The following is a 72,089-nucleotide window of genomic DNA, read 5'->3' on the forward strand; positions in this document are numbered from 1 at the left end:
TTTGCTTAGATGACCTAGGTAACTCGATCTTAATCCTAAGCTAACTATGAACTTCTGTTTATTCGGATTATCCTTAGATTTACATAAATGAGAGTTGGCTCAACAGCGCCAGCTCAATAAGCCTCCTATTTCAGGGATAAGATCGGGTAGATAGTTGGGGACATAGGGTGCAAGACGAAATTCACGCTTATTCGATTAAGGGATAGAAGAAATGTTGTTCTCTTAAGTACTGAATCCAGGTCTTGAACAAGAGACCCCACCCTCTCATTGGCTCAAGAGGGATTCGGTTTAGTGATTGGATCATAAACCAATTGTTCATTAGAGGATCAGTAAGAACTCAAGGAGTAAGACATAATATCGAGTGTAAAACAACATATTAACCTAGCCGTTATTACAAACAACTTGTGAAGGGTCGACTTACTGGTTATGGTTAAATCATGTGGACACACATATATCTACAGTGAGGAGAGTGCAACTATCGAGCTATAGTGGTGTGACTTGATAGTTAATGAATACTGATTAATTTGGACTAAAGAGATTTAGCCAATTAATCTTATATCGTTGGAGCTCATGATCTATAGGTTTATAAGGTCCCTCTACTAGCTCGTAAAATATAAACATCTTGAATTAATAAATTGAGTGAATTTGGAATGATATCAATTTGAAAATGTTCAAATTGAAATTAGTGTTTGAATTAGGGTTTGAGTTTGAATGAGTTCAAATTAAAATTAGGGTTTGTATGATTATATTTGATATACGTTTAATTTATTGAAATTGAACGAAATTGGAGAGTTTATAATATTTAAATGTTGATTTATATATTAATTACATGAATAGGATTCATGTTTAAAATTAGGCGTGTGACTAATTTAATATTTTAAATTAATTTCCAATTTTAATCAAATTTAAGAAATTGGATTCCGTTTTTTTTTTTAATTTGATTAATAATGAATTAACCAAATGAGATCTTAATTAATTAAAGAATTAATTGAAATTTGAATTTAAAATTTGAGAAAAGAGAAATTTTGGAAAAATGGTGAAAGTGAATTTTCCCCACATTTTCTCCATGCATGAGCACTTCATGCAATGACACACAATTCCACTTCCATTTTCATGCAGCTGCTGACAATGTTGTTGCTAGTGAATGCCTGTATAGTAAAGAGTGATAAAACACTGAATTGAAGAGGAAGAGGTAGTGCTTTGAATTGAGATATGAATTTCTGATCTCATTTTTTTCTCCCTCTCAAACGCAGAAAAATAACTTCACAAATTCACTCAAATTCGAGTTTGACCACTCAAATTCAAGGTTGAGAATAGTAGAGAAGATCTTTTGGTGGTTTACTAACAATTTGGAGTTGAATTAACATGAAGAGCAGCTTGGATTCGGGAGAATTCATCAAAAGTATGAAACTTGAAACCCAACTTTTGATTTTCTAAAATAGCATGATTTAGAACTCAAATTAAATGTAATTAGAATGCTTATTGACTCTGTTTTGCTGCTGTTGCATGCTTGTTTATTCCATCAATTTTTTATAATAATTTAGTCCTTAAACTTGAATATGTAAAAATAATTTAGCCAATTTAGTCTCTATCGTGAAAAATCTCATCAATCTTAATTGTCAATTTTGACTATATAACAACTCGATCTTAATTATAGTATTTTCATGATAAAGACTAGACCTTTAATCAATCTATCAATATTTTTTTTGTACAATAATCGCATGGATGGAAAATGGAACCTCTGACTCCTAGATAGTGAGGTCATGCCAATTATAACGTTGAACTAAGCTCATTTTGACAATCAACTTATCAATCTATATATGTAAAAAAAATTCATGAAATCTTAATAATATTTTTTTTTATAAAAGTGACTGAATCTGTAAATCATTACATATTATAAATTATAAAGAATAGATTAAGATTTTATTAAACTCAATGGACTAAATTGTTACAAATTTAGAAGTACATAGACTAAATCATTAAAAATTCAAAATTCAAAGACTAACGTAACTACTTTCATAAAAGTTCGGGGAGTAAAAGCAAATTTTAACCTAATCTTTTATCCATCATTTATTCACTCATCAGAACTTTAACATCCTTTCAAAGTTTTCTAATATGAAAAAGATGTTTTTCTTTTCAAATAGTATTTTCTCTCTTAAAGGAGTAGTTTGGGTGTGTTTTGCTTGTGTTTTTTTTTTTTTGTTGCAATGGACTAAAAAACATGTGACCCAGTTGACATTTAACATTTAATCATATATTCATATTAATAATTTATTAAAGGCACTAGATTGAAAAATACTATACTATCTGAATTCCTCTTACCAAAAAATGAGGGAGAGTAATATTCTTCTTCCAAGGTAATTTATATCATATCCTTAATCCAATAATTAAAATTAAAATTAATCATTTGTACAATGATCTAAAATTATAAATACATGGCCAAGTATTATATCATGAACGCTTCTCATCATGGTTGGTTAGAAAAATAAATATATAACCCCATTCCAAATGTTAATATTATCCTTAATAAGTAAGGATAATCAATGACGTATCTAATATGGACCTAGAGACTTGAGTCCCCTCAACTTTATATATATATATATATATATATACACACACGTAATATCAAAATCACTGGCTTGCCTAGTTGTAATTCTGCCTTCTAATCCTCTCTAAACCTAAGTCCAAGCTCCACTCGTTATATTTAGTTTTACTAAATTATATAATACCCCAACATAAACATTATAAGAATAATTTTAAAATAACAATATATTTTTTAAAAAAACATAAGAGTATTTTTAAAATAACAGTACTATTTTGTAGGTTAAAAAACTATTTTCATCCATCTACTGTGGGATTTTTTTAAATTTTTTTTTAATTTTAAATTTTAGAAAAGTACTTTGGATAGTTGTTTAATTTTAGTCTTCTATACTTTCAAATATTCATTTTTAATCTCTATACTTTTAATAAATCTTAAATTTAGTCCATGTAATTAGTTTATTGTTAATTTTTTTTTTATTATCACTTATTATTTTCACACATTAAATTGTATTTTCTTACATGAAAATTATTATTATTATTTAACAAAATTTTGATAAAATAATTTTGGAGGACTAATTTAAGTTTTATTGAAACTACTAAGACTAAATTGGACATTTGAAAGTACAATAACTAAAACTAAACAGACTCCAAAATATATGGACTAAAGTGATATGTTAACTCATATATATAATTTAGCCTCGATAATATGATTACTTGGGCATGATATATAGAAATGAAAGAAAATCTAATATGAGCATAACTCATTTGATATAATTTTATACTATTAACTTCGAGGGTTGAAGTCTGATTCCACTTACTGTAAATAACTTAAAAAAAGTTAAAATATTATTTTATTCCCTATATTTTGAAGTTTAATCAATTTTGGTTTATGTATTTTCAAATGTCTAATTTTAGTCACTATACTTAAAAAAAAATCCTAAATTTAGTCCACACTACTTGTTTAGTATTGATTTTTTATTTTTTAAATTATTTATTAGTATTTTCACTTTAAATGTTGAAAATATATTCATACATTATATTTATTTGCATAAAAATTATAATTATTATTTAATCATTTTTGAAAAGTTTAACTTCAAAGGACTAAATTTAAGGTTTCTTAAAAATATAGAGACTAAAATTAACCATTACCTTATGAATTATTTTTTTTTTCTTTTTAAAAGGCAGCTTTGACGTCTTGACAACGGAGACAGTGTATTTTATTTAGGAAAGAAGACATATTGTTGGCTATTTGGCAATTATATATTAACTATAGAGTTGACAATTCTTTTCTTTTTTCATCAAATTGATTTCTTTATTCAGCCGCCTCTATTTGTCGACATTGTTTCTTTTTTTTTTTAGCATGGACTGATTTTCAAACGCAATTCACTGAAAGGTTTCTATTTCTATACCATTTGTATATACATTGTGTTTTATTACATATAACAGCCACTTTGATTGATTAATTAGATAATTCGAACTCTTATCCGATCTCTTTTAGATGAATTGGCTAAGGATAGATAATCTAGAAATTAATTTGATAAATCTATGATCAAGTCACGAGTTGGGAATTCCACATTTACTTTTCTTGTATAAAAGTCTTTCAAAACCCTCAATTTCGGTTACTTTTGATTGTCAACAGTTTATTGGAGAAATTTAAAAGTTTTCAGTATTCTAACCATGCTATCACTACTACAAAAATCTGGTAGAAAGAGGTATTATTTGGTCTGGAATTAGGCTACATATTCCATCTCACACTATAATTGTCAGAATGAGTCTGATTAAGTGGCATTGACATGTGCTCAGTTCTTGAAGGTCGATCCCATCTCCATAGTTGTTGTACTAATTTTTTTTAAAAAGATACCACCCTATAATTAAATAATGATATTACATTAAAAGAACAACTCAACTTATTAAAATATGTATCTGTTCTCCTGGCCAAGAGATTCAAAGTTTAAAATTTCTACCTTAATTAAATTTTATGTAAGGTTGAATTGAATTGTCTGCTTATATGGGAGGAATTTCGTATCCCCTCCCGTTCCACTAAAAAAAGTAGGACAAAATGAATATAACAAAGTAATTAGTTTGGTAGAAAACCTTGATTTGAAATAAGAGTTAGTCTCACTAATAAATACGTTACGCTTGTTACGCTATATCTATATTGAGTTCTTCTCTTGCTTCTCTGCCCTAGTTACTTTATTTATCTGCCCTACTATCAATACAATCACATTTTGGAGATTTACAATGAAGTCTTAGCAAATAAACTTCGCAAGCAAATTAAAATATTTCAATGTGAGACACTATACTTTTTTTTTAATGGTAAAGTCATTCTCAACAATTTGTTGGGAAAAACTTCCCGCTTCTAATGCAAAAAAAAAAAAAAAGAAAAAAAAAAGAAGATTAATTAAAAAAAACAATAAGAACTGAGAACACAAGAATTTACGCAGTAAACTCTAACCTCAAAGAAAAATTATAGAAAAAAAAATCCATTATGTGAAAAAATTGTTACAATCACTAAAAAACACCTCTCTCTTTACCTCTAAATTTATTTAGTTTATTTTGATATCTATCAAGATATTTGCTTTTTTTTTTTTATCTAAAACTTGATCATCAGTTTTCACCTTATTTCCATTGTAAAATACCGTATTTCTATTGATATCATTTCTATTCTCAAAATTGAAACAAATTAGAATTCTAAACTCTCTACGACCTCTAGGGGCTAAGATATTTTCCGGAACAAACAAATCATAATGATTGCTGGTTCTATTTTCATTCGTTTTTTTTGATATATTGCTGCTATAGCATTCCATTCTCAAACTAGGGAATACAAAATAAATTTAATTAGAGTTAGCATACTAAAATATTTCTAATTAGGACGACTAAAAACCAATGACATGGACTCTTTTTATATGCTTAAAGATCATCCCCATTCTTCAATTTAACGGATATTGGACAAACTGCATTTCTAATATTTTGTCAAAACCTAACACAATTATCTCCCAATCTCTTTAAGACTTTTAATTGGGTAGTCTGTCTTTCTTTCTTTCTTTCTTTTTTTTTTGAAAAATGGTGGTCTTTTTTTTTACAACTTATTTTTTATTTTTGGAATATTATTATTTTATTTTGGGTTGTTGGATTTAATCATGTGCGCGTGCGTGGTTAAAATTCCAGGTTATTTCCAAATTTTCCGACCACCAAATCTCCCTTTCCAAATTTTGTATTTTGTTCTCTCTCTTTCCTTTTTTTTTTTTAATTTAATTTTCATTTTTTTGAGCAAATTTATTTAATTTTCATTGTCATATACTCATTCAAGTGTTATTTTAAATTGAGTAATATTTGACTCAATATATAGTCTCACGAATTTTAAACTCCCAAATCAGACTATAAAACACATTATATATCGATAAATTTTATTTTTTTTTTCAAATACATTTTTAGTTTATAATGAGCAAATAAAATTAAACATTATTCTTCATATGAAGATGTTTAGGGCACGTGTTCAACATCTCAATGCGGGATATTATTTTAGATAGGAAGTTTTATAAAAAAATCTAAGTTGAAAGTTTGAATATATATATATATAACATTTCCACGAAACAACACATGAGTCGACATTTTTAGTCAAACCTGCCTAAAACAAATTATAATAGAAATAAAAACCATTTTTAGAAAGTTGATTATGTTCTTATTGCTAAAAGAAGTTTTAAATTTAGTCTTTGATGGTCTTATTTTTAATTAATTACAACACATTTACTATTAGTTTATTTTGGGTGTGTTTGGATTATATCTTCAAGTGTTTAATTTTAAAAATAAGTCGTTTTTTAAAGAAATTAGAGTTTTTGACAACCATTCAAAATAGTTTTTCAAATGTCTTTTAATTAATTTTTATCAAAAGTATTAAATAAAATTGAGTTTTTTGAAAAATACTTTTATCTAAACGGGCTTACATGAATTATGAACTTAATTTGCTTTTGATTGTATTTAGCTATCTTAGATTATTAGTGAGGACTTATATTTAACTTTTTATTTTTTGGTTTGTTGCTCTAGTAAGATAAGTAGATAAGTCGTAGTTATATTAGATAATAAGAGTTTTATCTCAAAATCAATTGATCATGAGAGAAATGGTCTATCTATTTTCAATTTGGATCCTTAACAAGCTCTCTCAATAAGAGAAATGCGACCAAAATCCCATAATGATTAAATAAGGGAATGATCGTTGATTTATAGGAGAGGACAATTATCTCATTTGGTGTAAGGCCTTTCAGAGTGAAACAAAAAACAAAATCATGAGAGTTTATGCCCAAAGTGAAAAGATAGACCATTAACAAGACTTGGATCATATCTTAACTCTTTTTTAAAAAAATTTTTAGATCGAAAGCTCGTTTGAATTTCATGAGCTCTGATATTGTTGGGGCGAAAATACTTGCACACAAGCTTGAACACTCTTGACGTGTTCGGGCCAACTTGCATGAGAGTACCAACACCAGTCCGATACATATAAGTTAGTAGAAGGAGTATTTAGCTCATCTATGCTATTAAAATTGTGAAATTTCTTGATTTTTTTAATATACAATCCTCAACAGTTTATATTTAACTTTGCTTGAAATTTGTTTATGAGAATTGAATGTTTTTTTTTCAATCGAAAGGTATTAAATTTAAATCTCTCCCCTTTTCTTGAACATATAATAATAATAATAATAATAATAATAATAATAATTATTATTATTATTATTATTATATGATAAATTTGGGTATGGAGACTCAAATAAAATAAATGTTGATTATTATCTTTTTTTTCATGTTAGATATAATTTTGGGGAATTTTCAAAAATAAAAAAATAAAGAAAATTATTTACATAAAATAATAAAATTTAAAATTTTTGTATAAAGGCCGATCGAGATTGATAGAAACCTATCATTAATATTATGGATAGAGACTGATAGAGAGAAAAAAAATAGTTTTTTTTTTTTCGAAAAAGATATTGTAATTAAAGTGTGAAGTGGGGGAATCGAATCTCTAATCTTGAAGTCGATAGTACAAACACTATGCCAATCGAAGATCACCCTTATGTTGACAAAAAAAAAAAAAAAAAAAATTGACAATTTATGCTACTTAATTAGCAATATTTTTGTTGGACCCACTATGATTTTTTTTTAAAGGAAAGATCCACCATGATTTATGCTGTTAGTCCATAGATAATTAAATTTTGATAAGGATAAATTGATCTATAAAGACAATAAATGTAGTTGTCCTACCATATATGCATCAAGTCAGATGCCTTATTACATAACTAAGACTTTAGTATCATATAGATTGTGACAAGAACTAATGAATGCTACTTTGATCCTTAAATAATTTGTTCGCCTTATTTACGTTTATATATTTTTATCCTATAAAATTTAAATTGGCTCAATTTATAATAATTTCAATAATTATATAATTTTTATGGATCAATTGACAAAGTCAATTTAACTTATATATTTTTTAAAAAATGGAAATTAAAAAGGAACATTATATTTTGCGTGAATGGCTGAGTGAGATATATTACAACCCAAAATACAATCAATCAAATTCTACTTTTCATTTTTTTAATCATTATAATAATGCTTTAAAATCTTACCAAAATATATATTTTTCCAAAATGTCGAATAACCTTGAATCAAAACACGTTGAATTAACATTAATATTAGTAAAACTATCTTTTAGAAATGGAGTGTCGGATAAATCGATTGTTTGATTGTGGAATGGTCACTGTCTTTGTTATTTTTATTTTTTGTGAAACTTCTTGGCTGTTGTTGTTGCACATCTATGGAGACGGGAAAACAGTGCCAAAACCTTAGTGTATGACTTTGATACCGTGTTGTTTTGTGTATTTTATTGAATAATAAACATAATCAACATACCTTTACAAATGTTATTGGAAGACGAAATACACCCCAATAATATAAGAAAAGAAAATAATAATAAGCTAGGAGAATTACAACTCATACATAATTGGAATAAACATAAACCATAATTTTCTTTAACAACCTTGTAGTAAATCACAATATGATATCTCGTTGCTAAATCATTTCTTGTCAATTGCTCCCCAAAGTTAACACGACATCCTTCTCGAACGTGTACTCGTTGAAAGAGAATTGGAATCAAGTGAAAATTTTGCTAAAATCAAAACAAAGAGAGACAACATGAAAACAACTCTTTCCTAAATAACTTAGACAATCATTTCTTAAGAGCCAAAAAGAAAATGTTTTTAAACAAAAATTGAATAAACACAATATTTTCATATTTGAGAGATTAAATACTTGCAAATCTCTCAACGTAGAACAAAACCTAATTTTATAACCAACCATTTCTAACGAAAGGCGATATATGAACTTTTAAAACCACGAGATTGCAATCAAAACTAAGATTAAAAATATAGAAATGAAAATGATAGTTTAGAATTAAGAAAATCCAATCATTTACCTTTTAAAGTGTAATATTAAAAATATTTGCACTATTCCATAGTCTCCTACACATGTTTTGAATTCTCCATTCAAAGTATAGGAGTTCTTCTTAGATGGCTAATATTGGAACAATATGGGAGTAGGTTTCCAACTTTGAAGCTTTTTTTTTAGTTGGTGGTATTTGATTTTCTTTATCTTTCCTCCTCAAACCATTTTTTTGGGTTGGCCATTGTGGAGCCTAATTTCCATATATACCAATATTCCACATTCTTTCTTCTTTTTAATTTTCCAACTTCCAATTATTTTACTATTTGTTTTCAAAAGGTTATATCAAGTTGGTTTTGTATTTTGAATTTTATTCCATTTTACTCATCTGTATTTTTAAATATTTAATTTTAGTTTACGTATTTTTTAATAGCTTTTAAATTTAATCATTCAAAATTATTATTTTAATTAAAATTGACTAAATGATAGTAATAATACTTTTATGAAAATAAACTATTTTCAAATTTTAAAGTGAAATGCTAATAAAAAAAAAAAAAAAAAAAAAAAAAAGACTAAATTTAAAGAATTCTTAAAATTGACCATTTGAAAATATCAAACAAAAAATTTAAAAATATATAGACTAAAATGATATTTTATGTAATATGAGAAAAAAAGGTTAAAAGACACTTTCGGTCCCCAAACTTTCATGAAAGTAACAATCTAGTCCTTATACTTTCCATTTTATAACAATTTAGTCTATGGACTTTAGTATGTAATAATTTAATCTGTGTACTTTCAAATTTGTAACAATTTAATCTGTAATGCAAAAAAAATATAAAAATTAGATGTCAATATTTATTACTTTATGATGTAGACTTTTTATTTTATAAAAACATTGAATTTTTAATTAGTTTATTGATTTATTTATGCAAGAAATTTAATTAATCTTTACCATTAATATCTATATTAAGGACTAAATTATTACAAATTTTAAAGTATAAAGACGAAATTGTTATATAGTAAAATTTAAAAACTAAATTGTTACAAAATTAAATGTATAAGGACTATCGTTAAAAACTAAAATTTAGATATTAAACATAAATTTTAACAAAATAATAATAATAATTTGCTATACCGTCAAAATGCCCTTTTTCTTTTCAACTTATGAAAGTCAATCTTGGGCCGCAATTTGTTCTGGATTGAGTATAAAGATTATGAGAATTTCTTCCCCCACTAAATTACTTTTTTTTATTTGAAAAGTTTAAATAAATAAATATTTTAATGACAGTGAATATTCAATCCCCATCTTTGAAAATTTTCAACTTAGTTGGCCATCTGGCTTTGGCTGCCAAGCAAGCCCATAATCTTATCATAAAGTTATTGCATTACTCGTGGAATAATAAATCATTTTTATCATATGGGAATATTTTTTTATGACAATTATGGGAATATTATTTATTAATTTTCTTGCTGAAAAAAAATTAAAGCTACAAATTTAAGGTTATGGGATATTTTAATTTGTTTAATATATGATTTGTCAAATCGACTATTTCATCCTTGGCTATTCGAACAAGAATATTGTTCAAAAACATGTTTTATGGTTAGACCATGTTTATACTAATAAATATATATGACTCCATATATATAATAACATGTTTTGTATATGATAAATATCTTGATTTGACTTGTATGCAGTTTGTTTAGCTTAACATTAGAAGCCTGGTGTGTGAAAGCTTGAAACATATGACATGGCAAGCGAGCCATGTCAAGTGGGCGAACAACAAACTCGGGATTGACAAGAGGTTAGCCAAAGTACATATCCAAAGTGTCGAGACATGGAAGTGGATGCACAATGAGCTAACAAGAGGTTGGCGTGACACAGAGCATGGTGTAGGCAGGCAGCCCACGCCCCGTGCTTAGAGGTTAGCATGGGTGCTCAGTGCACACGAGAGTGTTGAGGCGTGACTAAGGCTAGGGCATTGGGTGCACATAAGGCCAGGCAGATGTGTGCTAGGCAGCGAGCAGCAAGGCAACACGCACACAGTGTACAGGAGACGTGACCTTGGTGCCATCCTAGCACAAGCGATCAATCGGGTACTCAAAGTGAGCCAAGCTTGGTTCGAGACAAAAGGGAGTGCATTCCATCAAGAGCTTAGCTACATAGGTTGTATGCATGATATGTGATAGGCATTTTGATGAGGTATTTAATAATATGATAATATTATTAAGTGTGTTTGACCAACAAAGCTAACAAGCACGTTTGTAAGCGATAGTGGTGGAAATTCATGATCTTGGGCATCATGGGTAGTTATTCCCTTGTTTGTAGGAAGACGGTCCTAAAATTAGGTAAAGTGGGAAGTCGATGAAAATTAATAGGTAGAAGTGGCCATGTTCTCCACTATCCTAAAATATAAGAAATGTGGAAACATAGGAGAATGGCCCTAATTACTTGGGTAGTGGGCGGTTTTACCCCACTAGGGCCACTCTCACCTTTCTCTCCTATTATTGCTCCCCCCACACTTATAAAAGCATGACCTTGGGGGTTGTCCAAGGTATCCAATTCTTTAGGTATTTGAGTCCATTTTAGGAAGGATCCCTTGCTAAGGAATTTCTCCCACGTGGGGAGACTTCCAGTCTCGAGTCTTGTAAGTGGGGTTTTGATAGTGCTTTGATAACTGTTATGTTTCCACCAAACTAAATGTGTCTCTCTCCTACTCCTCTCTAGTCGATAATCATTGTGAGTATGTGAAGTTTAAAACGCCCCTTGGGCTCTTTTATGAATGTTTGAGTGGTTATGTGGGTATTTTGGGCAAGTTTATTGTAGGTTGGTTAAGAGTGTCTTGATGCCGCATGGAGTTAAGGGCGAAAAAATTCCATGGTGGGATTCTGCCCCGTGACAGTTGATATCAGAGTCAGGTTCTGTTCGATGAAAGTTGGAAGTGCGGACGTACTTTGTGAACCTTGTTGGGCTCTACTACTGTGACAGTTGGTATTAGAGCCAGGCTCCATTCAATGGGAGTTGGAAGTGCAGACGTACTTTGCGAACTTTGTTGGGCTCTACTATCGTGACAGTTGGTATCAGAGCTAAGTTCAATTAGGTGGGATCTAAAAGTGAAGATTTCCATGAAGTGACAGGTATTTAGTAGAAACTTCTTTATCTCTGCTACCTTGACTAGTAGTGACAAGTTGGTCTCCGTTTTTTTACTCTACCTACACTAAAAAATTGAGAGCTTCATTACACACAAAAGGAGGAGAACATATGAGACGCTAAGAAGAATTCAATTTGCAAGGCATGCTTGAGAGCACTAAGTATACTGTGGGCCACATGTTGTAGACATCCAACAACACAAAAGTGTAATTGTATATTATACAAGTTGCTAATACACAGACCAACACCCAAAAGTGGCACATGAAGGGCAATGCCCATGTATGTGTGAGTAGCACATATGATAATACTCATGATGGCTTCAATACAACATAGTGATAATCAAAGTGGATGATTCAGTTAGACACAAGGTGGTGTTTGCCCAACAAATCCATATCGGGTTACAATGAGGGATGCTTTCTTATATGGAAACCCCAAGATACAAGCCAGATAAGCATGAGAAAGTGCCAGACACTGTGGCAAAAATCCTTGATGATGCCTTCATACCTACCAAGGACTCTTTCGCCCCGATGAACCATAGACCACAAGATCGAGTGACAGCCAAGAATCAGGCAGCCATCAAATGAGTGTTCAACCAGAAAAGTATAAGTAAACAAAAGGAGTCCACGAGGAAGGTGATAGAGTAAACATGCATAAAATAGAAGCTAACAGAATTATTAAATCTTCAGTAGACCACCAAGAGAATCTTCTATACTATTCTTAACCTTGGATTTGAGTAGTGAAACTCTGAATTGAAAGGGAATTTAGAGTGGATTTGAGAGAGTTTGAGAGAAAATTTTCAGCAGAATTTTCTTTCTAAAAAAATTCAAATTGCCATTCCTCCAAAATCTGATAATTCAAGTATTTATTCAGATTACTCACGTAAGTACTAAGTAATTCAACATTTTGACACTTCAAAATGCATTATAGAAATGGGCTAGGTGTTGATTTAGAGAGAAATCCACTAAGAAGTTCAAAAACTGGATAGTTCCACTAACTATCCAAAATTCAATTTTAATTTTTCAATTATATTTCATTTATAATTAAATTAATCATAATTTAAAATCCAGTTTTTGAAATTGAATTGGAAATTGAAATTTGATTTGATTTTAAATAATTAATTAAAAAAAATTAATTAATTAAATAATAATAATTTAATATCAAATATTAAATTAATAAAACACCTAATTCAAACATGAATCCTATTCATGTAATCAATATTTATATCATTATCTAAATATATCGAGTTATCAAATACGTTTAATTTTTATAAATTTAGACGTTAATTATATCGAATATAATGATCCAAACCACAAATTAAATTTGAACATTTCAAATTCACTCAATATTCAAATCCAGTGTTTAATCTTTTACAAGCTAGTAGAGAGACCTTATGGACTTACAGATCATGAGCTTCGACGATGTAAGATTAATTGGTTAAACTAATTAATCTGAATTAATTAATTAATATTCGTTAACTACTGAGACATACCACTATAGCTAAGTAATTGTACTCTCTTCACTGTAGATATATTTCTATTCACTTGATTTAACCATAGCCAGTAAGTCGATCCTTCACATGTCGTTCGTATTTACAGCTAGGTCAAAATTACGGTTTACTCTTGTAAATACATCTTACTCCTTAAGTCACCACTAATCCTCTATTTACAACTCCTTATAGTCAAACTAATAAACCATGTCCCTCTCAATTATGAGAGGGCGGGATCCCTTTGTTCAAGACCAGGAATCAGTACTTAAGAGAACAACCTATCTGCTAACCGTAAATTAGGTAGGAGTGAACTCTATCTTACAAGACTATGTCCCCAGCTATCTATCCGGTTTTAATATCCCCAAAATGGAAGGCTTGTTGAGCAGGGTTGTTGAATTACTCTCACCTATGTATATCAAAGAATAATCCCGAATAAACAAGATTTCATAGTTAGCTCAGGATTAAGATCGAGTTCCTCTAGGTCATCGAATTGAAATAGTCAGTTTTAATAGTAAATGGTCGTTATAAAGAAAAATGACTATTTCGTGGTTCGGTCTTATTCAAATATCTTTTGCATAGGATGCCCCCGCCCGTATGTCTCCTCATGAACGATTTCGAGATCACATCTTTTGTATCAGTATACAAAGTGGGCCGCATCCATAGTGTCCCTAGGATGAGGTACCGACCTTTTAGGCTATATACTATAACTTGCTCCTTTTTTATGTCTCTATATAAAGTTAAAGTATTCATACTATAACCATGAGTTCATTTATTGAATTTTATAATAGAGTGAAATTTTAATAATACTTGTATTGAAAAATAGAATATGTTTCATATATTATAAACTGCGAGTTTTAGGACATCCCCAACAATCTCCCACTTGAACTAAAACTTCAGCGGGTTACAAATATATACAAATATATAATGTTCAAAAAAAGAGAAAATACAATAAACTAGGGCATCTATGTACCTTTGACATTCTCCCACTTGCCTCAGATTTATGAAGCTCGTAATTACAGTCCTACCAGGTGACCCTTGAACACTTTAGCTGTGAGGACCTTCGTAGATGGATCAACAAAATTATCCCCAGAGGCTATTTTCGCGACTATCACGTCTCCTCTGTGTACTATTTCCATGATGAGATGGTACTTTCGCTCGATGTGTTTTCCTCGTTTGTGGCTCCTAAGTTCCTTTGAATTGGCAATTACTCCATTGTTATCGCAATATAAGGTGATCGGCAGATGCATGTTTGGAACCACTTCCAAATTCGCCAGAAAATTTCTGGGCCATACAATTTCTTTAACTGCTTCACATGGAGCTACGTATTCAGTTTCCATAGTGGAATCAGCAATACAACTCTATTTGATGCTTCTCCATATTATAGCTCATCTGTTTAGAGTGAATACTGATCCTAAAGTAGATTTCTTAGAATCTAGATCAATCTGAAAATCAGAATCAGTGTATCCCGTAAGGATCAAATCCTTAGAACCATACACGAGCATATAGTCTCTCATTCTCCGAAGATACTCGAGGATGTTCTTAATCGCAGTTTAATGGCTACGTCCAGGGTTGGACTGAAAGCTGTTGACTATTCTGACTACAAAGCATATGTTGGGACGTGTACATAACATAGCATACATCAAGCTCCCGACTACTGATGCATAAGGAATTCTTTTCATTTCCTCAACTTCTTGAAGTGTCTTAGGATACCGTTCCTTAGAAAAATGAATTTCGTGTCTAAAAGGTAGTATATCCTTTTTGGAATTTTGCATATTATATATCGACAACATTTTGTCAATATAAGATGCTTGAGATAGCGCTAGCGTTCCATTTTTGAAATTCCGAACGATTTGGATTCCAATAATATATTGTGCATCTCCCAAATCTTTTATTTGAAATTGCGATGCTAGCCATCTCTTTACATCAACAGGGGATCCTATCTCATTCCTAATGAGCAGGGTATCATCAACATAAAGTACCAAGAAAGCTACAGTTTTGTTGACTATTTTCTTGTAAACACAAGGTTCGTCAACATTCTGTTCAAAGTCATAAGATTTGATTGCAGTGTCAAAACTTATATTCCAGGATCGAGATAAGCTTGCAAACTTTTTTCTCTTGAACCTGTTCAATAAACCCTTCTGGTTGAGACATATAGATAATTTTGTCAAGATGACCATTCAAAAAGGTCGTCTTGACATCCATTTGCCATAATTCATAATCATAGAAAAAAGAAATGGATAAAAGTATTCTAATAGATTTAATTATGACAACAAGAGGTAAGGTTTCTTCATAGTCTATCCTCTCTCTTTTGGTAAAAGCTTTTGCTACGAGTCCGAATTTTTAGGTTTGTACCTTACCAGTTTGGTCTCGCGTTCTCTTGTAGATCCACTTACAACCTATAGGTTTTACCCTATTTGGTTGGTCTACAAGTTTCCAGATAGAAATGAAGTACATCGACTCCATTTCTAGGTCCATGGCTTTTATCCATTGATCTCTATCTACATCTTCTATTTCCTGTTTAAAGGTTAGTGGATCCTCTAAGCCATCATCTGGTATGATGGCTTGAGTTTCTGTTAAACCCATATAGCAGTCAGGTTGTTGAACAACTCTCCCACTACATCGAGGCATTCTCAATTCATGAGAAGGATGTGATGGACCAACAACTTTTGTTGAGAATCATCTTGATGAACAATTTTTTTTATTTATCTGTAGATTCTCTAGACATCTCATTTAATTCTAGTTTATTGCGAGGTTGATGATTTCTTATGTGATCTTCCTCTAAGAATGTAGCATTTGTCGATACAAATACTTTATCTTCTTGAGGATCATAAAATAGACCATCTTTTGTTTCTTTAGGGTATCCTACAATTAGATATACTTTTGAACGTCGTTCCAATTTCTTAGGATTTTTCACCAACACGTGTGTCGGGCATCCCCAAAATCTGAAGTGACTTAAACTACCTTTACATCGTCTCCATAACTCATACAATGTTTTTGAAATACTTTTTTAGGGAACCATGTGTTGGATTCAGGAAGCAAGCAGCGAAAGTAAAACATGATCATTAAGCATTCTAATTCATTAATTTTGGCTTCAAACTAAGCATGCTCATAAATTAAAATAGAGTTTCAACACTAACTTTTGAAGTACCTTTGATTCACGAACTCCAGCTGCAATCTCATTCTCCTTTGGATGTGAACCAACACAAAGTCTTCCCTACTATTCTCTTGGAGTCTTAGATTGAGTTATGGGACTCAAATAAGCTTGAATCGAGGGGAATTGGAAAGGAGGTTACCGGTTTTACACAATGTGAATAACACTTCTTCAAACACAAATTCTCAGCTTCAACAACGATTGGTATCTCTACATTCCACTCAAAATTCCAGCTTTATATTGCATGACTTTCATTCAACTAATAGCCTTGCATGAATCGTAGCTCATGCTTGAATTATTGAGCTAAAGAAAAATGGAATTATGTGTGAGCTACAGAAAGAAAATGGGAAAATTCCATTTTTCCACTTTTCCAAATTTTCTTTTATTTAAATTTTGATTTCCAAAATCAAAATTCATTTCAATTAAAAAATTGAAATTTTATTAATTTTACAAAATTAATTCAATAATTTTATGAATTTTATTAATTTAATATCAAATATTAAATTAATTTGTCACCAATTCCAATACCATGAATCCTTATTCATGAATTTAATATTTAAATCATATTTAAATATCAATAAATTCTCCAATTCCGTTTAATTTCAAAATTAAACGTGTAATTATATCACATATAATTACTAATTCCCTTAATTCTAATTTGAACATTTCAAATCAACTTATCACGCTACTCTAAGGCTAATCCGTTTGTGAGCTAGTAAGGGGACCTAGTGGACCTACAGATCATGAGCTCCAACAATCTGAGATTAATTGGCTAAACTCTTTACACTAAATTAACCCCCATCCGTTAGCTACTGGGTCACTCCACAAAAGCTCGTAGTTGCACTCCCCTCATTATAGATATATTGTGTCCATCCGATATAACCATGATTAGTAAGTTAACCCTTCACAGGTTGTTCGTAATGATGACTGAGTCAAAAGGATGTTTTACCCCCGAGATTACCTCTTTTTCCTTAAGTCCCACTAATCCTTTAATAAACAATTGGTTTGTGATCTGATCATCAAATCGAGTCCCTCTCGGGCCAATGAGAGGGTGAGACCCCTTGTTCAAGACCCAGAGTCAGCACTTAAGGGAACAACTTTTCTATTATCCCTGAAAATGGGTAGGAGTCAATTCCATCTTGCACCCTATGTCCCCAGCTCTCTGCCCGATCCTACCCCTAAAATAGGAGGTTTATTAAGCCGGTGTTGTTGAACCAACCCGCACTTATGCAAATCTAAGGATAATTTTGAATAAACAGGAGTTCATAATTAGCTCAAGATTAAGGTCAAGTTACCTAGGTCATCGTTATGAAATAATCAGTCTTAAACAGTAAACAACGTTATAAAGTAAGAGAGAGATTTGATTTTGTTGATTGGATCAAAAATCAATTGTTCATTAGGGGATCGATGGGACTTAAGGAACAATAGGTAATTTCGGGGGTAAAACAGAGATTCGACCCAGCCGTTATTACAAGCAACCTGTGAAGGGTTAACTTATTAATCATGGTTATATCGAATGGATATAATATATCTACAGTGAGGGGAGTTCGACTATAGGTTTTAGTGGAATCATGCATTAGTTAACGAATGGGGGTTAGATCGGTCTAATGAGTTTAGCCGATTAATCTAAGATCGTTGGAGCCCATGATCTGTAGGTCCGCAAGGTCCCCCTACTAGCTCGTAAATGGATTAGCTTTAGAATAATGCGATAAGTTAATTTGAAGTGTTCAAATTAGAGTTAAATGAAATTGGAGAAATAATATTTAAATATGATTTAAATATTTGAAGATTGAATTATGTTAAAAATTAATTTAATATTTGACATTAAATTAATTAAAATTATTAAAATTGTTTAAATAATTATTTATTAATTTTATTAAAAAAATTAATTTATGAAATTAATTTTATAAAATTAATAATATTTTCAGTTTTATTAAATAAAATTGATTTATGAAATCAATTTTGATAAAATTGAAAAAGAAAAGAAAAACAAAAAGTTAGAAAATGTTTTTTCTATTGTCTTCATGTACTAGCTCACCAACAACCCACTTTAATTCTTCATTAACTCCAAGCATAGCTGCATCTCATGCAGCAAATCTTTTTGCATGAATGTCTACAATATATTAAAGAGATTGGAGTATTTTGAAGGTAAGGCAACCGAACAAATTTTGAGAAAAAATCGTGAGAGAAGAAGGTTGTTCTTATGCTGGGTTGCTGCTGTGAACTTCTCCAAGTTCCCTTAATTCCAGCTTATTTTGAGTCCCACTACTCAATCTTGAGCACTGTTCGTTGCTATCGTGATTTGCTCTAGGAGTGTTTTGTATAAAATAAATTGGAAGAATAAGTTCTAAGTATAAGTGATGCGTTTATGCTTTGATGCGTTTAAGTAATTGTAACGCGTTGGGACGTTAGATATATGCAGCAGAACGCACACAACTCCTAATGACGTTCAAGTTTTTCTAAACCAGACCCAAGTATAAATCTAATTTAGGTTCCTGGTAAATCCAGGGTCGAACTCAGGGATTCGGTTAACCAAACGCAAACCTTGCGTTGTATAGGGGTTTTCCTAAATAAATGTGAGAAATGTGTTATTTATACTAAATTGCTATGCCTGTGCAAGAGATGCAAAAGAGTTGAGTAGTTAATGATGGATCATGTGAGAATGGAGTTTAATGTAAGTGGATGCGTCGGTTTAAGATAAATGCACACAAACCAGGATATGATGTGGATGAGATGGAGTGATTTGCTTATCTTTTGTTTAAGCGTTAGACTTCATTCAACAATTCTCAATGCGAATAACATACAAAACCTATCTATAGGATACATGTGTCTAACACAGAATGTAACAAACACCAGTAAGTCTGTCTTTAGCTGTACTAGGCGTCCTACTTGATGCAACTTAGTTATTCTTTTGAATAATCTGAGTTAAAGACGCTTTTTACCAATTTGTCAAGTTGACTTAAGCATTGAAATGAAGTTTGCATAAAGTATTAATGCGTTCAACATAAACAAGAGACAAACAAGGGCAAAGTGTGATGGATCAAATATATGAATTTTATAAAGAAACATAGTCTTTACAAAATCAATATTTAATCAAATGGAATGAAAGCTATAAATGAGAAAAAGGAAACTAAGTCAGTATTCTTTGGCTGAATCTAGTTATGTACAATCACTTGTATAGGAATTGGACGAAGTTTCTTTCTCAAGATTGGCTTCCTCTGCTCCCTAACCGGCGGTGGTGGTGGTTCTCAACCCGTTTGACCGTCTTGGCACCACAGCACAGCTTCTAAAAGACTAAAATTACAACTACGCAATACAGAGAGTAAGGATCTTGATAATTTTCGAACTTCTTGATTTTGGAGGGACTTCATCTATTTATAGGCGCTGGTCACGTCCACTTGGTGAATGGGCAGCATTAAAGTCCATGCTTTGGTTAGTCGCCTGACTCTCGGAAGCTTTTCAGACGCCGCCTGCTGCAGGTGCCCATACTTGCAAGTGGTGATGTGACACAATCAGCCTGGATCAATGAATCTTCTCTGCGTTAAACTCCCTCCGACGCATGGTCCATGCGTTAGAGCTTTCCCCGCGACACTTGTCTAATGCGTTAGCGTAAATCCTTGTGTTAAAATCCTGCGATACAGTGCGTTAGCACTACGATATTTAGTAATAAAACTTCTTTTGCATGAGTTTGCTAATGTTTGAATACCATGCGTTTCTTCTAAAAATGAGGAAAATTTATCATTAGAAACCTTAGTTGTTCCAACTTAAGAGCAAAAATAACTTGTATTTCTACAAGTTATCAAGCACCAAGAGGATAGTAGAAAAGATCTTGGGGTAGTCTGCTACAAGATTCAGTGAAGATTTACAGCTGGTTCAAAGCTTAGAGGAAGTTCTTCAAAGGTATGCCATGAAACCCATTTATTTCTTTTGAAGCATGTTTCTTTTTTGCCAAAATTAATGAATTAGAGTGCTTATGGATCTTGGTTTCTTCCGCTGCACATTGGTACCTTCTAACAAGTAGTACACTCAGACAATTTAATTGGTAAATAAGAAGATATTCGGTTATTAGGAAAAAAACTCATTTAAGTGATTAAGAGGAGTTTTAAAATTCAAAACCTTAGACGGCATTCGGTTGATCAGATATGCAGTTGTAAGAACGACATTACCCAACAAATATTTTGGAACATTCATAGAGAACATAAGGGCACGAGCAACTTCAAGTAAGTGTCTATTCTTTCGCTCAGCAATGCCATTTTGTTGAGGCGTGTCACGACACGTAGCTTGATGAAAAATGCCCTTTTCTTGCAAAAAATTGGTTAACTGTTCATTGAAATATTCAGTGTTGTTATCAGAGTGAAGAATTCAAATTTTAGTTTGAAATTGAGTCTCTATCATATTGTAAAATCGAACAAAAACATCTTTTACCTCAGACTTTTTTGTTAACAAATAAAGCCGAGTTAAACGAGTGTGGTCATCTATGAAGGTAACAAACCAACGCTTACCACTATGAGTTAAGACTTTAGACGGACCCAAACATCATTATGAATTAAAGAAAAAGGTGATGAAGCCTTGTACGATTTAGGCAAATAAGTGGATCGATGATGTTTGGCAAAAATGCAACTTTCACATTGAAAAACTGAACAATCAAATCCTTTAAATAAATAGGGAAACATATACTTTAAATAAAAGAATTTTGGATGCCCTAATCTACGATGCCAAAGCATGATAGTTTCTTTAACATAAGGAGAATAAATACTACTCAAGCCCTGATTTTTTTTTTTTTTTTTTTGTGACTAGTAGAAACTTCATCAAAGTAATAGAGACCATCAATCATCCTCGTACGTCCGATCGTCCCCCGATTCCTAATCCTGAAAGATACGATGAGTTTCACAAAAGATAACACGACAGTTAGCATTCTTAGAGAGTTTAGTAACAGACAACAAATTACAAGCTAATTTTGGAACATGAAGGACTGAATATAATATAGTTTTGTAGTCGAATGAATGGTTCCTTTTCCTGCAATGGAGGTGAAGTTGTCATCGGCAATGCGAAATTTTTCATTGCAATATACAGAAGAATATGATTCAAATAAACAAAAGGAATTAGTCATATGATCAGAAGCTCAGAGTCTATAATCCATGGAGATGAATTAAGGCAATAGAGAGCTTGAGGACAAGTACCTGATTGTGCCAGGAAACACTAGAATTACCAGATGATGAATTGGTCTGTAGCAACTTCAAAATTTGATCAATTTGCTCTTTATTAAACGAGTTGAAGTCAACAACATTAGCATTAGAGGCATGTTTCTTAGAACTTTTCCAATTCGCAGGTTTTCCATGAAGTTTCCAACAAGTTTCACGTGTATGTCGAGGTTTATTGCAATCGTCGCACTGACACGAGGCTTTTCATGTGGCTTATTGGATTGATTAGAAGCCTTCATTGCAGTATTTTCAGCCACCAACGTAGAGCATTCAACTGAATCAATAGGTTTTTTTGCAAATCATAACATTCCTGCAGTTTTCTTCCCTGCGAACTTCAGAAAAAACATCATTAATAGTTGGAAGAGTAGTTTTTCCAAGTATTATACCTCTAACTTCATCGAACTCAACATTAATGCTGACAAGGAATTCGTAAATACGACCATCTTCTAAAGTTTTCCTATAGTTCTTTTGGTCCTCTGTAGACTTCCGCTCATACGTATCAAAGAGGTCAAGGTCTTGCCAGATCCTTTTTAATGAGTAAAAGTATTGTGTAACGGAGCTAATTCCTTGTCGTATATCACCCGATTTTAAGTTCAACTCAAATACTTGTGACTGGTTGCCCAAATCATAATACATATGAGTTACACCATGCCATAATTCTTTGGCAGTAGAGTAACACATGTAATTACAACCAATGTCTTCGACCATCGAATTGACAAGCCAAATCATAACCATGGAGTTTTCAACGTCCTATCCGGCGAATGAAGGGTCATTTGAACTAGGAATGGTTTTTTCTCGTGTGATTTAACCAGTCTTCCCTTGTCCACGAATATACATTCGAACACTTTGAGACCAATAAAGAAAATTATCCCCATTTAGTCGAATGGTAGTTATTTGGACAGTAGGACCGATGACCGGTTAAATGGCCATGATTGTCGCAAACTTGAGTGATGGGTACCTTACTGTCTGACATATCATTGGAAAAAAGGAAACCCAAAATACAAAATCAGTAGATCTGGAAAAAAAAAAACAAAAAAACCAACAACAACAACACAGAGGCTTAAACGAACCAGCAACTAGGAAAATTATAGTTGACGGACAACAGCAATTGATCGGCAGCAGAAACTGCGATCAGCGGCATAGACACGATCGACCGGCAGACTGCGACTTCGCGACCAAAAAAGGCGATTTTTCTAGGGATGTGACACGGTTGGTGGGATGCGAGAGAAGGTTGGGTTTTTTTCTAGGGTTTCAAAAAGAAAAAAAATAGGGTTTTTTTTTTTTTTTTTTTTTTTGGTTTTTAGGATTTCAAAAATTTTGTTGCTCTGATACCATGCTAAAAAATTAATTTTTTTCTCTTATTAATCTTAGGAGGAAAGGGTTTCTTAAATAGAAGAAATACCCAATTAACAAATAAAGAAAGAATAGAATAATTACAAATTAGGAAAAGAATAAAATACAGCAAATATAATACAATAAGTACAATATAAATTTCACAATAAAGGAAATAATCGACAATTAGGTTGAATTCTTTCTTAGCAAAGATCTTTTCTATTTTGGTTAAATTCAACCTGATCCAAAATTATGTTTGAAAACCTAGACTAAATTTACGTTCGTTAAACCAGCTTTATCCAAGTTGAAGTAGAAATCTCATCAAGCAAGGTCAATTGATTATAGTTTAAAGCATATCCCAAGCCTAGGTCCATTAAATTTATCTAATGGCCCTCAACGCATAACTTAGTTATGTCGCGTGATGTTTGTCTTTCTTTGGCTTTTGACATATTTGGCTGTGACGTGCTTAATTTGTTTTATCTTTTGCCCCAGCTTGTCACTTTTCTTGTAACAACGATGGTTTACTCCTAGTCCTCAACACATACATTAATTTATGATGTATAATATATGATATTTTACTTACTTCTTTATTTTGCTCAGTTGAATGTTTTATTTGCTTTACCAAAAATCAATAAACTAATATCCTTGGTTGTCTGTATGTAACTTAAGCATGTATGTGGTGACATACAAGTCGTCATGTCTTAAGTGATAACCAAAATGGGGTGTAGTATATGAATATAGGAGGAAACCTTATCCTGATAACGCGTACAAATGTGGATCGCTTTGTGGAATGTTACAAATGTGTAACTTGTCACGGATGGTCTGATCTTGATCATTCGTGTAGGGGACATGCGAGCGAGGGTGTCCTATACAAAGAGTTTGTATAAGACCTGACCACGAAGTGTTAACGTCTCGTTATCTAGCACCGTTCATGATAGAAACTTCACTTCACTAGGATGACCATAGGTAACATGACTTCAATCCTGCGTGAGTTGAGAACTCCTGCTATTGAGAGTGGTCCTTTAATTTGCATGGGTTCGAGTGGTCATGTCGTCGACTAAAACCTACCACTTTGGGGATTCGTCTGATTTGGGAGCTGAGAACTCAACTACACAAGATGGAATTTACTCCTTCCCCGAAGCAGGGGTAAGTAGATAGATAGCTCCCTTAAGGGTTGATTCCAGTGCTTGAATGATGTAGCGCCACACACCTTTTCTTGGCCCTAGGGGTGTTCACACATAGTTGGGCTATATTGTATTGTTCATTAGAGGGATCAGTGGTACTTAAGAAGTGAGATGTAACTAGGGGCAAAACGGTAATTTGGCCCAATTGTACTTACGAGCATCTGTGAAGGGTTATCGTACTCATGATTGGTTATATCCGATGGACACAGAAATATATTTGTGGTAAGAAGAGTTCAACCATTGATCTTTAGTGGAATGCACGGCAGTTAACGGATGGTGGATCTTGTGGTTAAAGAGTTTAGAAAGTTATTCACGTACCATTGGAGCTTCGAGCCATATGTCCATAAGGTCCCCTTGGTAGCTTAGATAAAGTTGAGAATCATCTTTGGGTCAATTGGAAATGTTCAATTGACAAGAGGCTCGTTAATTATATATGATATGATTGACTAAATGTATGAGATACATTATTTTGGAGGAAGTTGGATATAAATATGATTTATATCAAGTAGAGGAGAAAACACTATAGTAGATATATGATATCAAACTATAGGTTAAGAACATAATATGATTATATTCATTATTTAATTAATTAGGCGGTTATGAGATAATTGGCCGAGTATTTATCTGGAATCGTGCGAAAGTGGGAAGTTCGAATTCAGTTTTTGTAACTAAAGAATAAAATGAAAATTGTTTTCATTTTATAAGACATGCAGAAAAATCACTCACGGTGTGAAAGTATACGATCGCGTAGCATTTAGAGCCTATACGATAGTGCCCGTCTTCCTAAACGATCGCACACCCGCGCACTAAACGATCGCTCGCGATTTCTAAACGATCACTTACGTTTTCTATACGATCGTTTAGTGCACCAAGCAGACCTAAACAATCGCTTAACATTTGAAAGACAATTGTTTAGCTAAACCTACACGATCGTGTACCTTTTTCTAAACGACAAGTACCCGACTACACGATAGTCTTCTACTATCTCCCACTTGCTTGTTTGTTCAACATGATCACTTTTCCTCCTCCCCTCTACCAATTCCATCAAAGTCCACCATTTGGATTCTCACTCCGAGAATATCGAGGACTTCGAGTGGTGATGTCGTCTCCGGTTGCTGTTGGTTCGTGCGCTGCTGATTGTGTAGACGACCGTGGTGCTGTTAGGCAACTGTTTGTTGGACGATAAGAAGCATAGAGGAGTTCGCTTCCGCTGAACTGAGTTTGATTGAAGAAAGTCTTCAACTAGTAAGTCTTTCGGTATTTTGCATTTTATTTGTTAAAGCATGCCAGTAATTAATGTTACAATGCATATTTGTTTGTTAGAATGTATGTTTGGTAATTATGTCACAATAAAATAAAAAAGATTTGGTTCCGCTCATGGATTCTCTTGTTTAAGAGTTCTTTCAATTGGTATCAGAGTCAGGTTTCTGATACTCCGATTTCATTGATGCAAAGAATTGCATATACATTCACGGTGGGTGCAACATATCTATTCTCTGTTTAATTGTTAAATTGTTTGTGGATGTGTAGATTAATGGAGTTTTCTGGGATGAAACCTTGGTTTGATTAATTCTTTTATATTTTTCGGTTAATTGTAAAGGCCCCTGCATTTTTTGGGCATAATTAATTGTTATCGAGTCTGCAATTCAAAGTTAATTTGAGTCTTGAGTCGTTCGTGAAGAAGTTTGGAGTAAGGGTTGTTGTTCTTCGAGGAAGAAGACGATCAAGAGTTGGTCGAATCGTGTAGACGATGAGGTAGACGATCGTCGAGTATCGAATGCTCGAGTTTCATTTAATGCACGCACGCACTAGACGATCATTTAGCTCAGCAAGTTTCATCGCTTAGTAACTGACTAAACGATCACGGAGTAAACGCATAGTAATTCGTTTACCTCTTTGCGTGTTAAGCGATCGTCTAGACGATCAGGCTTCGTGGCCTCGTTGTCGTCTAAGCGATCATTTAGCATTTCGCGCTACTATCTAGTGTATGCTAGCAATCGTTTTACTGCGATGTTTACTAAACGATGGAGCTTCACCCGGCGGTTCAAGACCCAGTTCGCCTGTGAACCAGTTTGCTCAATGAAAAATGTAATAGATAGAATTTTTTTCATTCGGTTTTGTAAAGGTTCATCCCGGTCCATTAATAATTTGTTTATACATGAGATGTATGTTTATTTATATGTCATATGGTATGTACATATAGAAAAATCTCACCTAAGGTTATGCATTGGTCATGCATCATCTCTTTATTATAAATGTTATAATTTAGAGAAGCATGATTTAATTATGTAAGAGCATGCTCATGCATCATATAATATAAGAGTTATATTTATGCATGCATAGAAAGAAATAACATGCATCATCTTTATATATAACTGTTATAGTATAAGGGTATATGAAAAGCATGTTTGCTTGGTTATTATTTGTATATAAAAGTTATGTATAATAATGACCGAACATTGTATGGAGCATGACACATAGGTTATTATTATAAGCGTTATAAATAACTCGTTGTGTGGCAATGTTTTAGTTGTTTCTTTTTAAAGGTTAAAAAGAAATTAGAACTAAAAGCAATAAGAAAGACATGCATGCTCATTTAGGTTTAATTCATGGTTTTAAAATGTTTAAAACTTGGATGACATAGACCTAAGATCATGGTTCTAGTATGATTAGCAACCTTTAGGATTTAATCTTTTAATTAGTTTAATAGGATTAAATTGACTAATAAAAGGTTAAAGCGTAGAAATTCTATCTATAAAGGATATTTTGTCTAAGGCGGGTTCTGTCTAAGCTGGGATATTTAAGTTGACGAAAACGGAACACCCTTACTTGGAAACCTACCTGGAAAGGTGAATTAGATAGATTTAATGCATGCATGCAAGTTAAGGACAATCCATTAAAGTGTTTAAATATGACTACTTGAATTTGTTTACTTCATAAACAAAAGTTGTTTATGAGCGAACTTAAAAGATGACTTAACTAAAATCAGCAGCCAGATTGTCTAGGTAATGAACCTCTAGGTAGAACATTCAGTGGGAGGTACTTGGGGCATATGATGCTTCATTTAATCCTTTCACATTTCTCCTATATAGTCCACATACCCTCGGCCTTGTGGCACCCTGGGAGTGTCCCCCTAAAGGATGGTGCTGGCATGAGCGACCAAGGTTGAGGTGTTCTGATCTTGAGTTTGGCTGGTGGGCAGTTGAGTGGATTCAGCTTGATTGTGCATTTGGCGAGGATTATTGAAGTCTTTGTTGTAGAGAAAGAAGTAAATATCAGTTGTATGGCCTAGCTTTCCACAAGTTTGATGTGTTAGTCGATTGGTTGAGGCATTGTTCCAGCGGCCTCTTCCCCTGTTTCGACTTCCACCTCCCCTGGGATTTGAGAACTAGGTGCTTCCTTATGAGTTTCGATACTGATTCTGGTTTGTCTGAGCATTTCCTTGCACCACATTCACAGAGACAGAGTTGGGACAGAGGGATAAGTTGGACATTTTGGACACTCTTGTCTTGACTGCAAGCTGATATTCAAGGCGCTTTTCATATGAAAAGAGATCTGATTGCATATCTGACCAGCATACCGTGCCTCTGCCTTATATAGCAACTACGATTGGGTTGTATTCTTCATCTAGCCCGGATAGCACCTGAGAAACAAGATCAAAAGGAGACATAGGGTTCCCAACAAGAGCAAGCCCATCAGAATATTTTTATTTTTCATTAAAGTTAGGTACTCACTCATTTTAAGGGCCTCTTTGCGTCTGTTGAAACAAACGCTTGAGTTAATCGGTTTCAACCCTTGACTGTATTCCTATCAATTCTTGAATAGCTTCCCACTGATCCTTGGAGGTTTGAAAACCCATCACTTGGGTTGCCACATCTTGAGATATTGAGTTGTAAATCCATCCTAATAAAAGTTGGTTCATTGCTATCTAGGCGTCATAAGCTAGATTGGGTAGTTGTTCTGTTTCTGGTAGGGCAATTGCAGCTGGTTCGGAGCTTGGGCTCTCACTAGAGCTTTCACTGGGATTCACATTCTTTGTGATGAATCTACTGGGACGCAAATTTTGTCTTGTTAGATAACCTTCCAGCCTGTAGCTCCTGAGAATGGGCTAGGCGAGATTTTTCCAAAGAAGGAAGTTCGATCTGTCCATTTTAATGGACGTTCCTGACTTAAAAGCTGGTTTAGTAGAGGACCTGTGACATTCTCGGTGTTGATGAAAACATGAGGAAGACCGGTTGATGAAAGGGAGGACTCAATGTTCACCATGGTTGACTTTGATACCAAGTTAAAAAGGAAAAAAAAAAAGAAAAAAAAAAAGAAAAAAAGAAAGGAATGAAGAAGATAGCCTCTGAATGTAATTTCTTTGTATATTTTCTCACACAGCCTCTGAATGTACTTTCTTTATATATTTTCTCACACTGTTACATTGGGTGAAAATGATCAATTTATACACAATTGGGAATGAATACGGACAAAAAAGAATGGAATAAAAGATCTAGGGCTACGTATCAAAAGTTACAATAGAAAGATTTTTTGAATGAAAATCTAAAGTGGTAGACGAGATCCAATTTATTGATGTTGTGGTGCCTCGTCAACTAGGGATCGATTTTGGTGCTCGTCCTCAACAGGGGTTGTGCGAGGGAGAAGGTTTGAGGGATGGTTTTAGAAAATGTTGGGGAAAACGATTTTTGAAAAATGGTTTTTTATTGAAACTCTAAATTCTCGATTGAGAGTAGAATTGTAAATTGACCATAATATTGATGTAAATAATCAATCTATTTGGCCATTCTTTAATAAATGGAAAATAAAAGACATTGATGCTATGTGGACGTATAAGGGATGTCTTTATTGTATAAATCCCAAAACTTTATGGGCTTATTTAAGACCGGCCCAATAGCTGCGGGTAGCATCATAGGCCGGATAACAGATTATTGAGCCTAAGCCCGGTTCGACCCATTTATGACCCGAATATAAAATGGTAGAGAACCCGGAGCCCTAGCGAGTGGGAAGTGGAGGCGCCAGTTCCGTTCTCTAATCCCATCGTCATTTCGGTTCGGCGAATTTCCAAGATTCTTACAGGGTTTTACGAGCTCGAAAATGGTGGTTCGAATTCGATTGTCTAGGTTTGGTTGTAAGAACAAGCCGTTTTACAGGGTGATGGCTGCCGATAGCCGATCTCCTCGAGACGGCAAACATCTCGAGGTTCTAGGTTACTATAATCCCCTGCCAGGTTAATTGATTCATTACTCTTGCTAGCTTGCGTATTGGAATTTAGATTCTTGATTTGAATGCTTCTTTATCTGTTGTTCCTTGATTTGTGTAGCTTTTGTTTGCAGGTCAAGATGGTGGTAAACGAATGGGTCTTAATTTTGAAAGAGTGAAGTAAGTGATTGATTTTTTACTTATATACCTTACTTCATTCTGAAATATGTTTGGTTCTTGAATTTGAACGCTGGACTGCAATTGTAAATGCTAGTTCACTTGTTAGTCAGATTATAATACTCTGTCGTCATTGCTTCTTCAATTGACCTTTACTTGATTTTTTGCGAATTTTCGATTTTTATTCACATTACTTAAGAGAATGAGTCGCTTATTTTCATTTAGTTTTGGTTATGGGGGCACAAAACAGCCCTTCCATATAGATATTTGGCCAACTATTAGAATATTGGTAAATGCTCCCAGATTTTCCTCCATACCTTCCAGAACACCTGGTCAAGAGGCAGCATTCGTTTTTATTTCAAACCAAACGAATGGTGTTTTCTTTTGAAAATCCTAGCCCCGTTACCAATGGGAAGAATAGTAGCAGAACGACTGTTATGATATTTTGCCTCTACTCTGTAGATCGCTGTCTTACTTACCATACCACACACCTCTAGTCCGTCAAAGTCATTGAATGGATAAGTCTTGAATCCCTAAAACACACAAAGTATTGTATGCCTTAGTTTGATTTGTTCATGATTTGTTAATTTTGAAAGAGTGAAAAAGGCGATCTGGCTATCAAGTTGATGGAAAGGATGGGAAAATTCTTACTTTTTAGAACACATCTAGTCGTTTGATGAAGTAATTAGGCTGCTCCTTAGGAATGTGGAATCTTATGTTTGCTATTATTTGCGTTTTTAATTCAAATTTTGATTAATGATTAGTAGAGACAGCTCAGAGGACAAAACGTTTAAGATGTATTGTTATCTTAGAAAACCATTCTCATTGTCTCATGCAACGCATAAAAGTAACCATCAGGAATAAGTTATAAGCATTTAGAGTTTGTCTTTGGTTTCTTTGTGGCTTAGAGCCTATCAGTTTTAAATTACCCCAATTCCTTGATTGCTCTAAATTCTCGTTGGGCCTGCCTTTCTTTTTCTTTCTTTTATATTTTGTTTCCCTATATTTCAAATAGTTGCTATTAGCTGAGATTGGATAATTTTGCTGCATAAGCTTTTGCTATTTTACTGTGTTAGTATTCATCTCAAACTCATAGACGGAATAACCTGGTCTTTCATACTAGCCATTCAGTCGTCACTCTCTCCCATCCTTCTAGGTATTGGCTTTCAGTTGGTGCTCAGCCTTCAGACCCTGTGCAGCGTATTCTTTTTAGAGCAGGAGTACTTCCACCACCCCCAATGGTTGCAATGGCACGTAAAGGCGGGCCACGTGATACTCGTCTCGTTGATCCTCTGAGTGGACGCTTCGTGACTCCGGAGAAGCCAACTGATAGTTCCAGTGGCAAAGATGGCGATGCTGATTCATAATGTTCTTTCAGAAGAATCTCTGGAATCTTTCAAATGAGATTTCCAACTCGTCCTTTTGTTCGGGTAATCGGTCCATTTACTTTTGATTACAAGACGAGTGGTTTTTGATGGGGAATTAGGAAAAGCCAAGTAGTATAATTAGGAAATTAGTCTATTTACGAGCAATTTTATATGCTATATTTAATAATATCTGAGGAGGTTTTCCATAGTTTCAAGTTTGGCATATAATTTCAGTTTATTCTGGAACATTAAGATGGAGTCTGTAAGATATTATGAATGTCCAATCTCCCAGTACCAAAGTATATGGCTGTCGGACTGAGCTTATCTCATTGAATGTTAGCCATTACATTGAAAATTGTTGTCTAATTTAAACATGATTACATCTCTGTTCCATTCTTCCTTTTGTTATGTCAATTAAAATGAGAGAGTTTTCATTTCTGCTTCCTAGCCAGCATTTGAAACTACCATCTTTGTCTACACTGATTTGCGGGAAAATTTATAGTACTCCGTGAATACTATACTCTCTTTGTTTACACTAAAAATTTGACTCTAGAAATATTATGGTTTCAATATCAATGTTAGCGGGGTTGACTCTTTCTAAAAGCATGTTGATGTGACACATAATAAATAGAGGGAATATGAGAAATTTTTAAAATTTCCCCAGATTTGCTGGGTTGGGTCATCATCCATCTTGCAATCTCTTTTCGGCTTTGTTATCCTCTTAGATGCATGGAGAAACGATTTTCGCTCTGATTAAATGAAATTTCCCTTTGCAGTTTTGTTTCTTTACAATTTTGTTTTTCAATTCTTTGTTTTAGAAATTTAGGTTGCTATGGTTTTCATGTCTCTTATAGAAACACTCCAATTCTTTGTCAAGTTTCAAGATAATAATAATAGTAGTGAATTAAATTAAAACATTGGTAGGGGAAAAAAAAATTATTAGACGTTTATAAGTTTAATTTTTTAAAACAAAAATTCTAAAATTGATTGGTTATCACAATTAGAACCTTAGTTAAATCTTCACCTCCGTATTTAAAGAGAAAGAATGATTCTTTTATCCAGACATCTTTGTTGATATTACTATTATGACAAATTGTAAAATTTTCTAATTATCGAACCATTGTTTGATTAGGAAGATTCAGCTTGTGGTATAAATTATTCGTAACATTCGTCAAACTATAAATTCCTTTTTCGTTTTATGTAACTCGTATTTTTTTACATCATGTAACTCGTATATTTAAATAGTCTATTTCTGAGCAATTTTATATGCTATATTTAATAATATCTGAGGAGGTTTTCCATAATTTCAAGTTTGGCATGTAAGTTCTTAAAAAAAAATAAAAAAAATAAAAAAATAAAATTAAAAAAAAAGGGCGAATTAGGGGTTAAGTTAAAAAAATGTATTTTTTTTTTTAAAGTAATGACAAAAATAGGATACATAGAAAAGAAATTATAAAAGGTGGAAGAGAATGATCTACAAAAATAGGGTAGCAAAATCCTTAAAATAGGGTAGCACAATCATATATTCGGTATACAATTATTGTTAAACCAAGTCGTGACCTCCATGTGTATGACGTGGTCAATGAAGACCAAACTTGTGGACGAGGTCCACGATTTTCATATTTTTATTTTTAAAAAATCATTAAATTTGAACAAAAGAATTGATTAGATGGTTGAGGTGACAAACCCCTCTCATCTTCCTCTATCTCTCCTTTGTCCTCTCTCTTTCACTCTCTCCTTAAAATGCCAAGCTTTGTAATATGCTTGCCACCTCAAACCCTAACAGAAGCATCGACAGTCAAAAGAAAACTTTAATAAATAAATAGAACCCAAGTGAGTTGTTTGGCATTTTTGCCTCGTCCCTTGTCTCGAGCTTGACCTGGTGGTGTCTAGATGTCGATGATGAAGTCATCATCAGAAGGACTTTCAACTTCGACTATTGACCAGTTGACTACCAGAGGGTAATTGTAATCAATTCCATAGTTCACCAAGGGTAGTTTTTGCAATTTTTCCTTCATTTCTGTCGTTTGTCCCGTGAAATTACTTTACGGGATAAACTTACAACATTATGAAAAAATAAATACGTCTCATGAAGATGAATAAATTGTCCCATGAGGTAACTTCACAAGACAAACTTACAACATTATGAAAAAAAAAAATATATGAAAAGATGAATAGATCATCCCGTGAAGTAGCTTCACCAAATAAACTTATAACTTCACGAGACAAACTTGTGAAGTTACTTTTTAACATATCGATGACATGTGGCTAGAAAATCATGGACAACCTTAAATCGTGGATCGGGTACACAATTTATCTGCTGACTCGACACTCGTGAACCGGCCACGATTTCACAACTCTATACTTGTCAATACTTTCAAACCAACCACGATTTTGTCAATAAATATTAAAATAACATTATTTTTTTAAAAAAAAATCAAAATTAGTTAACAAAAGAATAAATCGTTATTAAACTATGTATACCGAACTATATAATTAATTATTTCCACTTCACATGTTATGTAATAATATAAAAGAAAATCATATTATTTAGGTCTCGTTTGGTAACTATTTTGTTTTTTGTTTTTATTTTTGAAAATTAAGCCTATAGACACTATCTCCACCTCTAAATTGTTTTCCTTTGTTATCTATTTTTCACCAATGGTTTAAAAAATTAAGAAGGTTGTTTTCAAAAGTTGTTTTTGTTTTTAGAATTTGGCTAAAGATTCAACTATTGCAGTTAAGAAATATGCAAATCATTGTAAGAAATGTGAATGAATTAGGTTTGATTTTCAAATAACAAAAACAAAAAAAAAGTTACCAAATGGGGTCTTATTTAATAATTTATGAAATACTGTCATCTAACTTTGTATGCTTCATCAATAAATCAACTAGGAGTGTTCAAAAAACTCAATGATCTGAAAAAATCGATCAACTCAACCCAGTCTGTACAATTTGAGTTGGGTTATGGATTCATTTAGGTTGAGTTGGGTTCACGTAAATGGAAAATTTATGGGTTGGATCGATTCATGGGTTCACTTAAAATAATCCGAACAAATCTGAACTTATTATTAACTTTAAACTTTACATTCTTTTTACCCGTGATACAATTATATATGCATATATTTATTTTCGTTTTATTTAGTTTCATTTATTTGGTTAATTTATTCTTCAAAAACTCATAAAAAAAGGTTGTTTTTGGCACTTTGAGAAGAAAATTTTTCGTTATGTAAATTGAAACTGAGTTAATCTTAATTTAATATATGAAAATAATTAAATCAAACTTTTATGTATTAACATTTTACTTTTCCTTCAGAATAAAAATGTAAATGAGTAATCTGATTAACCCGAACCAACTCAACCCAAATGTTTCATTATTAGGTTGGGTTCATTTTTTAATAAGGGTTGTTTTGGTTGAAGAAATTTACCTCCCGAATAATTAGATTGGGTCTAAAAAGTCTATCAACCAAACTTAATTCAACCTATGAATACCCCATAAAATCAGCAAATGTCAATTATTCACTATGTATAAAAATAAGATTTAAAGTTTCTATTTATGGCTTAACTAGCATACTTGTTCAAATCCCCTACGTGTACTTATATCTATGTCTATATCTATATATCTATATTATACTAAAAGAGCGTAAGTAGGAGAATTTTCAGCTTCATATTTTACCATTGACTTTTAAACATATTCCTATTATACCCTCATTTAATAGTTAGTTATAACATATAATCTTTTCATGAATGATACTCTTTCCCTAAAACGCCTCTCCCAAATGAGACGATTTATCAAACACTTTTCTATATAAAGAGACTATTAGTCCTTTTCTTTTATTCACTACTTCTGAAGGGAAAAAAAGTAACCACCATCACATATTTGTTATTTTACATTTATTATTTTTTTGTAGGAAATTTTTATTTACCTTGTGATTTATATTTACTTGTGAACACTTTGTTCCTCTTCTTTCTTTCCTTTTGTTTTGGAAAAAAACATTATCAAACAAAAGAAATATGTAAGTTCTCATATTTGTTTACTACAACTCACCACCAAAACATTCTATATTTATTTTTTTAGGAAATTTTGAATTTCTTTTATTTTGATTTACTTTTGTTTGCGAACATTTTGTTCATCTTTGTATAATTGTAGGTGTTTTCTTCCCCATCTTTTTCTCAGCATCCTCGACAACAACATTATCAAGCAAACAAAAAATCTAAGTCATCATTGATATTCATTTTTTTCCTTTTAATTCACATTAGGGGTTTATTTTTTGAATTTAATTTAAAGTGAGAACTTTATTTTGATGAAGATAAAATTGAGAATGATGAGGAAATATGAGAGATGAGATTAACTTGTGAAATTTAGAGAATGGGAAGATGTGAAAGAAGGGTTGATAATATTTTGAATATTTTTTCTAAAATAAAAAACATATTTTATATTTTGATGGAGAAGAAGTGATTTGGTAATAGTGAGGAAATCAAAAGGAAAACAAATTTGAGAAAATTAGGGAATAAGGAGATATGGAGGAAAGGTCAAGAATATTCTAAAAAAATGTAACTACTTCTTTAGCCTACTTTATTATTTTTTTTCTAAGTTCACACGAGGGCATTTTATTTTCTCAAAATGGGGAAAGGAGTTAAATTTGAGAAAATTAGAGGAGGAGATATGAGGAGAATATTAGTGAGATATTAAGTTAAATTTGACTTTCTCGTTTTAATTTCAACTCAATTCTAAAGGCTATATCTTCAAATCACATTGTGATTCATATTTATTTTTATTTTTCTCCTAGTTTTAATTTTCTTGTATTTTTTATCACATCATAAATTCATGACTATAACTAATATAAAGTAAGTTAAAACTCTCTATTAACCTCTTTAATTAATGAACGAAATAGAATAAAATATTATATCTTGAAAATAAGAAAATTCATTTAAAAATAATAATGATAAAAAAACATGTCCTTTCATGACCATAAAATATTGACATACATTTTGAAATTGAATTTTTTTTTTTTAGAATTGTGGTACAAAAAGTGTTTAATATTTTGCTTGTAAATGAAGTTTTTATTTTACTATTTTAAATATAATACAAATTTGAAATTATTGGTATAATAACAATAACAACGATCACAACAAGATTCTGTTCTTTTTCAAAAACAATTTTTTTTTATATAATTTTATATATAAAAAAAACAAGATATTAGAAAAAAAAAAAACTACCCCAGTTATTCTTACATTTAATAAAATTGATAAATAAATTATTTTTCAAATTATAAAATATTAACATAAATGTTAAAATTAGAATTTTGAGATTTGTGAAAAAAAAAAAAAGAGTTTAATATTTTACTTTAAAAAATATAAATGATGTATCTATTTTAATATTTCAAATATGCAAAATTGTTGCAAATTTTTTTTTTAATAATAGCAAGTTTGTGTTCCTTTGAAAAGACATTTTCTCCATAATTTATAAAACCAACAAAATCTTTAAAACCAAACAAATTAACTACTTAAATTATTCTTACATTTAATAATATAGATAATTGAGACTATCTTCTTCCAAACAAAAAAAAAGTTTTTAATTAAACCGTTTGAAAAGGTTTAAAGATACCAAACTTATTTTATGACACACATGCATACATACACACGAGCACGCACATGTACACGCGTACACACCCACCCGCACATGCTCACGTGCATACACCCACCCACATGCGCACACGTACACGCACACATATCACAATGATATTAGTCGATGTCTGCAGACATGTGTAGCGAATTCATGCTTAGTGGAATAGTAATTATGATTAGCAAAAGAAAAACCTTAGATTGCTCCTCTATGATGTAAATCGCGCAAAGAGTCCATGAAAATATTAAATTTCATTACCATAATGCGATGATTTATTTAGAAGCAATTGAAATTGCTATATTATCTAATTTTCATATGTTGTAGTAATTAAATTTCAAAACAAACATATATATTATTTATTTATTAGATGCTGAAAAACCTAATACATTTTAAAATGTTTAACTAAAACAATACGATTTCACATACATTGCAGGTCTGTTTTTACTAGTACATATAAAACTGACAGAGTACCAATATCAATTTGTCAGTCCTCAACTCCTTCAAGATTTAAGTTAAAGTCTCATTCTTTATATTTATTTTTTAAGATTATAAAATCTCTGTTAACAAAATTTATGGATCCGCCACTTCTTGTACTAAAAAAAATTCATGCTTGTTGGTTATTTTATTTGTAACCTTTCAAATCCTCACATCACTCCCTCATTTGACTAAAAAATAAAAAGGTCGAATTACCAAGTTCGGTCATTGAACGTTCTGTCTATTTGGTCTCTCAACTTTTAAAAATTGTATACTTGACTTCTAAATTCTTAATTTTACATCGTATACAACCTCGATCAATCTAATATTTTCCTTTCTTAAAAAACTCAATCGATTTAGCATATATAAATCTTTTGTTAATATATTAAACTTATTAGGAATATTATAAAAATAAATAGATGTCCATTATTTAGTGTCCTAAAAGCCATGTGTCAATTTTTCATGTTGTCTGTGTGCCTTATAGTTATTCATGTTTGGTGTCCATGTAAGATGACATCTTACTTGTCACTTTGCCTATAAGTAGTGGCATTTGGTGGATCTTAAAATCACACAAATTGGTGAGAAATCCACTTCAAATTTCCACTAGATTTTCATATTATTAAATTTTCATAATTTTAGTAATTTTATTTTATTACTATACTATATTTTTTCCATATATATCATGCTTTGTTGTGCTTCTCAATTTCACAACACGTTATTAGCATGAGCTATTGTTGCTTCCATCGTTGAAGGTAGGTTCTAAAGGTAGGTCGAGTTTTTTTCTTCTTTATTATAATTAATAAATTAAATGTTACTTTGCATATTTAGTACATATTAAAATTTTAATATAAATATAATATTTTGTGATAATATTGCTAGACAAACCTTACAAAACTATAACTCACAACCCTTGACATTAATAATAATAATTATTTGTCATGAGTGCTCGATGTCGAAATTCACCTAGATGCTATGAACTTGGGAGAAACAATTAGAGAAGGAAATACGACATTCAGTCAGGACGAATGAAAGACAAAGAAAAATATATGATTTTCCTTTGTCATCATTTCCACGTGGATTAAAAATGGAGTAACTTACAATAAAATATCCCTGTATCTTGTGGAAAAATTTGGAAGAAATGTATGATCGTCAAAAAACAGTTTTTCCTCCTAAAACTTGTTATGAGTGGATGCATTTAAGGCTATAAGATTTTAAATCAGTAAGTGATTACAATTCTGCATTATTTAAAATCAGTTCAAAATTGTTGTTTTGCAAAGAGAAAATTACTGATGTTGATATGTTAGATAAGATATTCTCTACATTTCATGTCTTGAATATGCTCCTGTAACAGCAATATCGAGAGAAAAGTTTTAAATAATGTTTGAACTAATTTCACGTCTTCTCGTGGTTGAACAAAATAATGAGTTATTGATGAATAACCACGAATCTGGACCAACTGGAAGAACACTATTCTCTGAAGTAAATGTTGTGAATGTTAATAATTGTGGTCAAGGTCGTGGTCGTGGTCGAGGTCATGACCGTGGCAGAGGAATAAATAATTATTATTTTTGTGGTGGTCGTTCTAATCATTCAAATTTCAAAAGAACCACACAAAATAATAATCACAAAGGAAAAACTCCACAAGATAATAGTTAAAAACACCAATGGTCCAAACACCATAAGATGTCAAACTCGTGGGATACAAATGGGTATTTATGAAAAAAATAAATGAAAATAATGAGGCCATAAGATACAAAGCAAGACTAGTTGCACGAGGTTTTTCACAAATACCTGGTATTGAATATAAGGAGACATGTTCTCCAATGGTAGATGCAATTATACTAACATATTTAATTGGTATGACTGTGTATGAAAGTCTGGGTATATATCTTATGGATGCAGTCATAACATGTTTATATGGATCTCTTGGTAATGATATTTATAAGAGAATCCTATAAAGATTTAAGGTACCTTAAATATATATATCACATTCCCAATAATCGTATTCAATAAAGTTACAGATATCACTATATGGATTGAAACAATAAGGATGAATGTGGTACAATTGCCTGAGTGGATATTTGTTGAAAGAAGGATATCAAAATAACCTCATATGTCCGTGCGTTTTTATAACTAAATCACAATAAGAATTTTCTATTATAACTATATATGGTGGTGACTTAAATATAATTGAAACTCTTGAAAAGCTTTCAAAGGCAATAGAATATCTTAAGAAATATTTTGAGATAAAAGATATCGAAAAAAAACAAAATTTTGCCTTGGTTTGCAAATTAAGTATTTAGCAGATGAAATATTTATTCATCAGCCAACTTATAGAGGAAAAATTTTGAAAATATTTTATATGGACAAAACACGTCCATTAAATATTTCAAGAAGTTCGTTCATTAGATATAAAGAAAAATACATTTCAACATCGAGACAATAATGAAGAACTTATTGGTCCTGAAGTATCATATCTTAGTGTAATTGATGCACTTATGTATCTTGTTAACAATACAATGTCAAATATTGCATTTCGGTACATTTATTAGCTAGATACAATTCTTCTCCTACAAAAAGACATTATAACAAAATTAAGCATATACTCCGTTATCTCCGAGGAACAACGATATAGGTTCGTTTTATTCAAACAAATCAAATTTCGACCTAGTTAATTATGCAGATTCTGATATTCATTCGATCCACACGAAGCTATATCTCAAACATGTTATATGTTCATGTGTGGAGGAACTACTATATCATGGCGATTAGTGAAATATATCATAACGGTCACTTCCTCAAATCATGCTAAAAATCATGCAATTCACGAGACTAGTCGATAATGTGTATGACTAGGATTTAGTGACTTAGTACATTCGTGAAACACGTGACTTGTCTTCTAATAAAATTCTCCCAACAATATTATATGAAAACAACACAACTTGCATAACCCAATCAAAATATGATATATTAAAGGAGATAGAGCAAAACATATTTCACCGAAGCTTTTATACACTCGTGATTTTGAAGAAAATGACGACATCACTATACAACAAATTTGTTTGAAGAATAGCCCGACAAACTTATTTACAAAGGCATTATCAACCACAACTTTTGAAAAATTGGTGCACAACATTAGAATGCAGCGACTCAGAGATCTTAAGTGATGTTTTCATGAGGGGAGTAAATATATTGTATTCTTTTATGACTATATATTATATGAAGTATGTACTGTTTTTCCTTCATTAGTTTTTTTTTCATTGGATTTTTCCTATTAAAGTTTTAACGAGACATATTTCATATATATATATATATATATATATATATATGGACATCTAAAGGGGAGTATTATAAATATTATAAAAATAAATAGATGGCCATTGATTAATGTCTTAAAAGCCATGTGTTAATCTTCATCTTGTCCATGTGTCTTGTAGTTATTTATGCTTGGTGCGTATGTATGTAAGATCACATCCTACTTGCTACTTTACTTATAAATATTGACATTTGGTGGATCTTAAAATCACACACATATCGGTGAGAAATCTATTTTAAATTTTCACTAAATTTTATATAATTAAATTTTCACAATTTTAGTTTTTTTGTTTTATTATTATATTATATTTTCTTCCCATCCATTCTACTCCATAATTTTACAACAAAACTTTGAATTTTATTTATGTACATATGTATGTACATTTTAACAAATATAATTAAATTCACTCTTTAAAAATCTATAGACTAAATAGACATAAATTACCAACGTTTACAAAATTTGTTTCATACTTCCATTTCCCCGCCAGTTTAGAGAGGGAAGAGGGAAAGAAGGAAGAAACCTCACTCTGCTGAAATTCCACCTTACTCATCTTCTTCCTTCTTCTCACTCTGCTACTTCCACAACCATGAAACCCTAGATCGCAGTTTTTGAATTTCATTTTCTTCAGAGCTGTTCTCCAGATTTTGCTCCGAGGAAACTAACTTCTCTCGGCCGGATATGGCGAGACTTCTTCGGAATGCGTTTCCCTTGTACTTCTCCTTTTTCAAGCACAAGGTGTTTTCTCTTTCTATATCTTGATTTCCGCTTTGCTTTACTTCGCTCATACTCGCTTTTACGGATGATGTTTGTTGCGGTTGAAATGTGGTGGGTTTTGAGTTTCGTAATTTGTGGTTTTGAACATTTAGTAGTTCGATCTATTTTTTTCTTCCTTTCTTGCAAGGATGTTTGCGATGATGTTTATTACATGTGCAGGGATGTAGGAATTTAATGCCGGGGTTATCTAATCAAACTAGCGGATTTTCTTCGAAAGGTTTGCGTTACTTTACATACATATTGCCATATCAATTGAGCTGTAAATGATCTGAATCAGCATTTTCTTAGGCTAATTTAGGTTTTCGTTGTATACTCTATTTCCTTGTAAGGTTCTACTTTTCATGTATATATTTTGGTGTATTTTCTATGTAAATAATACGGAATATACTCAATAAAAGATACATATTAACAGTTCGAATCTTACTTTTGAATTTTCGCTATATTTTCATGCTTTTGTGACTGAACTAAATTCAATACTAAGTTTGACGGTGAGTGCTGACCGTTTTTCTGTCAAAGATTCTGAATTCTTCTTCAAAATTTCCTTTTGAATATAAATCTAACTTCTCATGTTCAAATTTTTTTTTTGGATCGGACTTCCTTCTTTAGGAGTGTTAATGGCAATCCATGTAACTATCTTATTTTGTATAATTTGGATTATAAGGTAGAAGAAAGTTGAAGTCGGATGGCAGTGGGTATGAAGAGAAGGCGTCGGAGAAAGAGACTGCTCTTCGACAAGCCCTTGATCAGATCTCATCATCCTTTGGAAAGGGTTCTATCATGTGGCTTGGTCAGTCAGTCTGTTCTAATCATGTCCCTGTGGTATCCACAGGTTCCTTTGCCCTCGATATAGCACTTGGAACTGGTGGACTTCCAAAGGTAATTTGCTGATTTGTGTTTGAAATCTCGAATTCATTTGTGCCATCTTTACTTTCATATGTTTAGGAATTTTAGAACCATTTCAAAATCGTTGGTTATTGCACTTTTAAAGCTCAATGTATTCTTAAGTCTCAACATTCAACCCCACTGGCTATGAAATGCTCAATACAATGTTTGTTTGCTTAATCCAATATGAATAAGTACTAGACGGGACTTAGACCAATATATAAGACCCGCCAAAGTCGTGTCCCTTAAATTCTTAGAAGATGTGTAACTAAGCAAATCATCCTCGTCCTCTCATTTTTTTCTTGACTTTACTCCTTGCTTTCTCACCATACAACACCCATTATTTATGCCTTTGAACGTTAACAACATAAAGTCCTAGGAGATCTGTCTCACCAAGCCCATGGAGGTTTATGTCCCGTATATCAAGCTCTTGGTTTATATGGTTTGGGAAGGGTTGAAGTAGAAGTAACACGTAGGAAACCTCACTTGAATTTTCCTTTTCCATTTTATACATTTAAATTTAGTTTAGTTGAAGTCAACTTTATTTATGCATTTTGGTTTTGGCCTATATTAATAGTCTTACGAGAAATGACTAATATAACTAACCAATAATTTTAGATTATTTAAGGTGTGAAAATCTCATGTGTGGTTTGACCTTGAGAACTCTTCAGGGACGCATTGTGGAAATATTTGGTCCAGAGGCTTCTGGGAAGACAACACTTGCACTGCATGTAATTGCTGAAGCACAGAAGGAAGGAGGTTTTCTTCATGCACAGCCTGGGGACTTTTTCATTCCCTCTAACCATATATCATTTGCTCATAACATATATTACTAAATGGCACCAAATATGCATCCTCAATCCTGTTGGATGTATTTTCCCTCTGAAGCATATGTTACAATTTGTGATCCAATCACTTAATGTTTAAAAGATAGAACAAGACTTTGAGTGCTATGTGGATGTATATGGATTTTCTTGTGTATTACGTATTAGCTCTTCTTTATTCTCTAACAGTTTTTGCCCTAATTGTAGGTTATTGTGCTTTCATTGATGCGGAGCATGCTCTTGATCCAGCACTGGCTAAGGCTATTGGGGTAGACACTGATAAGTTACTTCTTTCACAACCAGATTCTTGCGAACAGGCTCTAAGCCTTGTTGACACCTTAGTCCGAAGTGGTTCCGTTGATGTTGTTATCGTCGACAGTGTATGTTATATTTTTCATGGTTTGAACTTCTTATGGGTGTCCTAAGGATATCTATATATGGAGTTTGATATTATTTCTTTACCCTAGTTTGGGAGGAGTAAATTTCCTTGCTTGTCAGTTAATGCAGTAGTAGAAAACTTTTGAGTTTGTGTTCTTAAAACATATTCATGGTGTCTATTCTCATCCTCAGAAATAGTTTTTAATAAATGCTATTAGCGCCACAATTTATCTTATTCTTTTCCTACTAGTTTCATTTCAGTCTGTATTAGGCACAAAGCTTTTTGTCTGTGAAGACCAAAACATAGTCGTGATGCATATTAGTGGGAAGAATGTATATGACCAATTCTTATCCACGTTCTAGTTTATTTTCTTACAATGAAATTTGCAATTTGACAGGTAGCTGCGCTTGTCCCGAAGAACGAACTTGATGGTGCAGTTGGTGACGCTCATATGGCAATGCAGGCTAGATTGATGGGTCAGACACTTCGAAAACTGACTCACTCTTTATCATCATCACAAACACTTTTGGTATTTATTAATCAGGTAAGTTTCGTCATACTACTTTTCTTAATGGTTATGAATTGAAGATGCAATTATTTTTTTTTGTTGCTTCGATGAATTTAGGCGGTTGTGCAGCTTTTTCCTTTTAATATTTAGGTTATGCAGTACTGCCTTATAATCCTAGTATTAGTCGTTTTTATGTTTTTCTGGGTCGTCGTGCATTTGTTTGTTGCGTTAGGGCCTTTTTTTCCCCCTTCAATTTATGTCTCATCACCTATTCTAATTCTTTTCCGAGGTTCACTACCCAACTGTATTTCACATGTGGAGTATGCATTCGGTGTATGTTTTTATTGACTTGCAGGGGGGTCGAAGTATTTTTTTTCCTGCCTTTTTGCTTCCATGGGATAACAGATATTTGTTGACAAATAATACTTTCTTGTTTGAAGATCATCAGGTGAGGTCAAAACTTTCAACTTTTGGAGGATTTGGTGGCCCGACTGAAGTTACTTGTGGGGGAAATGCATTAAAGTTCTATGCTTCAGTGCGCCTAAATGTGAGAAGTATAGGACTTATCAAGAAGCTTGATGAGGTATAAATTTGATTAATAGTTTACAAATTTTTTAAAAAATTCACTTTCACTAGTGTGGTTAATCTTAATTCAATTACATTCCATGAGGTTTTGTTCGCCTGAACTAGGTATGAAATTATATTATTTGTGTATCTTTCTAAGCTGATTATGTTTAGTTTACTAGTCTTCTAATAAATTATAAGGGTGTGTTTGGTGGTGCTTTTCAAAGAAGTGCTTTATTAAGAGGATGTGATTTATTCACATATGGTTTTATTATCTTAAACAGTTTTTATGAAACGTAATAAATCAACCTACTAAAAAACTGTCAAACTAGTTATTCTTCTTTTACTTTTCATTCAGAGAGTATTAGCTTTCATATATCCATTGAATAGAGTAGCCTATTTGCTTAGTTTATGTTTGAGTAACCTTTGTTCGTTTATTTATGTATATTTTTAGTGAGATTGAGCAAGGAATATGAAGTAAAAAATGGAGACTTAGTGAGAGACTGTCATAGAGAGACTTGGTCAGAGTAGAGAAGGAGTGTGCATGCTTGATATCTATGATATGTACATAGGGGGATCGAGAAATTCGTTGACCTTGTGTATCTAAGAGGGAAAATGGGAAATCGTAGGAGAGAGTTTGCGGAGTTGAGAGGAAGCTTCTTTGAGGTCGGTTTGGAATGACTTTTCGAGTGCTTAAAAACATATCTTTTAAAGTCATTCTATTCCAGACAGGCCCTCGTGAATAGAAATATACCAAAGATTGTCACAATGTAGTAGTAGCCATGCAATTCCAAGACAAGATAACATTTACACGCTTTTTACAAGTTGGTACGGCTGGTGGCCAAAAGAAATGCAAACAGTTGATTTTGTATCGTGCATTTGATTATGAAGCAAAAAAGATATTGTACTGTTTGATTTCCTTGAACTACACGGTTCAGTATTTCGATGCTAAGTTTTAAGCATTTCATTTTCTCAATCCTTGTTTGAAATTGTCCTCCTTTTGTGGCCTCTATCTCCTTCTGATCTGGCTTTCCCTTGCAGACGGTAGGTAGTCAAGTTCTTGTGAAGATTGTGAAGAATAAGCTGGCTCCTCCATTTGGAACAGCTCAGTTTGAACTAAAATTTGGCGAGGGTATTTGTCGGGAAACAGAGATTATTGATTTGGGATTGAAACTCAAATTCATCTTGAAAGCTGGTTTGCACTACAGTTTCAATGGTCAAAGTTTCCATGGAAAAGATACCTTAAAAAGGTTCTTAAATGAGCATGAAAGTGCTAGGGAAGAATTTATTGTGAAGCTCAGGGAGAAACTACTGAATGCGGAGAAAAGTGAGGAAGATCATGCCGAGGATTCTGAGATTGTCTCATCTGATCATGCTAATAACTTTCCAAATGATTAAAAAGTATTTATAAGTGAAAAAAATTATTTTTAATCACTTAGACAGTCATCCAAAATAGGTCCTGAGAATCCTTTTCTGCAGCTGCTTGCGATAGCATGCAAAATCGATTTCCTTGGAGTTGTTTTCCTGAGTTACAAATCTAATTTGCAAGGGCTTTTAAATGTTGATATTGAGCGTGTTTGGCACATATTAGTGGTGGTGATTAGAGGTCCAATGTTTAAAATCAGACGCTTTATTTGGAGCCAAAGAAACCTATTACACGATTATCACTTAATGCAATTACGTAAGAAAACTAATCTCCCATGCTTTTGCTTCTCCCGTTTTGTACCGTAAAAAGGTGACATCTTGGCCTCTTGGGACGCAGCTGGGATGTTTCAAGGGTGCAGATTAGTTTCAAAGGTAATTCTAATTCGATGTTTCTCTGATTGCTAATTCTACTTGAATAGATTTAGCGTTATAGTTATTAGATAATTTTTTGCCTTAAATTATGTACCTAGGGCAGGAAACTTGCATGCTGGTCTTGGGCGCTCCCTCAGCCCATTCCTCGAGTCCGAACACACCGATGGAGCTCACTTGTGTGAAAGTACTCTTACTTGTGTGGTGTCAAGCTAAGTACTTTCCGATGCTTAAATTAGTACATGGACTATTTAGTTTAGCTAGACACGTAAAGAGTTTAGAGTTTCTTGGTTGGAGTTATTTATTTGTCTTCCCGTAGAGTTGTCAAATGGAGCTATTTATAAGGCATTTCCTCTGACATCCACTTTGGGTTATGTGTAATGCCAGTTGTGTCAGGGTTAGTGTGGTCCTCGAGGTTGCATAGGTGCCAGTGTCGAGCTTGACTTGATTATTTCCTCTATGGTGAAATTCTACCTCCTCGATTGGTCGGCCCCAAATCTGAGGGGCTGACTTTCTCTTCTGGGATGTGCAAACCCCTATGTAGCCTTCTTCTCGCTCATTGTTTATTCAATCTGGCATCGGTGCAACCTTCTTATTTTCGATCAATACATCCCTTTCAGTTTTGACCCTATTCGATTGACGGTGAATTTAGTTGAATCTCTTGATCACCAACTTGCCATTCCTTGGATCCATAGTCTTCCTATGCCTACTGTGAAAGCCAGTCGTTGGTTTGCCCCTCCCTATGGCTCCTTCAAGGTGAATTCTGATGCGACGTGTTCGTGACTCAATGGGTGATGTTTTGCTTGCTGTGGAGAGACACTTTCCTTTGAAGAGGTTTGTTGAGCTTGCAGATGCCATAACCATGTTTGAAGGTCTTTCCAGAGCTATTAAAGCTGACATCTCCTCTGGGCTGAAACTGATTCATAGATCTTATGGAATCTATTAGTTGGGAGACATAGATACGCAAACAAAATCCAAGTGTTCGTTGATTCCATACGTGATCTTCACCGTCGTGGTTCCATTCACGGGTTTCTTTTGGTTAACCGCCATTGTAACTCTATTGCCCATGTTACCACACTCGGAGACTTTGTCATTTGGAGGTCTAGCTTGAAGATTTCCCTCCATGGGTGAATTTGGCCTTGTGTTCTGACAGGATTCGTTCTTAATTGTTTTGATTTATGTTCTCAGCAAAAGTAAAGAAAAATAGAAGAACTAAAAACTTAGAAACTAAATCTACAACCAAAAACCTAAAATCAAAATGTTTGAATCTCCAATCCCCGATTTGATAATGGGCTCTAAACTTGTCCATGTGTGGGAATAGTAGGCCTGCTAGCACCCAATCTATTCTAAAGCTCCCAATAAATTTAGGAAAACCAATGTGGTCAAGAAACCAATCAATTTCATTCAAGTTGCGAACACAAACACATGAGATACTAATAAACTAATCGCACTTCCATTAACCCAAAGCTCTGACCAACCATCTTATTCGCTGCCTCAGTCAATTCAAAAACCCAAAACCTGCAACTTGCTACAACTGACAACATCATGCTTTTCTTTAAACCAAATTGAGCTTACAATAAAGAATAATTGGAATTGGTATCTACTCCAAGACAAGGTAACAACGGCCAAAATGAGCAATAGGTCAGATGTTTTTTACTTTTATCTTAAAATTGGTTTCTACTTCCATTCTTTATACCAAAAGAAAACGTCATAACCCCAATTCTCTAATCAACTTGAGCCCCTTTATTGTCTAGAAGCATGTTAGAATTTCTATAAACCGAAAGTGAGTCAATATCGATCTATTATCGGTATATACCATTCAAATTTTAAATGTTAGTCAAACACCCCTTTAGTTATTTTAATTTCTTTGTTATTATTGATATTTTAATTTCTTTGTTATCATTGATTTATCATGTTTAGTTAAATTATAGATATGATAGTCCATAAACTCTTAAAATGTCAAATAGTTTCATGAACTTTCAATTTTGTTTTAATAGATTCCTACCATACTCATTTTGTAAAATCATAACATTAAAGTCATTCAACTTTTAATTTTGTATTTAATAAGCTTGTGAATTCAAAAAAGAAAAAAAAAACTTTTTTTTAGTACAATAAGGATAGGAGGAATAAAATCACATACCTCTTAGTCGTTAATATATCTTTATATCAGTTGAGTTATGTTTGTATAAGTAAGATATTTTTTAGGTAAGAAGGATAATGATTTTTTTTTTTCCTTTTTAGAAAAGTTCAAGGAAAACTATTAAACTTATCTTTCAATCTTTATCTATTTATTTTTGTATAAAGTTGGGGGTAACGATTGTGTTCCATTATCAAATAGTTCATATCAAATACAACTAGGTAGGTTCATCGGAAGGTTCTTACCTTTAAATCTCATATGAACAATGATATCATCGTATGTAGTTTTTATTATTTTTATTTTTTTTTTATTGATCATACGTAATTGTTAATGAAAAATCGACAGTCAACACCGTCGTCTCCAAGCCTTTTCTGACTCCCTCGTAAGAAATATAAAAGCTCAAGGCAACATCAATGCACAACCCCATTACTTAAAAAAAAAACAATTGATTAATTATAATACTAAGCTGGTTTTGTTCCTTAGGTTTTATTTCATTTTGATGTCAGATATTTTTTATCAATATTTTCACCTTTTCATTGGTTCGATATTAATACGAGAGGGAATTGATATTTTCATTATAACGTAGAAAAATTCACAAAACATAATAATTAAGCAACAAAATATCACAAATATAAATATAATAGCTGTTTTAAAATATAGAAAAATAAACTAAAATATTTATAAAATATGGTAAAATTTTAGAATTATCAATGATAGACACTGATAAATTTTCTATCAACGTCTATCATTGATAATTTGAAAATTTTGCTCTTGTAAATATTTTCAACAATTTTATCATTTGAAATAATTTTCCTAAATATAATATAAATAATAGATATGTTAATCTATTTAAAAATCATAAAATGTTTGTTTACTAATTTAAATTTATTTTTTTTGAATTTTTTTTTGTTTTTATAATTTTTTAGAAATATCCATCGAAATCGAATTTTTCGTAAAATTAAGATCTCGATATTTTAAACATTGGTTGTACTATTAAATGTTTGATTTTAGTCTCTTTACTTTCAGAATGTCTTAAAAGTAATTTTTGCAGTTAGTTTATCATAGTATCTTTTCTTACATGAAAATTATTATTATTATTATTCAATCGCTTTTAATGAAAATTAATTTTGAACGACTAAATTTAATATTTATTAAAGAAAAACAACCTTTTCGGTCTCTAAGTTTTGGGTCTAGATTTGGTTCCTAAGTTTCAAGTGTTACATATTTAGTCCATAAGTTTTGAGTTTGGTTTCAAGGTTTCAAGATTAACAACTTTAACCTCAAATTTTCACTAATTGCTCACTCTCTCTCCTTTGTGTTAATATCTATTACTTAATTTAAAAGAAGTATAATTAATTAAGTTTCACTATTAATATTAAATTTAAAATTTTACTTCATAGTTATTTTAAATTAATTAATAAACATTAATGCCAATAATTGAAAGTGAGTATTTAACGAAAAAATAAGGTTAAAAGTGTAAATCTTGAAACTTAGGGATCAAATTGAAACAAAACTCAAATCTTAAGAATAAAATGAAGCTATAGTAGGGGATTAATAACTCAATCAAATAAAAAAAAAATACAATTATCTTCAAGAAAAAAGAAAAAAGTTGTTATGTTTAATATCTTAAGTTTCATCGGTACCTGTCTTAATTCTTTCCTTTATTCAAATGGTTTTTAGTTGCCAAACAGCCCGGGGCCCATACTTTTTTGAATCCAATAATAGATGTTTATGCTGATAATACCTCTTTTTTCTATTAGCTTTTGTGTGGTAAGCTGCCTTAAGATTTTGAATATTGTTCGAGACAAACTCATGATTTACTAGGGGAAAAAATCTAATTAGTTAAAAGATAAGATAAGTTGTACATACAGTTTGAAACCTTTTGAGTTCTTTATTCAATATATCAATTACAACATAAAAAAATGAATGTAAAAATTAATAAGGAGTACTTTAGAATTCATAAGGGATTTGCTTGTCTTTGTATAGTTCCATTCAATCTCTTAGGTTCCAATTTCACCTCGACGATTATATCACGATGTCCTTAAAACCTATATACAATGGATAGACTTCTTTAACATGACATATTTGTTTATTTATTTTGAAACATAATGACTAAATTGAACATAAGCTAAAATTTAAGGATTACATGGACAACATTTTAGAACTTAAAGACCAAATAAAAATTAGATCCCAAACCGATCTATATATATTTTTTCTTTATTAAAATTACAACGACGAAAATAGAATGAAATAAGAAATGATATTTTCACTTTAAAAAGTATGGGTTATTAATGTTGTCCATAGATTTGTGGAAAGACCTTTGTTAAAAGGTACGGTCTTGCATTGGTTGGTGGATCTTGAAAGAGGAATATTGACGATGATATATACTTATTAGTCTTCCTCAAAAGTTGACAGTCAATTTGGGCGACGGCTTCTTTTACAAACTCAACTGTCTTGTACATTCCACATTCTTTAGAAAAAGGGGAGGGAAAAAAAAAAAAAAAACAACGTAGCTTTCTAAAGACTTAAATGCCCTAAGAACTACGAACACTTCAATTTAGCGCATCGGATACCTAGATAATTTGGGACGTATCGGATATTTGTAAGTACAATAACATATAGAAAAAAAATACCTTTGTAGTCTCTAATTTTGGGTCTAATTTTTATTTGATCCTTACGATTTAAAATGTTATATTTTTAGTTCGTAAGTTTTGAGTTTGGATTTAATTTAGTTATTGATTTCAAAGTGTTACAATTTCACCTTGAGATTTGAGGGTTTTCCCCCTTTCTTTCTTCCAATTTCGTCCTTAGATTTTAAGATTTTGCACTTTAATATCGATTTTTCATAAATACTCACTTTCTGTTTTTAGTTGGTAATATTTATTAGTTAATTTAAAATAATTATAAATAATTAAGTTTTACTATTTTTCATCACCAAGTTAATTTATAGACACTAACTCAAAAGATTGATAATGAATATTTAGTGAAAAAATTAAGGTTAAAGGTGTAAATTTTAAAATCTAGAGACCAAATTGAAACAAAACTTAAATCTTAAAGGTAAACTTGTAACATTTTGAAATTTGGGGATTAAATTGATACTAAAATAAAAACTTTAGGACTAAAAGCCCAACATTTTGAAACTTAGGGATCGATGAAAACTAGACTCAAAACTAGGGATCAAATTTTTTTTTTCTTTCTAAAAAATACATGTTAGATACTAATTGTACAAAATCAATAAAGGTCTAACATTTGTTAAACATGTATTGCACACGGTAAAGCTAAACAAACACATTATACTATAAGATAAAAAGTACTAAATTTTGATAATAGAATACATTAAATTCATTCTTTTAACATATAAATACACAAATTTATTGACTTTAAATTTTCTTTATGTTATAATAATGATCTATATTTTTTTAAAAAAATCTATTCTAATAAACCCGTCCTTGTCATATATGTATTTTATATATTTTTTTAAATGACGCGTCATCGTATTAATATCGTATCGTCTCTATGTCTTATATCTTTATCTACACGTCTTAATAAAACCGTAATTCATTAATCTACATTATTGATTAAAAAAGTCAAAACGTATGCTTAAATATTAGAAAGCTTTCAAACATGCAAAGAATGTAGATGGATAAATGACTATTTGATAAAAACTCTTGATTGTCTTTTTGTTTGAGAAAAGAAAGGATTGTTTGGGATGCAAACATAAAAGTACATTAGTAAGATTTTGAGAAAATTCAAGGATGTTTTGTTTTTGTTTTATTGTTTTTTTTTTTTAATAGGAGTGAAAAACAAAATATTAATATCATTGGGAAGATACTACAAAAGAATTTATTCATTTAAATGGTAATAATAATAATAATAATAATTGATATTGAGAACAAAACTTGCCACCCTACCCTAACTCTAAGTAAGGAGACAAAAAATAAAAAGTATATAGAAACAAAAAGAACAATATATTATATAACCACTCATGACAAATAATCTATATCTCAATAAAATAATAATAACAAGAAAAAAAAAATAGTGGTGGAGATCAAATGAGCAGTTGACCCAATATTTTCTGCTTTTTGGAACATCCAGGTGGCAGATGGTGATTGGTCCAGTTGTCATCTAGCCAGGTTAGATACAACCCTTTCCATTGCTTCTTGGAAGGCAGACTTGTCCCATTCATTCTCCTAATTCAATAAGGAAAAAAAGAAAAAGTAAGAGAAAAAATTTTGAGCCAAAGTTTTGTTTTTCTTTTCATTTTTTTCTTTTTCTACTTTCATTTCTCTACCTGCTCTTTTATACCCAATTTCCTTCCTATTTCCTGATGAACATTTGATCTTTCAAAATGATTACAAAAGCTAATTTCACTTTCCTACTCACTTTCTTGTGAAATCAGCTGCCACCACAAATTATTGATTGAGTTTCTTAATTGATCCGGACCTATTTAGAAAGACTTTCTTTAACACGGTTTTAAACGTTCAGAGGGTGTTTGACCCATTGACTTCATAACTCTGTGTTAAATAACTCAATTCTACAAAAACTTTAACGGTATTCTCTGTTGTCTATTTTAGTTTGCACATTTATTGAGGAACTCTATATTTCCTTCCTTCTTCCTCCCTCTTATGTTTCTTTAACTCTAGACTAAACAACATTACACCCCGAATAGAGATTTCTTAACTCTAGCGTATTAACTTTAAACTTAATAACTCAGTTCAACGCCCCAATTTTTTTCATTCAAAACAAAGTCTGCCTTTTGATGCAGGAGTTTGGAGTATTATGATTGTACTGATATTCTGTTCACTTGGGGTTTCATCATTTTTTTTTCTTCATATTTTAGTTGCAGAAACTAAGCATTAATTAATTTCTAATTACCTCAATGATTAGTCTCAAAGTTAGGTGGTTAATAGAACTTGAAGAAGGTGTTAACTGGGTGTTGCCTTCCATGGATACAACTCTCACATTGTTAAGCTGCTTCAAGAACTCAAGAACTCCAATGATTATGTTTATCAATGGAGATTCTCCTCTAGTTGCTATATGCAAATCTATAATTTGGCCTTCTGATGTGGATTCTTGAACTTGTGAAATTCCAACTCTGAATCTTTCTTCTTGGGGAAAAAAATTTGCTTCTTTTTTTCCTTCTTCTTTAGCACTTTGCAAAAGTTGTGCTTCCAATTGTTGGTTCCTTCTACTAAGCTCAGCCACTTGAGCTTTCAAAGAACTCACATACTCCCTTGTAGTTGTTAGCACTGATCCTTTGTCTTTCTGCATTAATCAAATGTTGTAAGGACTTGTTAGGATGAGATGGATTGTTCAGTGAAATTCGTCGAAGTATACGTAAACTGGCATAGATACTCGTGGATATAAAAAAAAGAATGTAAGGATTTGTTTGGAATGTCGACTTTCTAATGTCATAAAAATACTTTTTCTATCATCTAAAAAGTCATTTCAAACAGGGTCAAAAGATCATACCTTGGTTCCGGGAGGTAGTAGAGATTTCAATGCTTGAAAACTGTCATTGAGCTTCTCCCTCCGCCGTCGCTCTGATATCACATGGTGTAGTTGCGAGCTCGTCGGTCGACTCGTTGTTGGCATGCGTTCTCGAAGCCTCATGAGATTCAAGTTTCTCATGAAAGCAAATGATCTCTTGAGCAAGCTTTGCCTAGTGCTCGACTTTCGATTCAACCGCGTCGTCATCGGGGTTGAAACTCTAGCATATTTCTTGAAAGCACTGGCTTTTACATTCAAATGGTAGCTTGGAAGAAGCTTTTCAAGAGGCTGATGAACAGAAGAGGAAGATGAACAGGCTGGTGAAGAAAGAACTGCAAGAATTGTTCTTGTCATGGCCTCATCTAAGGCTTCTGGTGAGGGGAATTGAAGGTTTCTTGCTTGAGCAAAAATGGAGTCCATGGAGGAAGGTTGGAGCTGGCTTTGACGAATGGAAATGTCAGCCGTTGTGAAGGGTGATTCTGCAGGGCTGTCCATTGAGAGTGATCTCAAGGAAGAAGATGAAGATGAAAGTGGGTTCGGGATCGGGATCGGGCTTGGACTCGGACTCGGACTCGGGATCAGTTTTAGCTTTGTGGATGGCTGAGGAAGCTCCATTATTGAAACCTTGGGAGCAACAACATCACCAGGTACCAAATTGCTTATTATCATCTGAATGTCAACCTGAAATCCTTCAAATACTATTCAATTAATCAAACTTTGGAACTTTTTGAATATATATGGTAAAAAGTTTGTGATTTTTTACCAGAGAAACATTAGAGAAACCAAGCTCAATTTCACCATTGATGCTCCCCAAGAAGATTGAAGTCTGTAATATAATGAAAGCCAACACAAAACCAAAAAAGTTTAACTTCAACTGAAAAGACTTTAAAAGTAATCAATCCAAAGCATTCCCATATAATGTAACCAACCTGAATCCCTGCTGCCTGAAGAAACAAAACCAGAAAAGAAAAAGAATAAATATACAACACTGTTTGAATTTGAAGTGAAAACAAATATGAAATCTCTTGAAAATAGTTAATGAAACTTACAAGATAAAACTGTCTTTGTACATCAGAAGAAGCATAAGTTTGAAGCTGGGAATTCTCCAACTTCAGACAAGGATCATTGTGTTTGTGGGCAAGTCCTGGAACAAGCCTACAAATATATAATAATAACACAAAAAAACAAAACCACTTATATAACAAATAAAAGTGAGGACGACACCTTCCGTTCGATAATCATTTGGTTTTTAGTATTTCAAACTCTAGTGTTTATAACCGAACGGTTATCAAAACGGAAATACTAACATTTTTTTTTTATATATAGTATTAATAATTACCCATCATCAACACTGAATTCTAATTGCTTATATTCCTCAAAAAGCAACCGAGCTAAACTTCCAGCAGCAGCAGAAGAAGAACATGGCTGTTCTTCAATTTCCTTCAAGAACCCATCAGAAAATCTCAAGCAACTGCAATATAAGTCCAAAACATCAGCAAAAAGAAACCCAAAAAATAGAAAAAAAGCAAGAAAATAAGAAAAGAGAAAGAAGAGAGAGAGAGAGAGAGAGACTTGAATGGTTGAGGAAAATAAGACCAGAGGCAAATGTAAGTGCAGCCAAAAGATTGCATTACATCTTGAAGAAAGGAATGAAGATGGGGTTGATGGAGTTGGAAGGCAATATCCATAAAAGGGTATTTTGTGGGGGAAAAAACAGATCAAAAGATTATTGCATAAAACCCCATTTGATGATCTTCTTCATACATTTTTCAAATGCAAAAGATAGGATTACTATGATGAAAGTTTCTGGAAGTATTGATGTGAAAAAGGAGGTAGAATGTTAGAAGCTTTGGTGGCCATATATGTAAGTGGGAAGCTAGAATTAGTTTTATATGAAAATTTTGAAACAGAGCAAAACAGAGACCCTACAAATTAAATTGAAGAAATGGGTTTTGGTTTTTGAAGGAAGGAGTTGATTGAAAAGTAGAAAAGATTGAGAGAGAAATGGAAATAGTGACTTTTTCAAGAATGGAATGCCAAAGAGAGAATATATGAGAGGGAGGGAGAGAGAGAGATTATTTCAAGCTTGGAAAAGTAGTGGGTCAAAGTCCACCTTTTGAAGAGTTTTTGGAAAAAAAAAAAAAAGTTTTGTCCTTTTCATTATTTTTTTTTAACTGAAATTCTGGATCTAATTCCCATTTAGTCTCTCGATTGTAAAAGATTATATTTTAAGCTTTTAAATTTTGGGTTTGATTTCAATTGAGTTTCTGGATTTTAAAATGTTACGATTTTACTCTTGAGTTTTGTTTCAATTTGATCCATGGATTTCAAGATTTATAATTTTAATCTAGATTTTTTTTTTCATTAAGTACTCACGTTCAATCTTTAGTGTTAATGTACATTAATTTATCTAGAATAATTGGATTATAATTATTAAGTTTCACTATTTTTTCATCACTATGAAAACTAATTTTAAAATAATTAATAGACATTTACGTCAAAAACTAAAATGAGTATTTTTGTAAAAAAAAAAGTTGAGGTTAAAAGTGTAAATCTTGAAAACATATGAATTAAATTGAAGCAAAACTCAAATCTCGAGTAAAATTGTAACATTTTGAAATTTAGAGAGTAAATTGAAATCAAACTCAACATTTAAAGACTAAAAGTATAACATTTTGAAACATGCATATCAAACGTAAATTACAAAAAAGGCATCAATTTATACTCTTATCAAGAGTTGTATCACTTAAAACTTTGATCGTATGTAAGTGTATCTATTTATAAACTTCTTTTCATTGTTAAACAAATGTACAACTTCTTTTCAATTTCATTTGAAAAATATTGTATGAGACTTGTAATTATATCAAACAAACTCCAAAATTATTGTGAGTTAATCAATTTAGATATCATATTATGATTATCTTTGAAAATATTTCAATATGCATTGATTTTTACATATTTGTAGACTTCTTCAAATGTCAGATTAATAAAATAGATGATTAGAATGGATGCATGAACAATTTTCATAGAAAATCAAAATTATAAGTTTCACACAACGTTTATTCAAATAGAATGTAATTGAGGATATAGATTGATGCCCATGCATATAAGTTTTGAATTTAAATCGATACAATTATTACTTTATGGTTTGAATTAATATAACTCGAAAGTTTAGAACATAAATGGATACTTTTCTTCTCTCTCTTTTTTTAAAAAAATAAATGACAAGTATAACCTCTAAAGTTTAAATTTGTATTTATTTATTTTTTGAATTTAAAAAGTATCTAGAAAAATTTTGAATTTTGAATTTTGTATCTAATAAGTTCATAAAATTTAAAAATATTCAGTAGGTCTCTCAACTCTATTCATTTTCTATCTAGTGTGAAATTTATATTTAATAGGCTAATGACTTATTAGACCAAAAGAATTGAAAGTTTTTAAAAACCAATTTGATATATTTTAAAGTTCAAAGACCCACCTACTGTATATTTTTTTTTAAAGACACAAATTTTATGGACTATCTTGTAATTATTTTTTTTAATAATTATTTTATTTTGGTCCCTAGAATTCTGTTAATTTGTTTATGTAGCATGTATTTAAAAGAGTAATGTAAATACTAAAGTAAGTATTCTGGTAGATGTATATTATGTGAAAAAATAACGATAATAAATATCGATGTACTATTTTTCAAAATTTGGAAACTAAAATAAATATTTCTTTTCAAAAATTTTATACTAAAATAAAGCTTCACCAAAATAGAACTCAAACGGTCAAAGCTAATTTCATTTAATTTTGTTCCTAGCTCATGTTTGACCAATTTATAAGGGAACATTGTTTTCTATATATATATATATATTGTAATTTTACTAAATCATTTTACTACCAATTTATAAATTCTCTCTCTATTAATATGAGTGTAAGAAACAAATGCTGCCCCGAAATTTTATTAATATTTATACTATATTAAAAAGTGAGGATGTTAGTAAAACATTTTTGGAAAAAAAAAATATCCATTCTCAATTTTACTTATTTACATAAATGCCATTAACAATTCATTATAAATGATATACGAATTTATAAATCCTTACTTAGAAACTTAAATTTGGAAGGTAAAAAGTCTTTCAAACTTAATTTTTCCATTTAATTATAATTAATAATAGAATTTAAAAAGTTTTGGCTCCGATAACCATTTCGTTTTTGTTTTTGTATTTGAAAATTAAGCCTATTTTCATCTTACAATGATTTACATTTTTCTTAAATACAATGATTGAATTTTTAGTTAAACTTTAAAAACAAAAACAACTTTTTGAAAACAACTTTTTTTAGTTTTCAAAATTGGAATTAGTTTTTTTAAATCATTAGTAAAATGTAGATAATAAAGGGAAAATGCTGAAGTAAAAGTAATATCTATAGGTTTAATTTTCGAAAACAAAAATTAAAAACAAAATGATTACCAAACGAGACTTTTATACCTACTACAAAAGATGTCTTTCCACTATTTTTATCATTAACACGGGAACTAGTGCGTTACCATTTACCACTTTCTCATGTTTTCCTTTGTTATGTTGTTATTACTTTTTTAACTTTATCTTTCAAATATTTTCTATAATATGAACACATCTAATTTCATTAATGCTAAATTAATTATAAGAGGTGGAAATTTCACTATAGACTATATAAATTAAAAATATGACAATTTTTTTTCTGTATAATAAGAGTAGAGCAATTCAAACTATAGACCTCTTATTTATTGATTCATCTATATGTCAGTTGAGTTATATTCGCTTTGGAACAACAATTTTATTTGATCATACTATCTCTTTTATTCTTAAATGATTATTCGATCAATAAATTTTTCATATGATTTACATTAGTTAAAATATAACAACCACAATACGTTACGCAAAGATTTAAAAATTAATTGTATTGTCAACATGCTTAAAAAAATTACATGGTTCAAATTATGGTCTCTACGGTTCGTTTCTCCTCGGTGGTTTGCGAGTTTTGTGTTTATGTGTTGGTTTTATTCTGGTCTTATCTTATTGGCTTTGTTTTGGTTTTGTTGCCCTCTTGTGCTTTGGTGCTTTGGTGTCATGATCTTGGGCTGTGGGATCCCCTTGTTGTTGTATAATAATATCACCTATTCTAAAAAAAAAAAATTACATGGTGTAATATATCTCAATAATCCAAATAATAATGTTAATCCAATAAAATAATAGTCTTTAAGAAATACATTCTTGACAGGGCTCCTTTGCATATATAGCAAAATCATGTTAAGATACTTCAAAATAGCAAATCTTACCTCCAACCCATTGAAAGTGTTAAAAAAATCCATTAAAGGCACAAAGAAAGGTAGAAGCCAATTTTAGTGATAGACAATGATTAGACTCTGATATATTTTGATACACTCAGATAGATGTATATTCAAATTTATCACTTTTTTTGTTCTTTGTTATTTCAACTCTCTCAACTGCTATCATATACTTCAAATAAAAAAATAAAAGTCTATCAACAATAGAAGTGATAGAATAAATAAGTTTATTAGTGATAGACTATTATCGCTCTTTATCACTGATAATGTCAGTGATAGATTTTCTGATTTTATTCTATCATTGATGGACAGTGATAGATGTTGAAAAATTTAAAAATATATACATAAACCATTGCACAATAAGTTAGAAATTAAAATAAAATAATAAAACATAAAAATGCATAGATTATCACTAGTTTATTCATTTATATATATATATATATATATATATTCTGTTATTTCAAGTATCTTAACTATTATCATTTAATACTTCACGTAACAATTAAAAGTATAGTCAATGATAAAAATGGTAGAATAAAGAATTCTAATTTATAAGTGACAGAATTTTATTACCTTAAAATTAAAAATATGCAAAAGGCATTGCACGTTAAGTTGAAAATTATTTAAGAGGAATCACAATATAATTGTAAATAAAATGAACTACAAAATATATATATTTAACAAAGAAATAACACACATTTATTTAAACCATAAATTTGCCTATGCACATAGATATATATGTAACCTATAATTTGATTTTTTTTAAATAGAAAAACTTATAATTTTATAGAATTAATGCATGCAAAGTCATACAACATTTATTCCATCGTTAAAAAAAGAAAAGAAAAGAAAAATAGTAGTCTTTATTTAAAAAAAAACAAAAAAAAAAGGGCCAACAGGGTGAAAGTAAATGAGTGGATTATTTCACTTTTTGAAAAAAAAATTTAAATCTTTTAATAAATTACTTAAATGGCTTAAAATGTCGATATTGACCAAGATATTAAAGTCTCAATTTTATGAAAATGTTGATTTTGAAGGATCCCTGTGAAGTGTCCGCAACGGAAGCGGATCGTCCCAATTTAAAAAAATTTACAGAACACAATTTTACACATAAACAAAAGAGATCATGAATTTAATTAACAAAACATACAACATACTTAAGAAACTAAGAAGAGAAAAAGGGAATAGGGGACATACCCTTGTAGAACTTAATCTTCACGTTTCCTCTGAAAAACACGAACACCAAAAAGGCACTACCACAAAAGCAATCTCGATATTCTCAGGATGAGAATCCAGGAGAAGTGAACTCTGACCATTTTGGTGATGGAAGGGATTGAGAGAGGAGAAGAAAAGAAAAGCAAGGGAAAGTCTGAGATATTGGAACACCAAAAAAAGGTTTCTTTTTGTTTCTTTTATTCACCACACAGAGAAGAAAAAAGTGTAACCAACACCTACACGATCTAGAGAGAAAGAGGGGAGAGGGAGTTACAACTCTCTCCCAAATAATATTAATTCAAAAATAAATAAATAAATAAAATTTATTTATTTAATAAAGTATTTAATATATATTCATATGATACTACCTTATCATATAATATATATTAAAATCATATGAATATATATTAAACTATATGTTATATCAAATGTAACATATCTTTCTCTCACCAATGTCTTTTAATATAAATCACATTTATATTAATTTTAACCATATGAATCCATTTCATATAATTAATATTTGAATCATATTCAAATATTTATTTTCTTTTATAAATATTTAATATTATAATGTATAAAATATATTATAGTAATTATTATCATATATAATTAAATTAAATTAGTTATATCACATATAATTAATTCCCTCAATTAATTTGAACAATTCAAATTAATCTAAAAACAGATTCTCATTTAATCCCGTTGAGCTATCGAGGGAACCTCATGGACCTGTAGCTTGAAACTCCAACAGTACGTGAATAATTAATTAAATTCTTTAATTTAAATTATTCACCATCCGTTAACTGACGGGCACTACACTAAAGACCGTCAACTGCACTTTTCGCACTACAAATAGATTTTTATGTCTATTGGATATAACCAATCAACAGTACGATAACTCTTCACAAATTGCTCGTAAGTACATAGTTACATCTAACTCCTTAAGTACCACAAGTACCACTGATCCCTCTAATGAATAATAAATCGTAGTCCAACTATGACAAAACCCTTATAGGGTCAGGAGAGGGTGTGGCGCCACATTGTTTAAGCCCTAGAATTAGTCCTTAAGGGAGCAATTTATCTACTTATCCCGATGTTGGGGAATGAGTGAATTCCTTCTTATGTAACTGTGTTCCCAGCTCCCCAATCAGACGAATTCCCAAAATGGTAGGCTTGTTGAGTTGGCGATCTGGACACTCTCACCCATAAAAATCAAAGGAACTCTTTCATAGGCAGGAGTTCTTGACTCACTCAGGATTCAGGTCATGTTACCTATGACCATCCTGGTAAAATGTAAGTCTCTATTATGAACGTCGTTAAATAATGAGACTAAATATTTCGTAGTTCGGTCTTATACAAACTTCTTTTTATAGAATATCCCCGTTCACATGTTTCCACATGAATGATCAAGATCAGAACATTTGTAGCACTTTACAACAATTTAACATCTACAAAACGGGTCATACTCGTAGTGCCACCAAGATAAGGTATCTAATATTATCCATCTACTACAGACCATTTAGATTATCACTTAAATATAATCCAACCGTATGTCTTTACATACATATTTAAGCTACAAGATAACCTTGGATGTTAGTTTATTGGTATGTGGTTAATGCAACTAATTTTGAAATAAACCATCAAATATTTTATTACATAAATAAAATATTTGTACGTTATAATTACAAACTATAAGACCCTACGAGATTTAGGGCATTAACTCCAAAAATTTCTCATTTGACCTAAAGCTAGTGGGGTGTACAGTGGAAAAGTCAAACTGTAATACAAAGTACACAAAGCAATAAACTAGGACACAAACCACCCAGTACAAAATCTCCCACTTGCCCTAGTCTAAACATGGCCTGTTCCATAGACCCATACTCTTAGGTGACCCTCAAACACCTTAGTCGTAAGGGCCTTTGTAAACGAATCAACAACATTGTGCTCCAAAGCTATATGCGTGATGATCACTTCCCTTCGAGGCACAATCTTTCAGATGAGATGATATTTTCACTCTATGTGTTTCCCACGCTTGTGACTCCCAGGCTCTCGGGAATTAGCCACAACACCACTATTATCACAATAAACTGTGATGGGCTTTGACATATCTGGGACGACTTCTAGATCCGTCAAGAATTTCCTGAGCCAAACAGCTTCCTTAGTAGCTTCACAAGTCGCTACATACTCAACCTTCATAGTGGAGTCAACAATGCACCCTTACTTAGTACTCATCCGTTAAGAGTGAACACTGATTCTGAAATGGATTTCCTAGAATTCTTATCAGTCTGAAAATCAGAGTTCGTGTATCCAGTAAGGATCAGATCCTTAGAACCATACACGAGCATGTAGTCCCTCGTTCTCTATAAATACTTGAAGATATTTTTAACGGTGGTCTAGTGATCAAATCCTGGATTAGACTGATATCTACTGACTATCCCTATTGCATAGTAGATGTCAGGTCTCATACATAACATCATATACATCAGGCTACCAACAACCGATGCATAGGGGATTTGTCTCATTTCCTCAACCTCTTGAGGTGTCTTAGGATACTGCTTCTTAGACAATATTACTTCATACCTAAAAGATAGTAAGCCTCTCTTAGAGTTTTGCATTGAATATTTGACAAGCATCTTGTCAATGTACAATGCTTAAGACAGAGCTTGCGTTTTGTTCTTTTGATCTCTAAAGATCTCAATTCCCAGAACAAACTGAGCCTCTCCCAAATCTTTCATTTGGAATTAGGTCGCTAGCCAGTTCTTAACTTCAGTTGGTAAACCTACATCATTCCCTATAAGTAGGATATCATCTACATATAACACAAAGAAAGCTACTGAACTGTTAATGATCCTCTTGTAAACACAAGGCTCATCAACATTTTGATCAAAGCCATAAGATTTGATTGCAGTATTAAACCTTATATTCCAAGATCGAGAAACTTGCTCCAGTCCATAAATGGACCGATTAAGCCTGCAAACCCTTTGCTTTTGACCTTGGATTATGAATCCTTCGGGTTGTTCTATATAAATAGTCTCATCAAGATTGCCATTCAGAAAGGCAGTCTTGATGTCTATTTGCCAAATCTCATAGTCATAATATGAGGCAATGGACAGAAAGATCCGGATAGACTTAAGCATGGCAACAGGTGAGCAAGTCTCCTCATAATCAACGCCCTCAACTTAGGTATAACCCTTTGCCACCAGTCTAGCCTTGAAGGTTTGTACCTCACCATCAACACCCCATTTTTTCTTGTAGATCCATTTGCAACCTATAGGTTTTACCCCCATCAGGTTGATCTACAAAATCCCATACTGAATTAAAGTACATTGACTCTATTTCGAGATCCATAGCTTTGATCTATTCATCTTTGTCAACATCCTTCATTGCCTTCTTGTAAGACAATGGATCCTCAACATCTCCGTCAGCTACCATAGCTAGGTTTTCAGTTAAACTCATGTAACGGACAAGTGGGTTTGCAACCCTCCCACCGCGTCGAGATTTCCTCAACACTTGAGGTGGATTTGACCTACTAGATGATCCAACTTCAACAACTCTTGTTGAGATGTTGGGTTCTTCAATAACTCTTGTTGAAGGTTCAGTAGTTTTTTTGGAAAGTTCATTCAACACAATTTTACTGTGGGGCTTATGCTCCCTTATATGGCATTCTTCAAGAAAAGTAGCATTTTTCAATACAAACACTTTGTTTTCTTTTGGGTCAAAGAAGTAACCACCTCTCGTTCCTTTGAGGTAACCTACAAATAGGCACCATTATGAATGAGATTCTAGTTTCTTAGGATTTGTCTCAAGCTCATGTGCTGGGCAACCCCAGATTATGAAATAATGTAAACTAGCTTTACGACTTCCATAACTCCAAAGGTGTTCTGATAACACTATTGGATGGAACATAGTTCAAAATGTACGTCGCAATCTTCGCTGCATAACCCCAAAACGAGCAGGTTAGCAAGCGTAACTTATTATAGACCGAACCATGTCCAACAGGATTCAATTTCTCTTTTCTAATACACTATTTTACTGAGGTACCCGGTGCTCAAAGTTGGGATATAATTTCATGTTTTATCAAATAGTTTTGGAATGTTAGATCCATAAACTCTCCACCCCGATCAGATCCAAATGTCTTTATCGTTTTACTTAATGCATTTTCAACTTTAGCCTTGAATTCTTTGAACTTTTCAAAAGATTCAGACTTATATTGCATCAAACGTACCTATATCTTGAATAATCATCAGTAAAGGTGATGAAATATTCGTAACCTCCCCTAGCTTTTACATTCATCGGACCACAGAGGTTTGAATATACTAGCTCTAAAGGTTCTTTAACCCTGTGACCTTTTCTAGTAAATGGTCTCTTAGTCATTTTGCCTTCAAGTCATGACTCACACATAGGTAAAGAATTTTCTTCTAACTCGTTCATAAGTCCATTCTTTATCAATCTCTCAATCCTATTGAGATTAATGTGTCCTAACCTCAGGTGCCAAAGTTGAGCATTTTCTTTGGAGAAATTTTAAGCCTTTTATGTTTAGTTACTGTAGTTTTAAACATTTCAATGTTATGGAGGGATTTAGTTGCTAAGGGCCTTAACACATATAAATTATTTTTCAGTTCAACTGAACAAATATTGATACCATTCTTTGAAATAAACACTTTATTTATAGATAAATTTATACAATATTTTTGTTCAAGTAAACACTTTACAGAAATTAAGTTTCTCTTCAAACCAGGAACTACATATACATTTTCTAGTAAAATGAATCTATTTTGTAAAGTCAACTAGAGACCTCCCACTACCACATCCGAAACGACGTGTCTAGTTCCAACCCACATCGTCATCTCACTAGCATCTAGTTGTCACCAGAAACTAATTCTCTGAAATGAAGAACAAACGTGGTTAGTAGCGCCAGAATCTAAAATCCAGGCAGAATCATCATTCTCTACTAAACATGTTTCGAATACAAGAAAATCACATTTACCTTGCTTGGCCTTCTTCTTTTCTGCCAAGTATTTGGGACAGTTCATTTTTCAATGTCCCTCTTGGTTGCAATGGAAACAAATTCCCTTTGCAACTTTGGATTTTTTTTGAGCAGTTGTTGGTGGGTTAGCTTTCCCCTTTTCACCTTTCTTCTTCTTCCACTTTTTATTACCGGAGGAATAAGGTATAGACTTTATCCCAGAGGTTGAACCTCTGTGGAACTTCTTAGAGGATGAGCAACATTTGCTTCACCCTTATCTCCCTTGCTTTTCATTAAGGACTGGAAGGTCTTTAGCTCGTCGAGGAAGGTGGTTAGGTTGTAGTCAATCCTGTTCAAAATAACATTGCTTTGGAAATGAAGGAAACTTTCAAGTAAAGATTCCAAAATAATGCTAACCTGACTGGCTTCATCTATGACGGACCTTTTTATCTCTGCCACATTGAAGTGGACCATCATGTTGAGAACACGTTCTTGAACAGATTGCCCCTTCTTGCATACGGGCATGGAAGATATGTTTGAAAGCATCATGCCTGAGTTGTACGGACAGTTGTCTAAACATTCCCTTCAGGGACTCCATGATCTCACGACCTGTGAGCATGGGCTCATGTTCTTGGCCAAGATTTCAGAAAGACTTGCAAAGATATAAGCTCGAGCCTTTTTGTTTGGCCATGTCCAACGCTCGTATGCTTCTTCTCGAACATTTCAAACAGCATTTAGAGTTGAAATGGGATGACAGTCCTCCATTAGGACAAAAAGAAGGTCAACGATTATTAAAATTGTGTCGATCGTGTTTTCCCATGAAGCATATTTTTCGCTTGTTAATTTGTCAGTGGCGAGAAGATTTAAAGTAACGGTAGCCATTGAAATAAATTTGCTGAAACATACAAATTATTTATAATTAGTTTATTTGCATTAAACTACTAAGACAACCAATCAATTTTTAGCAAAATAGTCTAGTGTACCCTAGGTTAAATCTATTTTGCAATGATGTTTCAGTGAGGTAGGACAAAAGTCACCGTAGAGTGATAAAGTGCCCCTTCACTGAAATGAGACATTCTCAACTATTAGACAGAACAACACATTGTCATTGTAACTAACAGTCATCATTGTTTAGTCCAGAATTTGTTAACTTGCTTAACAATTCTTGTAAGTGTGACCCCTTTTTAGGTTCTAGAGTTCTGCCCAATGAGCCAACCGTAGGGAAAAAATCAATTGGGACATGAACCTAAAGCAACCCTATCAATTTCTGGAAATTGAATAAAGTGTAATGCAAAAATGTCATCCTTTATGGGGATACCCACGATGCCACGAGTCCATGCACGAAACTTTAGTTCAACCTAATGAGAGAGACCAAGGGATGTGTTGTCACACGTCTCACTTCCACTTACTATAAACAATCTCTCCATTCACCTTGATATTGATCTATTCAAATGCCATCCATAGGGGGACACCCATGGTGCCTCGAGACCGAGTATAGACCTCAAGGTGTGAATTTTAAGGAGAAACTTGAAGAGGATAAATTAAGTATCATATACCCAATTTTCCTCCCACTGAGTATTTTACCTAGGGTTAATTAACTTAGGAAAAATCGACTACTAATTTTTAACTAAGTGAATATTTAATTTGCCCAAAACCAACATTTATTTTTGGATAGTTAAACAATTTTGATCAAAATCTATTAAACTCTTTAATAAACTTTAAATCAATCTTGCATGCATGTAACAAAAATATCTAATTCACTTTTCCACGTAAGTTCCCAGATAGGGGTGTTACATTTCCGTCAACTTAAATACCCCAGCCTAGACAGAACTCGCCTTAGACAAAACGTCCCTTATAGATATATTTGTTAAATTGTCAATCTTTTATTAAGATCAATTTAATCCTATTAAACCGATTTAAAAGATTAAACTAAGATTTCTAATCTCATTAGAAACATGATCTTAGGTTTATGTGAATCATATTTTAAAACAATTTTAAAAGATGATTTTGACCTAAGATTTGCATGCAATTTTGAATTATTGATTTTAATTTCTAAATTAATTTAATTATAACGATTATAAAACTTGAAACAAAATAAAACCAATCAATTGCATGAAATGACATACTTAGTAAATTATAACAATTATAAATTACCTAAAGTAATATCATACTTCATACATTTCTATTTCATTACTAACTATATATAACAATTATATAATAGTGTAATGAAATAATTAATAACAATCATCCATACATACTCAAAACTATATATTATAACATTCATAATATAAATGATGCATGACAATATTATTAATGCATGCAAACATATAGTATAACACTTATATTATATGATGCATGAGCATGATATATTAATTAATCATGCAATTATATATATATTATAACACTTATAATATAAATGATGCATGAAATTAAATGCATAACCATGGGATTTTTTTACTATATGACATATAATAATAAAAATAATCATACATCAAATGCTTAATTTAAAAAAAATTATTGGACTAGGATTGGACCTAAACAGCTAATTAAATTATATAACACTTATATTAATTTAATTAATCAAAGTAACTATCTATTACAAGATAAAAATCATCCGATTCAAAACAGATGAACCAGGCGTTGAACTGCTCGAATGGAACCACATACCAATGATCTCTCTGTAGCGATCTCGTAGGAAACACAGATAAATCTTGTAGCAAATGCTGGCAGATCTCGTAGGAAACAGTACATGATCTCATAGCGAAATCTAGCAGATACCATAGCAAACACTAGCAGATCTTGTAGCAAATGATGGCAGATCTCGTAGAAAATGCTACATGATCTCGTAGCAAAAGCTAGCAGATCTCTTAGCAAACACTGGCAGATCTCGTAGCAAACGCTACGCGATCTTGTAGTAAAAGCTAGCAGATCTCGTAGCAAACACTGCCAGATATTGTAGCAAACGCTATGTGATCTTGTAGTAAAAACTATGTGATCTCGTATAAAAAAAACTATGTAATCTCTTAGCAAAAGCTTTCTTGCTCATCATAGCATTGCTTTGAATTTCCTCCGAAACTCATCGGGGACAGTACGTGTAACTCGAAACTTTAAAATACAGACCCGATCGCAAACAAATAAGCCCAAAATAGGGGTCCTTACAAACAGATTTGTAAATCAAAAGTAGTAAACTATCAGTGCCAATCCCGTAAATTATCCAATAATTTCAAACACCTACATTCTTAAACATTCATCACATGAAAAATTACAGAATGCTTAAATCCCACAAAAAACTATAAAAAATAATATGAAATTTTGGAAAAAATTGGGCCAGAAATGCCACTCTGATACCAATTGAAGGATTCTTGTGAAGGGTCCACAGCAGAAGCAGATCGTCCCAATTCTAAAAAATTTACAGAACGCAATTTTACAGAGAAATAGAATAGATCATGCATTTAATTAAACAAAACATACAACATGCTTGATAAACTAAGAAGAGATAAAGGAAATAGAAGATATATCCTTGAAGAACGTAATCTTCACGTTTCCTCTTCAATGTGAAAAACATGAACACCAAAAAGGGTACTACCACAAAAGCAACCTCGATATTCTCTGGATGAGAATCCAGGATGAGTGAACTCTGACTATTTTGGTGAGGGAAGGGATTGAGAGAGGAGAAGAAAAGAAAAGCAAGGGAAAGCCTGAGATATCAGGACACCAAAAAAAGGTTTCTTTTGTTTCTTTTCTTCACCACACAGAGAAGAAGAAAATATAACCAACCCACATTTATATTAATTTTAACCATATGATAAAAAAAATAACTAATTTATTTAATAAATTATTTAATATATATTCATATGATAACTACCTTATCATATAATATATATTAAACTATATGTTATATCAAATATAACGTACATTTCTCTCACTAATGGCTTTTAATATAAATCACATTTATATTAATTTTAACTATATGAATCCAATTCATATAATTAATATTTGAATCATATTCAAATATTTATTTCTTCTCATAAATACTTAATATTATAATGTATCAAATATATTATAGTAATTATATCATATATAATTAAATTAAATTAATTATATTACATATAATATATTTGATTTGCACAATTCAAATTACATATAATATATTACATATAATTAATTCCCTCAATTAATTTGAACAATTCAAATTAATCTAAAAATAGATTCTCATGAAATCCTGTTGAGTTACTAAGGAGACCTCATGGACTTGTAACTTGAAGCTCCAATGGTACGTGAATAATTAATTAAACTCTTTAATTTAAATTATTCACCATCCGTTAATTGATGGGCACTCCATTAAAGACCATCAACTGCACTCTTTGTACTACAGATATATTCTGTCTCCATTGGATATAATCAATCAACAGTATGATGACCTTTCACACATTGCTCGTAAGTATAGCTAGGCCAAAATGACTGTTTTGTCCCTATAGTTACATCTAACTCCTTAAATACTACTGATCCCTTTAATGAACAATAAATCGTAGTCTAACTATGATCAAACCCCACTCGGGCCAAGAGAGGGTGTGTCGCCACATTGTTAAAGCTTCAGAATCAACCCTTAAGGGAGTAATTTATCTACTTACCTCGACATTGGGGAAGGAGTGAATTTCTTCTTGTGTAGCTGTGTTCCCAGCTCCCCAATCAGACGAATCCCCAAAATGGTAGACTTGTTGAGTCGGCGATCTGGCCATTCTCACCTATATAAATCAAAGGACCGCCTTCATAGGCAGAAGTTCATAACTCGCTCAGGATTCAGGTCATGTTACCTATGGTCATCCTGGTGAAATATAAGTCTTTATTATGAACGACGTTTGTACGGACTCTAGGAATGCGTTGTTGTACACACCCCCAGCCTGATCAAAGAAAGATAATATTCACCGATCCAAGACTGTACCATAAATGCATTAAAGTGGTAAGATCAGGGTCAAATCCATAGAAAGACCAATGATTAGCTAGGATTATTTTAAAGATTCTAATGAGAATGAGGGTTTGGTTGTTTTTTTGTAAAATAAATTGACAATCGAATAAAGAAAGAAAAAAGTTAGCACAGAAAAGGGATTGGATCAAATTGATGGAAAAGTCTTGGGAATTGTTTATATGCTTTTTATTTTCTATCCTTAGGCACTAGTTATTTTTACTAATTTTTTGAACTTTTCAACCTATTAGAAAATCTAATAGCCCAATTAGCCGAATTTGATATTAAACCAAATTAGCCCTAATTCAATTTACAACTATTCTTTCTTAGTGACATACAAGTTAAAATTGAATTTCATTACAACAGGGTTCAATTGTTGAGACATGCTAGTTGGATAAGCCATATCCTGAAACACGATTAATTAGGAAAGATTATACTAGGGCATACATGAGTTTGGCCAGAAAAAGTTGATGCGTTGGTTTATCATGCGATGATGTGTGGATGCAATAATCATACAAGTTTCCTAACAAAGCCCAAGTATAAGCCTTCTTAGGTTCCTGGTAAGTCCAGGGTCGAACAAAGGGACTACTAAATAGATGTGCGACAGACTCTCTGAGTCTATTGCGGTGGTGATAAAGAAGTAGATGGTGTTTTGATTTAGACTTTTCTATGCGATGAAGTTGAACGCAGAGTGATGAAAGCGTAGAGTTATAACAAGTATGTGATGAAAGGGTTGAGAAGAGACTTAGCTAACATTTCCCAAGTTTGTGTACAAGTTATGCGATCATGCTATACACAAATATTAGTACTACATTTCTCAATGCATAATGCCACATTTTCTATTTCCAGGACGCATGCGATATGTATGGGAAACAACATATAGAACTTATTTCTAAGTTTCTACTCTTACTTATGCAATCTTAATCCGACTCTCTCAAGCCTAGATTCTATCTTTAGACTACTCTCTCAAGCACTTCCAAATGATGAATGATGCATACATAAGACAAGATGATCACATAAAATGCATAGCTTAAGTCATGCTAGCTAAGTACTTCTCAACCCATTCACAAATTTAGTTACTCATGCATGGTGTGGAGAGACTGAACATAAATCGAAATGAAGTTTTCATTTTCTGCAAATAAAGTGTTGAATACAAAATAACAAATGGATTGAGAAATAACAAGCCAGGTAGCAATGTCTTGCTTTTTGTGGCCTTTTACACTACTCTTTATCACTCTCGCAAGGGTTGGACTTCTTTCCTTTGTATTGTTTTCCAGAAATCTCTCGATCTGTCTGGGAGAGATTTCTCTCGGCTTCACCTCACCTCCTTGTTCTCCCTCCGTCTCTGTGTATATATGTATCCCCCTCTCTCTCTGGTAGCATTGGGTATTTATAGATTTCAAGGTGAAGTAGCTCTTCTTACTAGTGATTGCAATGATGGGCGACATTAATTTCCCTACTCTGTTGTGTTGTTTAAAGGTCACTGAAAGTTCAATGTACTTGCAACAGTATGGTTTTTAACAGCTTGTCAACTAAATTCGAAATTGATCGTTATCAGCTTTACGTCTCATCATGATTTATTATGTTGTCGCCTTGATGCGAGGTTTTTATGCGATCACTTTTTGAGAAACTTCTCACGATCACAACT

The 72,089-nt window shown here is 32.1% G+C and overlaps 3 protein-coding genes across 7 annotated transcripts; 2 read left to right on the forward strand and 1 right to left on the reverse strand.

Moving 5' to 3' along the window:
* The first annotated feature begins 29,474 nt into the window (after window positions 1–29,474).
* Window positions 29,475–31,656, forward strand: LOC120072312 (30S ribosomal protein S16-2, chloroplastic/mitochondrial). 2 transcript variants are annotated; one of them, XM_039024770.1, is made up of 3 exons: window positions 29,475–29,702; window positions 29,809–29,854; window positions 30,975–31,656. In XM_039024770.1, the coding sequence occupies exons 1-3, from the start codon at window positions 29,570–29,572 to the stop codon at window positions 31,216–31,218; spliced, it is 423 nt and encodes a 140-aa protein (XP_038880698.1). In that variant the 5' UTR covers window positions 29,475–29,569; the 3' UTR covers window positions 31,219–31,656. The 2 variants fall into 2 exon arrangements, with proteins under 2 accessions (XP_038880698.1, XP_038880699.1); XM_039024771.1 differs by having other exon boundaries at window positions 31,008–31,656.
* A 9,439-nt stretch (window positions 31,657–41,095) lies between these two features.
* LOC120070842 (DNA repair protein recA homolog 3, mitochondrial-like) lies at window positions 41,096–47,611 on the forward strand. 3 transcript variants are annotated; one of them, XR_005480033.1, is made up of 9 exons: window positions 41,096–41,369; window positions 41,568–41,625; window positions 42,070–42,284; window positions 42,962–43,049; window positions 43,322–43,494; window positions 43,891–44,037; window positions 44,450–44,584; window positions 45,607–46,362; window positions 46,461–47,603. XR_005480033.1 is itself a non-coding variant. In XM_039022728.1 (8 exons), exons 1-8 carry the CDS (start codon window positions 41,313–41,315, stop codon window positions 45,961–45,963), a joined length of 1,230 nt encoding a protein of 409 aa, XP_038878656.1. In that variant the 5' UTR covers window positions 41,096–41,312; the 3' UTR covers window positions 45,964–47,607. The 3 variants fall into 3 exon arrangements, 1 of the variants encoding a protein (XP_038878656.1); XR_005480034.1 differs by having other exon boundaries at window positions 41,322–41,369; window positions 42,074–42,284; window positions 46,461–47,611; XM_039022728.1 differs by having other exon boundaries at window positions 45,607–47,607.
* Window positions 47,612–52,443: 4,832 nt separating this feature from the next.
* Window positions 52,444–56,027, reverse strand: LOC120070891 (putative transcription factor bHLH041). 2 transcript variants are annotated; one of them, XM_039022788.1, is made up of 8 exons: window positions 55,559–56,027; window positions 55,326–55,457; window positions 55,036–55,141; window positions 54,916–54,930; window positions 54,750–54,812; window positions 53,969–54,667; window positions 53,372–53,761; window positions 52,444–52,686 (listed from the first exon to the last, which is right to left on the reverse strand). In XM_039022788.1, exons 1-8 carry the CDS (start codon window positions 55,672–55,674, stop codon window positions 52,618–52,620), a joined length of 1,590 nt encoding a protein of 529 aa, XP_038878716.1. In that variant the 5' UTR covers window positions 55,675–56,027; the 3' UTR covers window positions 52,444–52,617. The 2 variants fall into 2 exon arrangements, with proteins under 2 accessions (XP_038878716.1, XP_038878717.1); XM_039022789.1 differs by lacking the exon at window positions 55,559–56,027 and having other exon boundaries at window positions 55,036–55,130; window positions 55,326–55,449.
* Window positions 56,028–72,089: the final 16,062 nt, after the last annotated feature.

Source organism: Benincasa hispida, chromosome 2, assembly GCF_009727055.1.
Source record: "Benincasa hispida cultivar B227 chromosome 2, ASM972705v1, whole genome shotgun sequence".
Lineage (NCBI taxonomy): Eukaryota > Viridiplantae > Streptophyta > Magnoliopsida > Cucurbitales > Cucurbitaceae > Benincasa > Benincasa hispida.

Coding starts and splice junctions, on each gene's coding strand:
- LOC120070891 (XM_039022788.1), bottom strand. CDS start 55,674: ATGGATATTGCCTTCCAACTCCATCAACCCCATCTTCATTCCTTTCTT. Junction 54,668..54,749: donor GTTTCTCTAATGTTTCTCTG/GTAAAAAATCAC, acceptor GAAGGATTTCAG/GTTGACATTCAGATGATAAT. Junction 53,762..53,968: donor TACTACCTCCCGGAACCAAG/GTATGATCTTTT, acceptor TGATTAATGCAG/AAAGACAAAGGATCAGTGCT.
- LOC120070842 (XM_039022728.1), top strand. CDS start 41,313: ATGGCGAGACTTCTTCGGAATGCGTTTCCCTTGTACTTCTCCTTTTTC. Junction 44,038..44,449: donor TTTTGGTATTTATTAATCAG/GTAAGTTTCGTC, acceptor GAAGATCATCAG/GTGAGGTCAAAACTTTCAAC. Junction 44,585..45,606: donor TTATCAAGAAGCTTGATGAG/GTATAAATTTGA, acceptor TTTCCCTTGCAG/ACGGTAGGTAGTCAAGTTCT.
- LOC120072312 (XM_039024770.1), top strand. CDS start 29,570: ATGGTGGTTCGAATTCGATTGTCTAGGTTTGGTTGTAAGAACAAGCCG. Junction 29,703..29,808: donor TTACTATAATCCCCTGCCAG/GTTAATTGATTC, acceptor TTTTGTTTGCAG/GTCAAGATGGTGGTAAACGA. Junction 29,855..30,974: donor CTTAATTTTGAAAGAGTGAA/GTAAGTGATTGA, acceptor CTTTCATACTAG/CCATTCAGTCGTCACTCTCT.